Consider the following 72089-nt stretch of genomic DNA (forward strand, 5'->3'; position numbering starts at 1 on the left):
GGCGTTATTGTCAATTTTTGTTCTTCCACAAATCCGGGCGTTTCTGGCGTATTGCTTCCCGCAAATTGCGCATAACTGCAGGTAATATTCCTTATTGACCGTTTTACCCTTTGGCATGAACTCATGATGCAATCGAGGAAAACGGTAAGCAAAACTTTTACATTCGACCGAACTTGGCGCGCTTTCTTCGGTCTTGGTTCGTGCGGCAGCTCCCATTGAAATGATTGAGCTTTGGTTTTCACGTCATAACCATAAACGCACGATTCGTCACCAGCTATGACCCTCTGGAGCAAATTTGGGTTATCGCGGACGGAGTACAACATCTCATTAGCAATATTCAAGCGATGCTGCTTTTGGTCGAAATTAAGCAGTTCTGGTACGAGTTTTGCGGCGACCCGTCTCATGTCCAAATCATTGAACAAAATCAAATGCCACGAGCCAATGGACATGTGTAGGTCCTCAGCAACTTCTCTAACGGTGATTCGACGATTTGCCAATACCATTTTCTTCACTTCGTCAATTTTCTCGTCTGTTGTTGAAGTGCTCGGGCGTCCAGCACGCTTTTCGTCGTTCACATCTTCTCGGCCTTCTGAGAACATTTTATACCACCGATAGACGTTGCTTTGGTCCAAAGTAGCTTCACCGTATGACACAGTCAACATACGGAATGCATCCGCGCACTTAATTTCGTTTTTCACACCAAATATGATACAGGTTCTTTGATATATCTTTTTGAATAGCTAAAAATCGAAGACTAGCCGAAACACCTGCATGCAAAGCAGCTGTCAACAATTAACTGAACATTCAAAATGGCTGAACTCGTCGGCATGACTGAGAGACATGAGTACCAAAATATCGCCACAAAAAAATCGAAATTCGAATATACGTAACTAGCGAAAATTCAAAATTCACGATACTTTTTGAACACACCTCGTATCTCGATAATGCCGCAATAAATTTCGCACAAACTTGGTACACGTATTGCTTTCCACCTCCACGTCAATCTTATTGAGTTCAGACCAAAACCTCGCCCACTTTTTATATTAGCTTGGGGCAAAAGAAATCCATTACTTACTCGGTAGATGGTTGTAGTAATCGATAGCTCGTAAAGTATCGATCAATCAATTTACAGCTTCTGCTCGTTGTCATGGTGACATTTCACAGTAAAAAAATCGTTTGCAGTTTTTGTTTGTTCCATTCAGTTGAGGGCTGCAGGGTGTTAAAAATGGAAGTCAACAAAGAGACAATTTGGTACATTTTACAGTTTTTTTTTTTTATGCAGACGAAAATGGAAGTCAGACCGCTGAAATTGTCAATGGTGTTTATGGTGCCGATGCTGTAACAGCTAATTACGTGAAATTTCGGTGCCGGCAATTCCGTTCAGGCATTTTCGGTGTTAAAGAAAATGTCGAGAAGGCTGAAAGTGTTGAAAATGACGAAAGTGTCGATAAAATCACAGAATTAATCGAAGTTTACCGACATGTTAGTTGTCGTAGCATTGCTCAGGAGCTAAAGATCGACCACAAAACAGTTTTAAACCATTTACGAAAAATTAATGGATTTCGTTTTCCTCACACTAATATGTTATAGTACGGCGGCCGTCGTAGCCGAATGAGTTGGTGCGTGACAACCATTCGGATTTCAGAGAGAACTTAGTTGGAATCTCAAAATGAAGAAAAAGCTTTTTCTAATAGCGGACGAACCTCGGCAGGCAATGGCAAGCCGCCGAGTGTATTTCTGCCATGAAAAAACTCCTTATTCAAAATATCTGCCGTTCGTGGTCGGCTTAAAACTGTAGGTTCCTCCATTTGTGAAGGAGAAGCTCGGCACAACACCCAACAATGGTCTAGGCGCCCATTATGTATTTAAAATATGCTAAGCCAGAAATCCGTTCGTCCGCCCGTCCATTCGTCTAATGTTACAAGCTGTAACTCTCATTGTCTATTTTTTGTTTTTTTTTCATTTTTTTCCTTTCCATATAAAGTTCGTTCCGAACCGAATTCAGCACTTCCTTACTGCTTTTGTGTGCTTCTAGACTTTGTATTTGTATTTTATATCTGTATTCTGTTTGTTGCAATTGTTGTTCGGCGATTGTATTATTAATAGCATTCACAAGTCAATCCAGCCGTTGTCAATCGCTGCTGACTTCAACGCTAAATACACACCTCATGCCACCGCGGCACCTCCCCTCCGGCTGAAGATGTACTCGTACGTAGACTTCTTACTGTAGCTGTTTTAAACATTTATTTATGTATGTATGTATGCATTTTTTATATATGTATGCATTTATTTGTGTATGTATGTGTGCAAGTATTTTTAAAGGCATACAATTTTTTACTTTGTTTTTCATGTTGCAAGTGCTTTCGACTCAATGTTGTTGATTGATATCGCCAATGAGGTCATTTCATTTAGATATTCACTTTGCTCGCTGAGCTGTCTGTCCGTTTATTCGTCCGTCTATTAAGCTTTGACAGTGACTGGCCGCTGTTCGCAAAGCTTTATAGCTGATATTGAGTTAGCTGGCTGACTTCATAATCGAAAAACCGGGCTAACGGCAAACCATTAAAACCATTTTCCGTTCGCCATAAAATAAAGTTAAAAAACAAATAAGAATAATAATAATAATTGAAAAAAAAGTAACTAAAAAGCACAACGTAAAACACACAAAAAACATAATTCGCTGAAACAAAATCGCTTGTCGTACGAAAACAAAAAAATTACTTGTTAGTTTACAGGCAAACCAATGCGAGTGTCATGAAATTCGTCATCCTAATAACGTTTGGCGGCAATTAAACCTGCAAGACACTCAGTCATCAATACTCGTACTCACATTAATATTAACTACAAGGCCAGAGTCAGTGTCAGCAACATGTTGCGCTGCGCATGCACTTCTGCATGCAAAGGTAGCGGAGAACAATACACACACACACACATACACACTCATGCAAACGTGAGCGCGCATATTCCCACAACCGAAGCCTTTTATACCGCCGAAATTCGTTAAAGTGCATATATTTTTTCATTGAGTGTTCTTCTTTCGGGTTTTATGAGAGGATGTGCGGACACCTAATTTTTACGCCAGCCAAATAGGTAACAACCTTCTTGGCGTTTAACAGCATAAGTCAGTCCAATTGCTTGACTACCAAAGTTACCCGTAAGTATCAAACTAAGGCGCATACTTGGGTTCATATACTTACTCGTGTGTAGTCAGCTGTTAACTTTTATGAGTATTGCGCCTGGCTGTGTCCCATTCATATTGCCTCCACTCATTCATACTTCTATTCTTTTACATTCAATAAAGCAAAACCTAAATGTGTTAGACGCTGTCACCAAAGTTTAGTTTTGAAGTTTTTCTTTGAGTAGCGCAAAAATCGATTTCACATTGCTTGAGGTGATTTCTCAATTTAATACATTTTAACGTTAAAAACCCACAATGCATTGAACTCTGCAGCATTTATTGGTTTCTTCTTCTTCATAACGAAATCTAAGTCTGCAGAAGTATATCAAATACAGGGTGTGTCAAATATGATTAACCATTTAATTGCCTTACATACACATTTGACTTAGGATATGCTTAGATTGTTTATAATCAGGATATCTGTCACCATTTCGTGCAAACGAAATAATACTCAGACGGATATTCGCTTCTTTGCGTTAGGGACAAACAGATTTGATTATTGAAAAATTAGGAAAACCCATGCTAATCACTTATCTTACACACCAAAACCGCTGAGTCGATTTCGATGAAAGCTGCTTGAGTTGTTATTTGCTAGTCCATCAATTTTTGCAAGTTTGCTTATATTCGTTAGGCATCAAGATATTTCTAAAAATACTACTCACTATACGATTTGGCTGATAGATTAGATTGGATTAGATTTGTGAGGGGCTTGACAAGTCCAAGCACTAAGTCAGCAAGACCATTGGACGCAAGACATAGAGACACAGGATAGATACAGCATTGATGGTAAGACGGGATAATTGGTTGGAGGGCACGCTTCCGCGAAACTTTCGGATTCATCGATGAATCTTCAGAGATCCGGAAGAGGAAGAGTATAAACTTTATCCATGCTGGGAACATCGCACCCCAACAGCCTCAGTCTGATTCTAGAGAACGCTGGACAGCTACAGAGAAAGTCTTCTGCAGTGTTCTCGTGTGTACGACAAGAAAGGCATATTGAGTGGTCAATGATTTCCGTGCTAGACATATGCTCATGACAAGCGTTGAGCCCTGTGATTACACCTACCAGTACTCTCAGGTCCTTTCTGCTAAGATTTAGGAGAAATGTGTATTCGTCTAAGTACCATCCAGATCCGCTTCCATCATTGGTTTTGGAACCGTCGGTGTAGAAAGTGTGCTGATATCCTGTTAATAGGTTCTCTGGTTTTAACCATTGATCTCTAACTGGGATCAAAACGTCATAGTTCCTACCGAAGCTAACGTAAAGCACCCGATTGTCTGCTGGTGGCAAATCTGACAGTGGCCAGCGTTTTCTTCGTTTCCCCAGACTAGGTTTGACTTAAGTCTGTACGCCGCCTTCATTGTTTCCTTCCAAATTTGAAGATCTAGAGGTTGCAAGTTTAGGATGGCACGAAGGGCATCGCCAGATGTCGTACTCATAGCAGCTGTGATACCCTTCACTGTTGTCTGGTTAGGGGTTTACTCTGGAGTTAACCATAATAGCCTTCCACCAGACTACTGAGGCGTATGTGATAAAAGGGTTTAATCAGGGTGATGTACAACAAGTGTGCTATCGCCGGTCTGAGACCCCAAGTCTTGCCAAAGGTTCTCTTACATTGCCAGAAGACTTTTAGTGTTTGAGAGACCTTCTGCTCGGCGTGAATTTTCCAGGTCATCTTGCAACCTAGGATTACCCCTAAGTATTTGACCTCAGAAGACAGTTGTAATGTTAGTATTTTCAAGGTGGGTAGTAACATGGCTTCCGTATTGCGTTTCCTAAATTTGGCTGATATTTAAACGAGACTTTCATATTATGGCATTGGTGTATTGATGTGTTTAGGTTATTTATTGCAGAAGCTGTTATGTGGAATGGAAACAAAAAACAACAAAAGTGAACAAAGCAACTAAGTGCTTCTTGAAACACTCGTATCGAATTTTATCGGAAGTTTTTATCAAACTACAATAAAAATATAGCAGCACCAGCAACCCGATATGTGTCTTCTGTCGGTAGGAGTATGGCAAGATTGAAAACTTTCTCTGCTTTTGTCTGGATTTCACTACATTAATTGGGCGTCGCATTCGTGAACGTTTAGGCATTTGATTAAACGTATGATTTTTCAGCATACCCAGATGCATCGATCCAATTAGAACTCGCAGTTGGATGTGGAGTTACATTAGCGAAGAGGAAGGTTACGCAATAAATTTGAATTTTATTTACAGTCCAGTTCGAATTCTTTACGTTTCAACTCAGTTTGTGTGTGCCGCAGCGTCTTTATTTCTCTCCAATCCACCTACAAATATTTTCATTGCTGATTTTAAATTTGAAGCATTCAAAGGTGGCACTGCTTGTAGACGGGAGGTTCTACCAATTTCGTAATATAGAATAAAGATTCGTTTAAATCTTTTTCCAAACGGGCGCGTTTTTGCGAAGTGGGTCAAAGTCATCATTGAAAATACACCCAATGTATCTCTGCAAAATATTTCGTTCAACTAAGTAATCACACTCGAAACTATGTGACGCTCTCTTAATTCCTGTCCTCCCTGATGGGGCATAGGGCCTCTACAAAACGCTTCCAACGGTCACGATCCTGTGCGATGACTTTGACTGCTTTCAGAGATTTTTCTGCAGACAGTTCTTTTTCGAGAGTTCCTCTTGTTAGTGCAATCGGACTTTAGAATTATTTACCAATATCAAAGTATTCAACCGGTTGGCTTACTTCAGAAGGGCAGCTACAGATCTACTTAAAAATGTCGTCAACTACAGCGTCTCTCTTTTTATTTCCCTACCCGTAGGTCATACATTGACTAGTTTCCCCTCTCACTTAGCATACCTGTTAACCTTATAACTGTTAGTTTAAATTTAAGTTTAAAAGCTTGTAATTTAGTTGTTAAATGTGTACAATAAAATTACATAATGTTTAACGTTACATTCTGAGACAAAAAAAAAACAATAAATATATTACGAACTCGTTTCTAGTGTCGACAGACATTCATTTCTCCATACGCCCACCCACTCAATTGGCAACAAGTGCTCATACGAGTACAGTATAACAGGTATGTTGTCGATGTCGTCGACTGCTAAAAATATCACCTAACATAGCCAATGATGTGATGTACCTGTATAATATGCTAAAATGTCAACAACTCACTCGCTTGGCATGGAACAAAAGCTTATTAGTTAACACTTTTGGACGCGTGTAAACGCATTGAAATGAATTTATAGCATTTTACCAAATTTGAGTATAATAACTTTAAAGGAATGAAATAAAAATTTTAGACAGCCAAAAGTGTTCGTGTTTTTCTGAATATACTTTTATATCTGCATATCGCTCAATAATCGCATATGGATAATCGATTTGTGTGGGATGTAAAAAGTATACTTATACATACATAAATATTTGCTCATATAAGATGATCTATTGACGAACGCGTAACACTACAGCTGTTATCACTCTTATACGAGTTTGTATGTTAATAAGCATAGACTCTGTTAGAAATGTGAGACTATGGGCTGTAATAGGAAGCACAAAATATGTATTGCACTATGGAAAGTGAGAAGTATGTAAATTAACAGGTCGCTTTTAAAATCCATCGCTGACAGAACAATTATAGCTACATGCTTTTAAAAATTTTAACAGCTGGGTTTTTACATCGCAGTAAAGTACTATTAAAGAATGTTGGTGTGAATATGTAAATGTTTTGTGACAGTTTTTCCTCTTCGTTTAATATGATTATATTGGTTTCGTGGGGTTGTTCACCTCGTTTGTGATACTTCTTGTTGCTTGATATTAGTTTAGGAAAAAAAGATGTTGTCTGTAAAGTCGGTTTACTGACGATAGTTTAACGTGACAACGTCATAAGAAAATACTGATGGAATGGTTGCATTTTTCAAAAGAAAATTTTAATTTTATTTGTTTCATTGATATTTTGTATGGATATAGAGAAGGAGGTAAATGGAATCGCAATGGAATAGGTCAAGTTACATTTACACAAACGTGAAAAATGACGAAACATTTATCAAATTCATGAAAGATATGTTAAATTTCAATTGTGCTTTATGCATCAGTCAACAACACCAAGAGGAACCATCATCGATTTGACTTTTTCAAAACACATTACACTCGAAACACCCCCTTTCATTTCGTGCTTTTCCTATCATTGTGCTATTCTCAACAGAGAAATGGTTCATTACCACCATGCACACAGGGGGAAGGCGTAAGCAATACAAATATATGAATTTATATACATACAAATATATGAACATAAATACATATATATGCTGACTCAAGTAGGAGAGAGCTGGATGTCGAACGTGACCGAACGCGGGTGCCGATTGAGCCTCTTTGTCGTTCGTTCCGCGCTCTCGCTTGCAGTTCTAGCAAGGTAACGACGCATGAGTAAGATAACGCCGCATTTTTGGGTGCGTGCAGCCGGCTACATCGAATTATAAGACGTTATCACGTCAAAAGAAATCCATTATTTTTCCGATAGATGTTTGTAGCTATCGATAGCTCGTAAAGTATCGATCGAATCATTTAAAGTTTATGCTCGTTGACAAGGTGACATTTCACACTAACAAATTGTGATATGTTTTGTTTCACTCATTCAGTTGTGAGTTACAGGGTGTCAACAAAAAGCAAATTCGGCACAGTTTCTGTTTTTCTTTGTTAAAGGTTGTTTGATGTCGATGATCTAACAGCGAATTACGTGCAATTTTGGTTTCGTCGATTCTGTTTAGGCATTTTTGAGTTAAGGGGTTACACGGATTTCGTCGTGTAAAAAATGGCTTATTTTCAATTTTTTTTCTATGAAAAAAATTATTATTTTAATTCAAACTTTTTTCTGTCTTATAGATACATATTTAAAGAATAATTTCTGAAATTTTCAAAAAACAAAAAAAAAATAAAACTCCTCCGTTGTGACGTCATTTCCGATGACCCCTTGAAAAAAAGGTGCATCCGTGTTGTCAGCATAACTCCTGACAGGATCATCTAAAATGAAAAAAACTAAAATAAGTGTTTTAGGTAAAATCATAAACTTGTGCTTGAACGAAGAAAAGAAAAAAAAAGTAAAAATTGGAATTTTGGCAGACATTTTTCCAAAAAATGAAAATATCGGTCAAATTTACTTGACATTTTTTTTTTTTTTAATAGTTTTAATTAAAAAAAATCCTTCGTACAAGCAGGAGTAAATTGTATCTCGAACACCTGTGTAAAATTTTACCAAGCTTTCGAGAACATTTGACAACCGACTTTGAAAACACGGTTCCGAGAAAAACGCGTTTAAAGTTTTGAGTAACAATAAAAGTGGCTTGGAGCGCACACTTTCCAAATCCTGTATCTCCGAAACTATTATTCGGATCGTCTTAAAAATTAAGGATAATATTCTTGAGATGTTGTAGAAAAAAATCGATTTTTGAACCCACGAAACCCATGTAACCCCTTAAAGAAAAAGTCAATAAAATCACAGAAATAAGCGAAGTTGACCGACCATTTGCACTCAAAATTTGGCGCAAAAATAATGAATTTCGTTTTATTTATTTTACCTACCAGGCTCAGCCTAAAACTACTGAAGATGACTTCTAATTCAAGTCAAAACATCAACAAATAAATGCAATTAAGCAATGATTTAATTTCTTGTTTTATTGTTAATCTCTCCTTGAGTGCACAGAGAATAAAAATATAAAAACTAAATATTTGGAGGTCACTTAAATAGCTTAAATCATCGTAGAGAAATATCTTGTAATTATTCTATTTGAATATCACAAATGGGCGCTTATTACCCACCCAACTAAATACCAGAATGTTCAATTTTCCACGACGGCCATTGTAGTTGAGGCGAAAAACAAAGTACGTACTTTGTCTAATTGTTGTTGTCGAAGGACCGACCGGCTCTATGCTCTGCAATATCGATTGATTATCATTTAATGAATGAATGAATTATGTACCAACATTGCGAAACTACTTATGTAACTAGTATTACCACCTATTATTAAGAGAGCCATGATGATGGCTCTGTCGCTGTGCTACAAAGATCATAATTCATATGTGCAAAACAAACTGAAAATTTCTTGTTGGCGCCCGTGTAAAAACAGAAAAAAAATTCATCTACGTGCAAGTGCAACCATTTCCACTGACTGCTCTGTCGTGAGTCAGCCAGTCCGTTGTTTATTCAGTTTGTTGCAACATTACTTAGAGCTCAAACAAATTTGTTTTCCAACTTTTATACCAGCAACATAACCGAATAGCCGGATAGATTCGCGTACTCCAGCCGCCACAACAATGTACACTTGTGCACACACACACAGTTGCATAAAACAGCAAACAGACGACCAGGTAAGCAAACAGGAAGGGTGGCACGTTCATACTTGCTTACTTACATATGTACGGGCACAAGTAGAGTTAGGTGGCTCCTCGTTGACTGGTTGACTCATTGACTGGCTTAACGGTTGTAACTGGCTGGGCGTTTGTCTGCAGCGGCTGATTGGTGTGCTTTGTACGTGTTGAAAGTGTAAAATTGTTTAAGTGATTGGACATAAAGTGGAGGCGCACTCCGTTTGCTTGCCAGTACCGATCACTGTTGTTCTATTCTCTGACGTTGCGCTAGTTTTCAGGGGGGGCATCTGCAAATTTAAATTGTACAAAATATTTGCCTCTTTGAATCAAAATATAGATTGGCTATCATAGGCAGCATCAGCAACCCGATATGTGTCTTCTGTCGGTAATACTTACACAAATGGGCGTTTTTTACTTTTGATTTCGCTTTGAAGCTATGGGCATTTCTGATATCAAACGAAAAGCTGATGACCGAGTGACGTGCAGGCGCATTGTAACGGAAGCAATGGTTCACCCCGAACTGTGATGCTATGATGATGATGATTTGACTCAATGTTTTCACTCACTCAATTACTTTCCGCGCACATGCAATTCTCAATTCTCAACGGCATTTATTTGAAATTTCTAATTGAGGCAAAATCTACACGTTCGCCGTGAGAAAAAATTGGAAAGATCCGCAGGTTTCTTCAATGCTTTGTGCGAAGTGTAGCAAATACGATTTACGCAGGCATTACAAATACGCATGCATACATCGTCACATATGCGCACGCCTTTCTCTTGCTACGTGCCTCACGTTGGATTTTCCACTGTCATTCAGGGTGTGGGAATTTATCTTATGAGTATACCGAGCCCTAATGCTACAGGTAAACAAATACGCTTCGCTCAGCATCTGTTGTTTAGTCACAAATTCTGTGTAGTGTTTTTGTCCTGGAGAGTATGTTGATGCTGCTGGGGATTTCCCCGGCTACCTCTGCCGTTAATATTTACAGCAGCGAGTGCTTGTGTCAGCATGCTAATAGTAGGAGTATTCATTTTTAGCCATACTCGTATGCATGAGTGTGACATTGTGATATTTTGCAGATTAGATAGTTAAAGTATTAGACGATATTCTATAAAGCCTTCTCAGCACAAATTGAAAAATGTTAAAAACAATGGTTTGTATGACTAAATTGAAAATTATTCAGTGCTGTTAGCTGATGCTAATGTAGCCATATTTGTTGGAAATATTTCGCGTTCACTTTGTAGTTTTACAGAAAAGTGTAGAATTTTTTTTTTGCTCTAAAGCGAATTATTTCAGTTGCGTTTTTCTATGTACTCCTATTATTATAAAGGGTGGTTAAATTTCAAGAACCGATGTTAAATGTGAACCACACCTAAACTTCAACGACACCGTTGGACTTCCTTATTTGGGGTTATTTGAAAGAAAATGTGTACGTCGATAAGCCAGCAACAATTTAAAAGCTAAAGGATGAGATAATTCGGCACATTAACGGCATAGAACCTCAATTATGCCTCAGCGCCATCGAAAATTTGGACCATCGGATGGAGTTGTGCCGCCGAGGTCGCGATGGCCATTTGGCCAATATTTTGTTCCATATGTAATAGAGCCATACCAATATTATCATAATAAAGAGAAATGACAGTAATTTGCAAAAAAAAAAATGTTTTCAACACCGGCCCTTGAAACTTAACCACCCTTTGAAAGCAATATATACGCTTCAAAACTACTACGCTACTAAACTTTTGTGTGGAACCTTAAAAAAAACGTCGCGCAAAACTGCAAACTAACAGAAAAAGTAAGCACTTTGAGGAATGCTGTGCTCCACATATCTGGCTCACAGTGGCCCTCGGTAACATACTCCAGCCTGATGTCCATGTCTATCCAGGTCCATGCTTTTTTTTTTTGGAGCTTAAGTGTTAAGATTTTAATTTTCGGGGGAATATTTAAAGTTCAGCCCGAAACTATTGATATCTTCTAAGCAGCTGAAATATTCTACACTCTTTGAATTGCCGATTTTTGAATTAGCCTCCAGCTTACTTTATTACACTTACAAGATCGTTCTCTGAAGTGCTTGCTAAACTTTCTCTCTCTGATACTGAAAGCTTAGTCGATGCCCTTTTTAAAATTCGGGCTTACCTTTAACATGAAATAGTGTTGAATGAATTTCATTAAGCCGCTGTAAATAGAGAGCAACTAAATGTGCTCACCGACAATACCAGCCCGAGAATATTGGCAAACAGTTGAGAGCACAAAAAGGCATTTTCAATTTAGGAGAAAGTCATTTGGATGGGGTAGTAAAGCTTACTTGATTGGTCAGATGGGACAACGGCTCTATGTTGCGAAAAATTGTAACAGTATGTGCTTACATATTATTGTCCTAGATGATTTTTGATGAGAATGTTGTTTACAACTCAGAGGTTTGCCATTGTCTGCCGTATTTCTTATCTCTCATGATCAGAGATTCGAGCTTGGCCACTTCCGAATGATAGTCACCCCTCAACCCATTCGGTTAGTGCGGCCGCTTGTTTATATTATTTATTATTTCGTAAAAGGAACAACTAAAACAATATAAGTAGCAGAATGAAAAAAATGTCACGTGCGACAGTGATTAAAATTCAATTAAAAAAAGCAAGAAAAATGTTTGGGTAAAATCAAAACCACCTTCAAGAGACATCAATGCACAAAATTCTAACCCGTTTTGGGTGTTTGGCCGAGCTCCTCACCCTATTTGAGGTGTACGTCTTGATGTTGTTCCACAAATGGAGGGACCTACAGTTTCAAGCCGACTCCGAACGGCAGATATTTTTATGAAGAGCTTTTTCATGGCAGAAATACACTCGGAGGTTTGTCATTGCCTGCCGTGGGGCGACCGCTATTAGAAAAATGTTTTTCTTAATTTGGTGTTTCAACGATCGAGTCTCGTGAATTCCGAATGGTAGTCACGCACCAACCCATTCGGCTACGGCGGCCGCTAAAAATTAGTCGGCCTTCTGAAATTAGTCGCCTTGAAATATTGCCTCACGTTGGCTGATACCGAAATTTAAATTGTTGCCGCGAAAAAAGTTTCTGTTTTTGTCCCGTGCGAATGTCCCTTGATTTTTTGTAATTATCATGAAAATAAAAAATTCCCCAAAATTAACTTTAGCACCAATTATAGGAGTCATTCAAAACTAGAAGTAAAAAAACAAACCCTTTTAGAAGGCATTATTTTGGAACAAAGCTGACACTTTCTTATTGTTTGATTTTAGATCTTCCGCTTTCAATCTTCTCCACTCGTCGATATTGCTAATTAAGCATCACCTCTGTGGAAGTACTGAGGTACGCTTATGTATGAAATTAAGGATTTCAAGAGTTTTTGCTACTCGGCAAAAGGGAACCTGTCTGTCTTCTCATTTATTCAAAACAAAAGTCACCTTACCAAAGTGCTGCTCTTTCTTTGTATATTTATTTATTAAGCCAATGAATATAATCGACTCTTAGAGGCTAAGTAGACATTTTTATGGTTAATATGCATTAGGAAATGAAAGTTTAATTAACTATTTATAAAAAATAATCAAAAATTTCAATAGAAAATGAAAAATCGATCTGAAAAAATTAAACGATTTTATTAAACTCCATTAAGGTTGTAATAATAAGAACATTTCGAGCATAAAGAGGTTTTGAGAAACCAACATAGAAAAATTCTCAACTAACAAAGGCTCTGTCCTCAGTTATCAAGGTCTTAGATTCCCATTCCATTTGATCCAAACTAGTTTCACAGTGTCTAAAGGAACTAGAATTGCTTGGTCATTGGCTTCAAGTTACTCTGATATGGGTTCCCGGGCACAGAAGGTAATGAGAAGGTAGACGAGCTAGCAAGCAAAGGTGCGGCACTAGAGGCAGAGGCGGTGGCAGTTGCTACCCCATTCAATACAATAAAAACATCCATTCGTCACACTACTATGCTTTACCCGAAAGAAGGTGGAAGCAATAAACTAAGACGGACATCCAAAGGAATTACCTTTTAGGATGCTCTCGCTCAAACATTTCAGGCGGAGGTTGTGAAAGAAAGTATATTCCTCTATTTATGGTCATTCGGATTTAGCCAGAACAAGACTTTGCTCTTTCGGTAAACTTTTCCTACCACAAATTAATGAAATCCCAGACATATATATAATATATATGTATACATATATATAATTGGCGCGTACACCCTTTTTGGGTGTTTGGCCGAGCTCCTCCTCCTATTTGTTGTGTGCGTCTTGAAGTTGTTCCACAAAAGAAATCTCAAACATAGAGATACCAAATTTGCTGTTATATTTGGATCTCCCGAAATGGACGTAACTTTAAAATAAAAAAACATTAAAAACACACTAAGGCATCACACGAGAACAGTAGTAAATTTTTTACAAACTCAGTGCCACCATTTCGATATCTCTTAAATTAAATGATGTACTTACATAAGTATATATTTCGCCGTTTTCTTATCTAATCAATAGTGAGCTTTACTTCTTCTTCTTAATTGGCGCAATAACCGCCAGGCGATTTTGGCCGAGTTTAACAAAGCGCGCCAGTCGTTTCTTTCTCGTGCTAACCGGCGCCTTCTCCATCTGATCCTTCCTGTTCCTCTACTACCACCCGCTGGTACCGCATCGAATACTGAGCTTTACTAGCCTGTCTTTAATTGCCTTCAACTCTTTTCATTTTCCACCTGCCTGACAAGGAAAAATTCTCCAGTTCCGAAACACCAGATGTCTCCATATATCCATCACTTCACCACTAAAAATTTGACCATTCAACTACAAACCAAAATTGTAAGCTTCAAAGACATAACTGCGCGTGTGATACAAATAAAATTATGAACTTGAACCGTCAGAAAATTTCAAACAAATCGCGCCCAATCGCTCGTATAAACACCTTCACAACTTTCAGTGGCGCGTGTGTGTGTGTGTGGCCTCTTGTATGCACTAAAAATGATAAACAACGAGTAAAATTTGTTGCATTTTTACTTTTCATTTTGTCGTTTGTTTCTTGTATTTGTATTCTTCAGATTTTTTGCGTATTGTTGTTAAGTGTTCGCGGACGTTAGCCGGCATGCTGACCGTGTGCCGAAAAAATTGGCGCGCATGCGCCACGCACACCAAACACGCTTGCAATGCGCCAACCAAACCGCCAGTTGGACAGTCGATGCCACATTTGCATTGACTCGGCATTTCGATACGAGCATATCTCCATACATAACATATAAGCCTTTTATTAATATGTTTTTTATGTTTGTTCCTTTGCATACATCCATGCATTCGTACTTGTTCAAATACATTTGTATGGGTGCAACGTATGTGAGTGTGCACCTTTGTTAGTGTGCGCAGTTCCCATGCTTCGAATTGTATTGGCTGCATATTTGCGCAAGTCGATCGGCTCGACAGGCAGCCTGCCAGCTAGCCAGGCCGCCAGTTAGTCAGCCAGTCACAGTCGCTAGTAAACCAGCCAAGTGGCCACAAACCGGCAGCCAATGAGGCAGTTAAAGCAGGCAGCAAACAAATTTGTTGCATTGCTTACTGCAGCCACAGCAAGTCGAACCGATAAACAGTGGCAGCAGCTGCTGCTGCCGCGGCAGCTCACCTTGCTCCCGCTGGCGGGCGCATTGGCGCGAATGCCTGATCAATTTTAAATGGCATTTAAATGCATTTTGCGGCATTTCATTTTTCTGCAGTTTCACATGCTTTTTCATGACTGTTGTTGTTGTCGTGGTTAGTGTTGCACCGTGTGTTTTTGATTTTGTTGTTGAGCTCTGCGTCTTTCTAGTTGCTTACGCTCTTTTTTTGTGGTTTCGTGTGAAGCTTTCGGGTTTTTTATGAGAATTTAATTAAGCATGCATTGGGGGTAATTAGCAAGAAAAAATGTTGGCAAAAATAATAACGATATGCATATGTGCATCTACACATACAGACACACTTTCTCATGGTCTTATAAAAGTATGTGAGTGTGTGTGTGTGTGTGTGTGTGTGTGCGTTTTGTTTTATTGTACTCATTTATTTTATTCGATTTCGTTTTGATTTGCTTGATGTTGGCTGAAATGCCGCATATTGTGACGTCAACAGAAGCCAAGCGTACGACAAAAACAACAACAGATGGTGTAATGCTCGTATCACCGCCAACCTACGTTCGTCGGCTACAACATAAATTGTTTATGCCTGCAAGCTGTGAAGTTGGTTGGCTTGCAGTGATGCTTAATTTTTTCCAAAAATAGCTTTTATTGTAATTTTATCGCTGCTGTTTTATTTTTATTTGACTTTTATTACTTTTTTATAAATTCGCTACAACTGAAACGTGTGAATTGTGCGGCTGCGCTTGAAACGTGTGACTCAGTGGCAGTTGGCGATTGGCTGCTGACATTTGGTAGTTTGGTCATTTTGGCGCCAAGTGCGAGCCTGGCTGGCTATAATCGGCTGCGCCAACAAATTATTGTCATTATGACACTAAGCGTCTTTAATTGAAATAATCACACATTTGCTGGTAAATATTAGCATTAGGGTGTGTTTTTTAGATTATAACTTTATATTTATTTCTTTATACGTCTTGCTAAAATTTCACGCTAGGACCTCAACCGATAGGGCATCAACAATTGAACTAGCTTTGATTGTTTTTCTTTTTAATATTTTTTTTATAAATTTTCTTTTTATTTTCTATTTTTTATATTTTTTCTTTTTTTTGTATCTTTTATTATTTATATTTTTTATAACTTCTTTTTTTTTTGTATTTTTTCTTTTTTATAATATATTTGTTTTTTTAATAAATTTTCTTTTTATTTTCTATTTTTTATATTTTTTCTTTTTTGCAGTTTTTATTATCTATATTTTTTATAACTTCTTTTTTTTTTGTATTTTTTCTTTTTTATATTTGATTTTTTCATAAATTTTCTTTTTATTTTCTATTTTTTATAGTTTTTCATTTTGTATTTTTTCTTTTTTGCATTTTTTATTATTTATATTTTTTATATATTTACTTTTTCATATCTTCTATTTTTTTTTTTAGTTTTTATTATTTATATTGTTTCTTTTTTGTATTTTTTCTTTTTCGTATTTGCTATTTTATGTTTTTTTCTTTTTCATATTTTTTCTTTTTTATATATTTTTTTTATATTTTGTGTTTTTGTTTTGTATATTTTATTACAATATTTATATTTTCTCTTTAACATTTTTTCTTTTTCGTATTTTTTATTTTTTGAATTTTTTATTATTTAGATTTTTTATATATTTTATTTTTGTTTTTTATATTTTGTACTTTTTTATATTTTTTCTTTTTTACATTTTTTATATATTTTGATTTTTATATTGTATTTTTATTATCTTTTTTGTATTTTTTCGTTCTTATATTTTTATTATCTTTTTTGTATTTTTTTTCTTTTAATTTTTTGTTTTTCGAATGTTTTACTTTTTGGATTTTTTATTATTTATATTTTTTATATATTTATATTTTATATGTTTTTATATTTTTTCTTTTCTGTATTTTTTCTTTTTTATATTTTTGTTTTTTTTGTATTTTGTGTTTTTTATTATTTATATTTTTTATATACTTTCCTTTTAATATTTTGCATAATTTTTTTTTACATTTTTTTTTTTTGTTTTTTCTTTTTACATAATAAAAGTATATTTTTATATTTTTTCTTTTTTATATTTGTTATATCTTGTATTTTTTATTATATATATTTTTTATATATTTTCTGTTTTCTTTTTTATATTTTGTATTTCTTTTATATTTTTTTTTTTGTATTTTTTTCTGTTTTATATTTTTTCGCTTTCGTATTTTTTATTTTTTTAATATTCTTCCTGTTTTGTAAATTTTATGACATTATTTATATTTTTTATATTTTCTATTTTTTTTACATTCTTTCTTATGAACGTTCATTATTAATATTTTAGTTTTTCCTGGTTTTATGGATTATGGCTCATTGTGTAATGAACACAATATGAATTCAATTTTCTAGTTTTACACAAAAGTTAAAAAAATTCTACAAAGTTTACATTCCAATTTCGTTGTTTTTCATTCGAATTTCTAAAAAGATATTTAATATGCAGTTTCCTAGCTCAGCTTTTTAAAGCTTTCAGTTTAAACTAATGCATGCTTAAAATTGCTAGAAAATCCCGTTGCTTTTTAATATATTTATGCCTCCCGGTGTTGCGCATTTTCTTCATAAAATGAATGCAAAGATAATAGATTGCCTCATGGAGAAACATTTTTGAAAGTGTGCTATTTCAGACCGTTATTCGGCGCTGAAGGAATTTGACATAATCAGCTGATGGGCTGACGTCGCTTGGGAATGTGCTTACCAAAAAACTGAGATTGTGTTGGTGATATACGAAAAACATCAACCATTAACACTTCGATTCAGTCTGAATAACGACTAATTGGTCGAGTGTGTGAGTACAGGTGAAATGAACGGGTAGAATTCTGCTGCCAAATGCCCGATAACCCGATGCAGCCGAAGTTACTCTCACAATTTTTCTCCGACAAACCTTGTAAACTATCATCTTTCAATAATCCTGTTGTTGTCTTCCTTTTTCGTTTTAGTCTGTGCTGTTGTTGACTGTTCCGTAAAGCCTTGAGTGTACTTTCCTTAGTATACCTGCCAGATCTTTCCTCAGAATTTTATTCAGAATTCTTTAATTTTGGTGTTTTTAAACTCTGTTTTCCATTCTATTACAGTCTTAATTGCGTTCAACTGAATGTTTGCGATAAAAATTTTAATATTGATTTTTCATTTTCTAAAGGAACGCATTACGCGTTCTTTGAATTTTACAATAGTTATTATTACTTTTAAACTATGTTCCATCCAGTCCACATGAATTTTTGGAGAATTCAATGGTAAAAAAATAAATACAAAATAAGAATTATTCCTCCTTTAGTGTCTTCATATTATGCACTGTTCACATTGATGAGATGTTGCAAATAATTTTTTTTCCACTTTTGTTTCAAAGATCCCCATATCTTTCCTATTTACGAGACAATTGTACAACCCGCACAAATTGGTCTACCCTAATGTTTGTTTGCACACATTTTTCTAGATACCAGGTAATGTATGAAAAGTGGTAATAAATGTAGTCCAATTAATTAAGGCGACAATTAAATTGTTTTGTTGCGTTGAATATTACTTCTTAAAATAAAAAGAAAATAAATAAATACTTAAATATACTAAAAACTAATTTGCTTGCCGTCAAAGAAGCAGATGCGGCTTACTGCGTATTTATAATTAAAAATATTGCTATACAAAAAAAGACAAACAAATTACATCAAAAGTACTGTTGAGATGCAAGAAATATTTGAAAAGTGCCTCACTTCTCAACTTAGCTACCAGTTAACCGAAAACTCGAAGGCTTATGAGCGCGCTTCGTTTTTCACATCAAAGGTAAAGGGTATCGATGAGCTATACTTATTTGAGTCCCAACTGTTTTTGAACATATGCACTATGTACACATATAATTTTTTATACGAAGCGCAAACACCGAAAACCTGCTACTGCTTTGAGTTGGTCGCCTCTCGATACATCCATTAAGTAATGCATAGGAAGCTGATTTTGGAAGATTGATTATACCTTTCTTACGCTTCAAACAGATCAAAAGTTGCAACTAGTAGTTGGAGTATTTCTTATGCACTTTTCATATCAGTTCAGTCCGCACCTTCACACCATATCCGTTATTTGTTTACTCAATATGCCTTTGCTATTGGTACATCCCGCCATCGGTTTTGCTGCTATGTTGCTCCACTTGCTATGTCTTTAATTCGAACGAATTTCCTCACACACTTTTTTGCACCTTTGCTAGATTTTAAGCTGAAATCAGCTACCAAAACAGGTAGTAGTACCTGGGTGTAGCTGCGAGGTTCCAATGCGTTCATGCAGCTATGCCGGTATAGCAGTACTCATGAGGGTTTTCTCTTCTAGAGAGTCAACTCTGAAAAAAAACCTCGCTTCGAGCGAATCAGGAAATCAAAGGGACCAGCTTCCTTTTGCAAGATTCTATCAATCCTACTGACAATTCCCCACATATCTAGCCTCTTCTTTTTTCCATATCTTCCTTAAAAAGCCCAAGCCACCTTTTTAACTTAAGAACCTAAGAACCTGTGTAGGTATAAGTAGATCATGCGACAATATTAACCAATTAGGGCTGTTGTTTGATCTGACGCACATTGGATTTTATCAAAAGAAACTTTTATGGTGTTGCTCATTCACTAGGAAAAGGAACATCAACATCAAATGTCCTGTCCTAAATGAATCGACTATTCAACTCTCCACAGCAGCGAGCTACCCTGGTATCAATATCGACAAAGTGCTCACTTGGAACTCACATCTTGAAAAAGTTCCTGTAAAAGCCATAAGGACATTTTATGCCTGCACAAGACTTTTTGGAAAAATATGGGGTCGATGTCTGACGATTTTTTTAGAAAGAAATTGTGTAGTTTCCCTTTAACAACGGACAAAGGGACACCGATGTCTAAGAAGGGGACAGCTGAAACCGATTCTGTCGACCCCTTCCTGGCAAGCTCGTCGGCAATTTCATTTCCCTCTATATTTCTGTGCCCAGGAACCCAGATAAAGGAGATGTTTCCTGCTCGTTCGAGAACAGTTACTGTAGCAACTTTTAGCAGAGCGAGGTCAAGGACCACACGCCTATTTGGTACCACTACGTTCTGGATATTGTAGCAGTTGAAACTTTTACCTATCCAGAATTGACCCCGACATACCAAGCATATGTCCAGCATGTGAAGGCATGTGAAGGCACCCCGCACGACATTAACGACTATGCCCCATCAAACTCACTCATCTAACATCCCTCTCCCTCTGGACCCAACCTGTCGAAACATCAAGCTTCCTGCGCCTACCGTTAGATGAGCTAGATAAGGACGACCGGTGATTTACATTGCACTGGCAGGGTTAAGTGAGCTGCTAGAACAACAACAACAACAACAGGCCTATAGTTGTTTGCTAACTTGGAATGCCATAAAACGAAAAGTTACCGTAACTACTAATTTCATAAATTTTAATTCACTGCAAAGTTTTCATATACTGCAAATGGTAACAAATCTCAAGCGCAGCAGCAGCAATAATGGCATAACATTCACGCAACATCGCCAACCACCAACGACTGCATATACAAAAATATATATAAACAAGTTGCCACAATGTTATGATAATGACATTTAAATTTTTACAGCATCACATCAAGAATTCGTTTTAATGAAAAAATAAATAAAAGTAAAGAAAACGAAGAAAAAAGGTAAAAAAATTAAAATAAAAATCAACTGAAATTTCATGAACCGTACGCGCGTTTCTCACGTGCAAACAAATCCAAAACATGCGCTCACCAACGCACATACACCCATGAACATACGATCATGCACCAGCAATGGCAGAAGTAAGACAACAATAAGCAAACAAAGCTGCTGGCAACATGTTGCACTCGACTAGCCGTATTGGTGCATACAAGTTTTCCACTGTGTGCCGGTCGTTAAATCACAGCCGCATTAACAGACGTCGGCAGCAATAACAATTACAAAGCCAATAATAATAACAACAACAACAACTTCTTTAACTACTACTCCAGCCATTTAAACACACACACACACATGCACACGCACATACATGCATATGTAATCGTATAGCAACGAATGTAACAGATTTCTCATTTTCGCATTTCGTATCACTGCGGCCTTTTTGGCGACAACGACATACGGCGCATTTTATGTATTAAGTATTTGTGGCAATACGGCAACGCGGCAATGCGGCAATACGACCGCAATCGCGGCACACCAACGACGATTGCCATTGCGATTGCGCACATGCGCATAGCCGCATAGTCGCATAGCCGCGCGTTCCCAGCATAGTTTTTGTTGTTGCCACAGCAATTGTATGCCACATTTAAGTGAACGTACGAACAAGGGAACATGTGAGCGGTCGAAAGAACGGGCTAGCGGTGAGGTGGACGAGCGGACGAGCGCACTCTCATTCCTTCCACGGTAATCAATAATCGAAATGATAAAGATCGTGTTTGGGTCGTCGCTGGGCTTTGTTTTTGTACCGTTTCTGTTTTTATTTGGCTTTTCGCAGTCGACTTTGGCATCTGCAACTGCCACACATGGGAAGTTGTAGCTAAAGCGAAATCAACAATAATAACAGCAACAACAACCAGATATATCGTCAGCGGGCAAGCAATGCAACAACGCCAAGCAATCGCGGTCAGTAGTGGCTGACTGACTGGCATACTGGGTTTCTGGCTAGCTGGTTGGTGCAACATGAGTTATGGCCTCATGAGAGCGTAGCGTGTTGGCGGTTGTGCATCTTGCATACCTAGCTTACATACATACATACATACATTTGTATTTGCAATAGGTATGCTTGTGCGTATGCACTTAAATCTATTTGGCGAATTTGGCAGACGAAGTCCACAGCAGCCTGTTTGCTCAACGCCGCGCGCGCCTTCTTACAACGAAATGCGAGTCCAACAACACAACACACAACAGGTCGCTGATAAAGCAACTAAGCGTACAAAACAAAAAGTGACAACAATTTTTGTGGTACATTTCTACATATTTAGTTACCTTCATACATGCATATGTATATATATATATGTATATACTACAACAACACTTGCTATGACAACAATTGTAATGCGAGCTTTTTATTGAGCGCATGTCCAATGTGAGCCTGTGAGGTTACTGGGCTAGCGACTGGGAAGAGCGACTGAGATATGCAATGTTAGCACGTTTTTCACACAGCAAACTCACACACACACACAAATAAGAAGGTATGCACAAACCCAGTCTACTACCTAATGCGAACTAGAGCGGGTTAGAGAATCCTTTCCGCGCGCCTAATTCCTACCACTCTACATTTATTCTTTCTGTTCAAGGATGATAGATTATCAGGTTTGCTATTTAGCTGTGGTGACCAAAAGCATTGTGAGGGAAACTTTAGCTGCCACTTCACTTGGGAGATTCTGCAGCCGAATGCTGCACGATCATTTCATATGCATTCACACATTCGTCCAATCAGTCGTTGTTCAGATAGCAACGAAGTGTCGTCATTCGTTGATTTTTTTCGTATATCACTAACACAATCTCAGTTTTGTCGTAAACGAACCGCTTCGTGACCCAAGTGACGTCAGCCCGTCAGCTGATTCTGTCAAATTCGCTCAGAGCCTAATAATGGTCTGCTACGTAGCATATCTCTTAAAATATTGTCACCATGCTTTCTCTTAACCTTAGCCACATTTAAGTCTTGAGAGGCGGCACTTAAAACAAAACTTCAATGATAGGAAAAATTGGAAACATGAAAAAAATGTAATTAATTTACGAAAACGTTCCGCGAACCTGCTAAGGTTGGTAGTAGCGCCTTGACTTCCACTTCCATACCAAGCGAGTGTACAAGAAGAAGCGAGAGGTGTAAGAAGAAACACATAATGTGTTTTGGTCAGCAAGTTTCTAATAAGTGTAATGAGGTAGTGAGGAGAAATCGGCAGCCTAGTTAATATAAAATGTTTCATAAGACTATCGAGTGTTGATAACCTCAAAGGGACTGACAAACTATATTAATTTGTAAAAGAAGCTTTTCAAATAGACAATTACCTTTTCGTAGTCCTAACTTCCGATACTCGCTAAGAACCATGCACTCACACGCTCTAGTGATGACTAGAAGATTTTTTGTAGCTAAAAATTCAAAAAACTTAAGAACCCAATTCTTGAGAAATTTTATTTTTATTTTATTTTATTTATTTTGTTTTTATTTCTTTTATTTTACAAAGCTTACATAATAATTAATAATTAAGTAGATCATTAAATAAATGATTAAGTAAGAAATTATTAATTCGGCCAGGCTGGCGAGCCGCTTAAAATGACTTTAGTAGCATCATCATTCACCACACATCGCCGTAGCCCCACCCAACCAATTGATGCCATTCCTGCTAAAGAGTTACTCAAAAGCTTTGTCTACCTCGGGTTGATTGAATTCATAGACTGATCTTTTGTTTGGTATTTGGGAGAGTTTCTCCTTCAATATTTTTCTTTTAAATAGTTGTGGCAGATCAGTAAGCATAAACGTTTTGAGTCTGCGTGGAATGTTAGTTTACTTTGATAGGTTTGAGGCACGACGATTTGGATGGTTTGCAAACCGGTTGTTATTGTTGTAGCAGCTTACTAAGCCCTGTCAGTGCAATAGAGATACCGGTCCTCTTCTTTTAGCTCCTCTAACGATAGGCCCAGAAAACATGCTATTTCGACTGGTGGGATTCAGAGGCAAAAGGGTGTTTGGTGAAGTGTAAGTGGGCATGTGAAAAAGTAGTTACTGTCGTGCGGATAGGTAAGAATTTGGTCTGCCACAGTATCCAGAACGTAATTGGGCCAAAGTTAAGCGTATTTTTTGCGGGTTAGCTGAAGCTCTTCATCTGCGATAGGTGGTGGTTGGACTTCCATGACCGCATTCAGAGATCGGCAGTTTAGAAAGGTGGTAAGTGTCTCACGATGAATGCCATTTAGCGGCTGCCTGTCCGATCCAGTAGTTCAAGGTTCGTTTTGTACTGGATCTCGTCACAAGAGAGGCTGCCTGGGAGGCGGTCTCTACAGGGGTGAAATCATCGGTAGCCCCCTTGTAGGAACTGTTTGCTGAGTAGTTTGTTGTGCTACTTAACCGGAAACATCTGTGTCTTATTATGTAGGTGTTGTAGAGGGGGACATCACCAGGTATCCTGTAATTGTAGTGTATCCAGTATTTTGGCATGACTGAAGCTTAATCCACTGCGATTCAATAGTTCATGTCAGGTCACCTAGACATGCGCAGCATAGCTCAGCACCGGTTGGCCTATTGCCTTAAATGTCGCCAGCAACATTTCTTTGTCTTTGCTGGCGATGATCCAAATTTGCTTAAAAGGATCATAACTTATGACGAATCATAGATATATGGTTATGACATCGAAACGAAAGCCCAATAGTCCCAATGGAAGAATCCAGGAAAGCCAAGACCAAAAAAAGCATGCCAAATTCGATCACATGTCAAGGTTTTGCTCACTGCTTTCTTCGATTACCATGGCGTAGGGCATCAGTGGTTCTTACCACAAAGTCGTACCGTAAATTAGGAGTATTACCTTGAAGTTATGCACTGTTTGCATGAAGCAATACGAAAAAAACGCCCGAAATTATGAAAAAAAAAATTATGGCTTTTACATCATGATAATGCACCTGCTCACTCATCTTTGCTTGTGAGAGGTTATTTGGCCAATGGCAACACCGTTATCATGCCTCAGCCACCGCAATCATCAGATTTGGCCGCCTGCGACTTTTTGCTGTTGAAGAGATCCATGAAAGGACGGCGTTTTGCGACGATTGAGGATATAAAAACCGAATCGCTAAGAGAGCTCAAGGACATACCAAAAAGTACATATCGATGGTTTTCGAGAAAAGTGACACAATTCAAAAATACAAAATACTGAGGTGGGTCAGTTTGCTAGATAATTGATGTGCCAATTCGATCACCTGACAAAGCAACACTAACGCCATCTCTGAGAATTGCTTCAAGATTCGCTTATGACGCTTTTCCAGATAAAAATATATAAACTCTGTAGTTGATTTTTGCTTTTAACGGCAAAACTCCGAATTTGAGTTAATTTTGAGTTGTGTCGCTTTTCGGGAAAACCATCGATATTAGAGCTGCTTCGAGGTGGCACAAGTGTATTTTATCTGAGGAGGACTACTTTGAAGGAGATACAATAGAAATTGATGAATATGTAAATAAATATTTTCGAAATTTGAAAATTAAAATTCACCTTAGCTTTTAAACACTTCTTTATATTTCGCATAAATAAATAAATATTTAATATATACCATTTCTACCTGAACTCGGGTTCATCAGGACGTGCATGATCTATATAAGGCTATTCGCCGTCTGCTAGTTCAACCCAACCCGCCGCCCTCTTGATGCTGTGGAATGCCAGTCATATTTCCCTTTTCCACCTATTCGAAAGCCCATAAAATGCTACATATTTACTAGTCAGGCGTTTGCTTTTCTCTCCTCATGCTTGTGTGTGTGTGTATGTGCATATGATTTTTCAGCGTCCTGCCCATACTCCTTGCATCGCCACTCCATGCGTCTCTTACAGACTTAACACAATTTCTCAATTTTCTATACAGTTGGTAGATAGTTTTCTGCCGCATGCTGTAGCCACCGACCATCCGACCACCCGACCACGCGACCTGCTGCCCGAACACCCGGCCGCCCTCGACAGCAACAATTTTCGACTCTTTTACTTTTCTATGCTAATTACGTCATGTGGACTTTTTATGGATATTTTGTATTGTGGGAACCAAAAACTGGAAATTGAACTGTTTGCTTGCAACTCAACATCAACATCACCACCACCGGCACAGCGGTGAGTCAAATGAAATGTTTGCGGGTATGTATGTACGTGTAAGAGTGTGTAAGAGCTGATGTGCAGTTTCGCGCTCCTTTTGCACATTTCTCATTATTGTTGCTATAACTCCGATTGCAGCCGCTGCTATTATTGTTGCATTTGCTGTTGCTGTGGCTGTTGTCGGTTGTTTCAGCTGATGTTGTTTGTTCCTGCTGCCACTGCTGCCACTGTGGCTGCTGCTTGTGTTATTGTATTGCTATAAAAATAGGTGATTTGGCGCTAACGAAGTGCAACCAATGTGCGACTGTTGGCCACACTGAGTAACTATTAACTACTCGTACTTGCTATTGATGTTTATTGTGGAAAGCAACGCGCACGCAGGCGACTCTAAGCCTATGTTTATGCTTATACGAGCGCTTATAAGTACACAAGAAATATCCAGTGTGCCTACTTTTTATTTCGCTCTTCTAACTTTTTGCCTATCTTTCGAGTTATTGCTGGCTGCGCTCTGCTGTTGGTATTTAAGCAATGTCGCACGCAGCCACATAATAACTTTTCAGCTATTCATAATACATACGTACATACACACAAACATATGTAGCCTCAATGGCGGTCACCCGGCTCATATCGATTGTAAGTTTGTATTGGTTCTGTTGTTGTTGGTGTTGTTGTTAGTACTTGGCTAGAATCAAAGCTGCTACTACTACTTACTCTACCCTCTGGTACGTGTGGCACTTGCAGCATAGCTTTTTTCTGCCGCACTCACGCTGCCCATAAGGTTTTTGGTTAGTTTTTGCACGTGCTTTTTTTTAGAGCACTAGCGTATTTTTTTCTTGTTTGTCGTTGGGGTTGTGTTCCTTGTATATTGGTGTTGCAATACTGTTGTTTTTGCTGGTTCTTTTCTTTTTTTCTGAGATTGTGCTTTATGGTATGCGCCAAGTGGCACGTTGACATTTTTGTTTGCGAAAATATTTTTCCAAAAGTCTGCAACGCGCATGCGCAACTATAGATCAACTTTCAATTTTGTTCATGTTTTTCTGCTTTCTATACAAAATTCTATAAAATATATAGTGTCTTGCATACTAAATAATTAGTGGTTATTTTTGTATTCATAAAATTCAAAATACAAATTTATGGTGTTCCTCAAAAGTTATATTACCACCTTCGAGGTACTCCCCATCAACTGCAATGCACTTGTGCCAGCGTTTGTTTCAGCGCCTGAAAAATATCTGGAACACTATTTTCGGTATAGCCGTCAAAAGCGTCTTCCACAATTTCCATTTTTCTATTACGAACGCTGGGCTGTTAAAACGAGGAAAGGCGGTTTTTGACGCGATCAAATAGCAAAAAATTGCAGGGAGACATACAGTGGCCAACATAACTATGCATACTAGGCCGGGTCGATTTGTGGGGAGGCAAAAAAAAACGCCCATTGCTCTGTGAAAATTATATTCTAGGGATGAAATTAAGAAACTTTGCTGAAGGAATCAGGAAGGGTCGAACTAAAAAGTTTCTTTTCTCATGTAAAAGCCAAAAATGGTGATATTTTGAAATGATTGTATGGGGAACCCCCCAGGGGAGTTCCAGGGGGTGTGCCACTGGCATGGGTGGATCGGCCGTCCAAAGTTAGTGGGGGTCGGTCATACATTTGGACTCGATTGGACCACTCTCTAAATGGGTCAAAGTGGGATTTTTCGTTCGACCCAAATTGGGGGACATCAGAATTCGATTTAGAGGTATGGTTCCTTCGGCAAAGTTTCTTATTTTGATCCCTAGAGTACGATTTTCACAGAGCAATGAGCGGTTTTTAAATTGACCCTCCCTAATGCATACCCTACCTAAGGGAAAATTCAAACACAAATATTTTTTTCTATTATATCATTCAAATTTCGATTAACTTATTAATTTATTTATAATATATGTAATAACATTATAAAAACACAAATCAAAATATTTCAATTCCAAAAACAAAATATTATTTTCATATTTTTTTTTATAAATGCCCAGAAACTTGTAGCGACAAAATTTGCGTACTCTTGTACCCTACCAGTAATAGTAAAAGTAATAACGTTATGCCAATGACTCAGTACTTAGTGTTGCCGCCTTTTGTGTTAATTACAGCCAAAAGGCAGCGAACTAATCTCTTAAGAAGCTCTTCAGGTATTTTATTCCAGGTCTCTTGCAGTTTCTGAAAAAATTCTGCTTTCTTTGAGCGGCAAATTGATCGATCGATTTTTTCGTCTAAATATTGCAATAAGTGCTCGATAGGATTGAAGTCGGGGCTTTGAGCGGGTCATTCCAAAAGCTCTATTGAGTTTTGTCCGAAGTATTCCTTTGCTATGCGACTGGTATGTTTGGGCTCGTTGTCTTATTGATAGATGAAATTGTGTCCAAGACCCATTCTTCGTGCCGAGGGCTCTAGGAATGTTCTTAGCATATTGACGTAGGACTCCCCAGTCATTTTTCTTTCAATATGTACCAGATCTGATATACCGCTATAGGAAAAACAGCCCCAGATAAGCACACTTCCCTCGCCAAACTTAATTGTGCTTTGCACGCACTTTGATTGGAGCCTCTCATTACTTTTTCGCCACACTTTTTCTCTTCTTTTTGTATTTTTAAACTCAAACTTACTCTCATCGCTCTATATTACCCTCTCCCAGAAACTCAATGGCATATCGAAGTACTCTATGGCAAATGCTAGTCGCGCTTTTATGTTTTTAGGTTTCCTGATCTTGTAATGACTAGAAAACCCCTCTTCACGAATTCTCCGCTGAATTGTTCGCTCGCCTACATTAACTTGAAGACTGTCTTTAATAAACCTTGCCGAAGTTGTCGGGTCTTTCTTAATTTCCCTTACTATTTGCGTGTCATTGCGAGAATTGGTTACCCTTAGCCGACCTGTTCTTGGAGCGCTCGCAAAGCCGCCATTTTTTTTTTTTTTTTAACTTTTTATAACTCTCTGGATTGTTGACTTGCATGTATTATATTTTTTAGCAATTTTGCCATACCCCATTCCATTTTTGTGTTCCTGAACAATTAGCTTTCTTAAATCAATGCTTATTTCCTTCGTCTTAGTCACTACAATATGCTAAAAGTATATTTGTTGTAAAATACAAGGTAAAATAAAAGATTGTTTCCATTACCTTTTCACTACGAATTTGGGAAATATTTAAAACGAAGGACAACGAACGCGGATATTTTAGTGGTATGCACACTTTTGTCGCATCCGAAAAGCAATTGAGACGCAATTAGTGAAAATTGTTTTGCCATGTGAAAAGATAACGGCACATTTTTAACGGCGCTGGTTTGCTAGCTCACACTTAGAAAAATAATGTGTACAATCTTAAATTCGAGGAGCAGCTTACAGACTTATTTCCATAACCAAATATTTCTTCAGGGGTTTTCATAGTTATGTCGGCCACTGTATCAAGTGAATTCGATGGCTGTTGGATGGTATTCGTATGGTTTTTGGTCAAGAATTCACATAAATTGAGGGCCCAGTGCGACGGCGTGTTCTCATGTTGCAAAATCCACGATTTTTTTCCCCACAACCCTTTATTTTTTGGCGAATTGCTAACACCCAAATGATATTCCTTAGCTGTCTGAACTTCTGGCCAAAAATCGTGGTGTGCAATGCCGTTGTAGTCCATTGAAACCGTGAGCATCGCTTTCTGTTTTGACTGAAAATTACGTGGGCTTTTTGGTCTAAGTTCTCCACATTTTAATAGGAGTATTAATCTCAGTTATGGCAGCCTGACAAAACAAAAACTGAACTCAAATCACTTGACTTAAAGCGTAACCTAGCGGTTGTTTCTGGAAATTTTTGAGTTATATTGTATAACTCCAATATATATCCATTAAATACTAGACATTAATCAAATAATAAATTTTTCATCGAACTGGTAACTTTAGTCTTGGAAGTGGGAGAGAAATACAAGGTGTTTTCCAAAATAAACAAGACTGGTTGGCGTTGATGCTGGCGATGATTCTGTGTTCGTGCCGGAGTTCATGGCCGGAGCTCATTTACACGTTTCAGAGATAGTTGTGAGGACATAAATGACAACGAGCATACGGGCCGCCCAAAATCAATAATCACCGAAAACTCCATCGAAATTGTTCCTAAATTTGTGTAAAATTAAACGAAATTATCATTGAAATTCATGGAATCGGAGTTGAATATCTGCATAATATCGCTTTATCGCATTTTAACTGCTCATTTAGGCTTACAAAAGGTGTGTACACGTTTCATTCCGTACAACTTAACTGAGGACCAAAAATTGCTCAGAATTCAATCTTCGAAAAACCTCATTAAAGAGGCGAGAAAAGAGGAGAATTTCTTCAACAACATTGTAACTGGTGATGACACGTGGTATTTGCAACATGAACCTGAAACTAAGCGTCAATGTGCCGAATGGAAGGCCCCAGACGAGCCACCACCGAAAATATCGCGTTTGGAGAAGTCAAAAATCAAGTCGATGCTCATTTGTTTTTACTATTCCAAAGGAATTGTCCACAAGGAGTTCGCGCCAATGGCGTTTTGAAGTGTTTATGGCACCGCATTCGTCGAATTCGTCCTGAATACCGCGAAGGAGGAAGCTGGCGCTTATTGCATGATAATGCACCATCTCATCGATCCGCACTTGTGACTGATTTTTTGACTAGAAATCGTATTCGCCTGATACGGCTCTCTCTAACTTCTACCTATTCGGAAAATCGCATTTGGCCGTGAAAGGAAGACGTTTTGTGTCCGTAGAGACCATCCAAGAGGCGTGTACCGACATCCTGAAGACATTCCGGTTAATAACCTGAAACACTCTTTCCAAAAGCTTTTATATCACACAAAACAGTGTATCGTGGCCAGATGGGACTAGTTTGTGTAAATAAACTCGAAGGTATCAGAACAAAGCTCCTGTCGTTTCTATTTCAGTTAGTCTTGTTTATTTTGGTCTTCATCTTGTAAGTCTAACTGAGCTATTCCAGGTTAATACGGAACTTATAGAATGTTTTCAAAATTGTTTTTAATCGAATAGTCGCATACCGAAAAAGATGTGTGCGAGCCACACGAGTAATTTCTTCAAAATCCGCACCTCTTTCGACCAACATTTCCCCGCTAAAGCTTCAGTACGCGCGCATAAAACACTTTACTAACTTACTTTATTTGGCTTGGCGAAAGATTTTCGAGTTGGAGCACGGCATGTAAATATTGAGTTTCTGCTTATTTTGGTCTGGTCTGCGGAGAGGCAATCGGATGATTATTGTTTAGCTTCGTTGTCATTTTCATGGACCCAAGTCACATCAACCACGTACACTAGAATGATGCCGGCGATAATATTTTGGTCCGAAGAAAGTTTATTTTAGTGAAATCAATTCTATATTTGCAAAAGAAAATCCAAACCTGCAGGCCTGAGCCGTCCTGCCACTAGCGCTATCTTCTAACACCTCGTGCATTTGGTACGCTTTGAAAAGATTCCAAAAATTATATTTGGTTTTTTTTTTGTTTTGTTATTAGTTTGTTCGAAAGATCAAACTTTGCCACTATTTGTGGAACACGATTACATTCATATTACTGCCTCCGCTGGCTTCGCAGTAGCTTTGTTAACCCAGTTTTTCTAGAGCTTTGTGACGAATTTTAATTCTGTCTCACGTATCGATGCTCAGTATTTACATTACGGGCCTCAATCATGATTGGTCCTTCATGGCATTCCACAGAATAAATCTTTCGGCGTCAAATTGCAGCTCCGAACTCGGCGCGCAGAAGATCGATTGTGGCGTGGCGCGCCATCCTGCTGAAACTAAAGATCTTCTAAGTACTTGTTGTCATTTTTCGGCCACAAGAAATCGTTTATCATGCTTCTGTATCCCTCACTGTTGACAGCAATGGCGTTTCCAGCAGCATTCTCAAATAAAAATGGAGAAATGATTCGACCAACGCTCAAAAATCCCCAAAAATCTATTCTACTCTGAAGCTGCGTTGGCTTCTCGACGCTCACGTGCGGGTTTTCCGATCGCCAGAGCTGGCAGTTTTGCTAATTGAAATAGCCGCAAAGATGAAAATGTGCTTCGGCAGAAAAAATGATTTTGACTGCTTTGCAATTTACGCCCTATTTAAGATACACAAAATTAGCTTGGGAATTCTAGTAAGTTTGCAATGTGCCTGAACATTTTTCAAGCACTAATATTACGCAGACTTTCTGTCGACATTTCCAGTTAGAAAGAGTTGTCACTGGTACGAGTAAAGTAATTTATGATTAAAAAGCGAGCACTTTTTGAGCTATGCCGCATTTTCAAGAACACTTGCCTAACATTCCCAAAGTGTTTGTCAGTCACAGGTGTGGTAAGCGTCTGGCTATTAAAAATGGCTATTTACAAACCTTTTGTGCGCATATCAAAACTAAGCAGACTGCACTCGCAACTGGGATGATACCAATCTAAAAAAAATAATTAATTCGCTAGTGACTCCAGTGAGGTTCATTTGAAACAACCAAAAAATGATTGTCACTGATATTCGAACTGCCTTTTCTTCTTGATTGGAAAGCCTAAACGGCTTTGGCTGAGTTCCAGTTCCAAAAAATGCATGTTTCTAACGCAGAAGGGATCTTCTTTTTCCTCTGCTGCCGCCAGCATACAGCGCCTCCAATACTCACAGGATTGCAGCTTTTGTATGCATTCGCAGATAAATTTAGTGGGCATGAGGAACCTATGAAATGTTTTTTTCTTGCGCCGATTTCTAAGTGTTAGGAATTCATATGCCTGGTACCTTTTAACAAGTAATCATTAGTAAAGATGATGGTTTCGTGGACTCTCAGGATGAAGCACATCTCTCTCTTTTGATACACTCAATATTCCATAAATTCCTGGGCTTCCAGGATTAGGAACATCCCTTTCTCTCTCTGTTTTCTGATACACCCAATATGCCACCGATCCATACGACTGCATCTACTTGTATATATAAAAATGTACGCAGCCAACTCTCGTTCACTAAAGCTACAATAAAAACACTTTGCTTCAATTAAGTCATATCTTCACTTAAGTAAAATTTTCGCAATAACCACAAAAATTCTAATGATGGCCAATATTTTTGCAATCTGTGCGCAAGTTTTTTGCTGGTATTGCATTTTTGGTGGCGTGCTGTGACATTCGATGTTCACGCGCCAATTACTGCTGGTAAGAAAAAACAACAAAAAATTACCACAAAAAAGAACACCGGCGATGTCAAAACAAAAAATAAAAAAAAATAAATAAAAACAAAAACAAAAAAGTTATAATAATAATTCCACACATTCCGCTTAATAATTTCACAGCAATTTTTACTCCACGCATAGACATTCTTTGGACCAACAACAATAACAAACAAGATTCCGCATATTTGTGGCTACTGAACCCGCAGTCCAGTCGAGCGGAGGCTGGCTGGCTAGCTGGTTGGTTGGCTGGTTGGCTGGTTCGCTGGCTCGTTTGGCGGCAGGTAGACAGACGGGTGCACAACCATTTATTATGTAATTATTTAGCCATGCAAGTGCATCAGTGTTGTTGCCTGCGGCCAGGATCGCTTTAAGTTCGCTGGTCAATTTTACTTACCGCAGCCTCCATGGCGCGCAACAAGTGCGCCACTCGCCAGCCAAACTGTTGGCGCAGATGTGTTAGTGCTACTTTAGTGTTTGTTGTTATTGTATTGTTATTTGCACACATACTCGTACATCCATGCACAGCAAAATGCGTCAAAGACTTTAACATTTATTGTTGTTTGTTCTGTTGTTGGGTGCCTTTGAAGAATTGGTGCTTTGCCTGTTGCTCGATGTGCGTTTCGTTGCGCATGCGCTGCTATTGCTTTGCGCCGTCGACTGTGCCGCACCATCAACGCAACCATACACGACGAAGGTAGGATCGAAAAGTAAACCAACGTTCACCTGCTTCATTTTATGTCATAAATTGTTATATTCTGCCGCTGCGAAGGAATTCGCACTACAATTAAGAGGGACTGCCATATGTTTTTGCTTCTCGTTTCGGGTGGCAACTTCATTAATTGCTGCTATGGTTGGTGCTGTTATTGCAATTGCTGTTGTTGTTGTTGTTGTGCAATCACTTGTGCAAACTTTGACAAGAAAAATCATTCAATTTGCATGCACGAAAGCGGCTAAACATCAGTAAACGTGCCACTGGTGATTTTGCGTACCTAAGCGCTGTTGTTGTTGCAACTATACTGCTAGCGTTAATATGTATATACATATGTATTGCTGGTGCTGGTGCTAGTGCTGGCGACTTTGGTGTTACCATTTGGTTGCCTCAAGTGTATGCTTGCCACTCCACTGCAAGACGCTTTTGGCTGTGGCTGGGGCTGTGGCATTGATGAGTACGAGGCAGCAACTGCGAAGACAACAGGAACTGAAGAAAGAAAATAGCCTTACACTGTCAACAGTTGAATGTGGCCACGATGCGTGCTGCACTCTCACGCGCGCTATGCGATCACTGCAGTTGTGGCTGCTGCGGTTGCACTGGACTGTTAGTTTTGCCTAAGGGTGGAAATTAATTCTGCAGCTTCGGCCAAAGTGCTGATATTTCTTGGCTATAACTCTACTACACTTCGCTTTGGTTTTTTGCGCAAGTAGCATTTAAAATACGTAATGCATATCTCTGCTGCGTGTATGCCCACCCATACATACAAGTATAAAGCACATGCACGCTTAGTAGGAAAAAAATTAATATAAATAAATAAATTTCTGAATATTTCAGCTATCCTGGTTGAGTGCGTCATATACTCCTTTTTTTTTTGTTGTTTCAGTCGGTATTCTCTATTTTCTATGTATTGCGCTAATGAATTGTCAATTAAATAAATAAAATAATTATAATTCTAAATGAAAAAAATTGAGCTCTCAAACAGAAAATTTTGGAATGCAGTTTTGCAGCCAAAAACAAAAGTTCTTACAAATTTTTTGGGAAAAAATTAAATGTTTTTTTTCTAAAACATTTTTGGGAAAAACTGTTTCATAATTTTGAAATAAAAAAAAATTGTTTGTACATTTTTCGGTATAGAGCTTTTTTTAAGAATTTTATTATTGTTCAGCATTTTTCATATTTCAGAATAAAATATGCTTAAAAAAACATTTTTTTTTTCTAAAACTGCTTGTGGATTAAAATTTTCTTCTTTTTTTTGGCTGCCAGTTGCGGTCTCAGAGTAAACTCTGACAAAGCGGAATTGATGCTATTCACCAGAAAATACAAGCCTCTACCTTTTAAGCTTCCTAGACTTAACAACCAGTGTCTTACACTCCCACCGGAAGTCAAGTATCTTGGTGTAATACTTGACTCCAAGCTCCACTGGAAGCTCCAAAGAAAATGGGGTTAAGAAGGCCAATATAGCCTTCTACGCCTGTAAATCTATGTTCGGCAAAAAATGGGGTCTCAAGCCACGTGTCGTACTTTGAATGTACAACTTAGTAGTTCTGCGAATTTTGACATACGGTTGCCTAGCCAACACCACTAAACTAGAGAGAGTGCAGAGTACTGCATGTGTAGGCATCACTGGTGCTTGTAGAAGATGCCCTACTGCTGCGCTCAATGGTATTCTGCACTTACTTCCTGTGGATATGCAGGTTAAATCCATTGCTGCTCAGAGTGCTATTAGGTTGAAGGAGGTTGACCTTTGGAGACAACTTCCTGTAGGACATGTAGCATCTTGAAGCAGATCTTCCCTTCTGTTCTATTATTCCAACCGCATACTGTGCTTTGAGGGTTGTGCCAGGGCTGTCTTTCCGAGCAGGCAAGATTGGAAAGAGGGGAAAGTCGGTACGGATATAGATACCTCTGTTTTCACTGACGGATCCAAAATGGAGTCTGGAGTGGGAGCGGGGGTTTACTCTAAATCAGCCAGCATTTCGGTCTTTCAAGCAGAGGTCTTCGCGGTCCTGCAGGCATGCAAAATTATTCGGGATCGCTGTTGGGAGAGAGACATTAATATTTTTTCCGATAGCCAAGCTGCGATCAAGGCCCTATCGTCGCCGTATTGCAGCTCCCTTTTGGTGAACACCTGTAGGGAGGAACTCAAACATCTCAATCGAGCAGGAAACAGCTCGGTTCCAGTTGTGCCCCTCTCAGACATCGGTGTCCCTTTATCCGTTGTTAAAGGGAAACTACACAATTTCTTTCTAAAAAAATCGCCAGACAGATGAAGGTCTGTCTCATCGTGTGCTATTTCGAAAACACTATGGCCCCAATGCGATAGAAACAGAACGCTTAAGGTGATGGGAATCCCCCGCCATTCAATTTCCAAGCTCATTGCGGTGTTCACTGGTCACTGGGTGATCGGTACTCATGCGGAGAAGCTTGGAATTCCGTACAACCACTATTGCAGAAGCTGTGGGGATCCTACAGAGAAAGACACTGCGGAACACTTTCTCTGCAAATGTCCGGCTCTGGCGGCTAGGCGCTTCAGATTCCTTAGCGTGCCCTTTGGGGATGACTTCAAGAAATTCTCCAGCCTAGATCCCTTTTCTCTCCTCCGCTACATCAACAGCACTGGATGGCTGTAAAAGGTTTTCTCTTCCCAAACATTTTTCTTTGCACAGGTAATGAATGGTCCTCATTATGGTATTAAAATGGCACGTAAGTACTGCTTGAAGTGTACCTGGGGTACTCTTGCCATCTTACCTACCTTTGGCAACATTTTTTTTTTAAGTTTTTTGTTTTTTGTTAAACAATTTTTTGAAAAAATTTAATATATTTTTTGTTAAGCAATTTTAAGAATTTTGTTTCAAAATTATGAAATATTTGTATTGTATTATCAAATTTTGTAAACAATTTTTGGTACAGAGTCGTTTTAAGACTTTCATAATATATTTTTAATAGTTCACTTTATATTTATAGTACACTTATACTTCAAAATATTTCCTTTTTCAGCTTCGAATTTCTTTTGGGTTATAATTTTTTTTTCATAATGTAAAAAAAAAAATTTTTTCTGTTGAACAAAAATTTCTTTTTTTCTTAAAAAACTTTATTGGATAAAATTAAAATTTGTTTCTTTTGTTAAGCATTTTTGAGAAAAATTGTTTCATAATTAAAAAAAACAAATGTTTGGAAAGCATTAAAAGTTGTTTTTTTTTTTGTTAAACATTTTTGGAAAAATATGGTTTCTTAATAAAAAAAAAAATTTTGGAAAAAGTTTAAATATTTTGTTTTGTTAAGCATATTTGAGAAAAATTGTTTCATAATAAAAAAAAAAAATTTTGGAAAAAATTAAAATTGTTTGTGTTTTGTTAAAAATTTTTGGGAAAAATTGTTTCATAATTAACAAACAAATTTTAAGAATTTAAAATATTTTTTTAATTGTGCAGGATAGAATATACTTAAACGTACTTCAAAAGTTTTGAGAATAATTTTTAATAGTTCAGGATAAAATATATTTAACCAATTTTCTTTTTTTTTTAATGTTTATAAATTTAAATTTTCTTTTTTTTTTTGTTATTAAGTTTTGTTGTTAAGTTTTATGTTTTTTGTTCAAATTTTTTTTTTTTTTTTGGAAAAATTAACAATTTAAAAAAAAAATTGGTTAAAAGTTTTCTTTTTTTTAGGAAAATTGTTATATGTTTTGTTAAACATTTTTAAGAAATTTTTTTCATAATTTTGAAAAGAGAAAAAAAAAATGTTTTTTTAACAAGTTTTGGTACAGAACCCTTTAAAGATTTTCATAATATTTTTTTTTAAATGCGGAATAAAATATTCTTAAATATAATTACTTTAAAAATTTTCGTAATAATTTTTACTATTTCAGGATAAAACATACTAAAAAAATTGTGTTTTTTTTCTTAACATGTTTATGGTTTAAAAATTTTTTGTCAATTTTTTTCAATAAGTTTTCTGTTTTTCTTAAAATTTTTTGTTTGTTAAAAATTTTTGTGTAAACTTGTTTCATAATTTTGCAAACAACAAAATGTTGGAAGACAAAATTTTGTTTTCGTGGAAAAAAAATTTTATGTTTTTTTTGGGACATAGTTTTCTTTTTTTGCATACAATTCTTTTTGTTAAACAAAAGTTTTCTTTGTTTCTCAAAAATTATGTTTGGAAAAAACTAAAATTTTTTGTGTTTTGTTAAACATTTTTCGGGAAAATTGTTTTATAGTTTTGAAAAAAAAAATCTTTTTTTGGAAAAAAGTTTTATTTTATTTTTTATGTTTGTTAAAAGTATTTTTTAATAGTTTTGAAGAACACTTTCCCTAAAAATTTTTCTTGTTTTTTGCCATTGACAGCTTTGTCACTATTCTCAGTATTCCTTGAAAATTTCATAATGGGCATCGTATAACTTTACGAGTTGTATTCAGATGCGTACATCAAACCAATAAAAATGCCGGGTATCTGCTTATGCATTTACTTAACCACGCTTCGCTCGATTTGCAAGCAAACGTAATGTACTAGCACTTCGCTAATTTTCAAAAAAATCTGCACTAATATACAAAATAGTCGTACTTATATCCGTATCTCTTGACATGAAATCGCTCGCATAGAAACTGCAGGCAACATTACAGTGTCGAAGCGTCTTTGTACAAAATGAAGCCTTAAGAGCTGGCTTTACTTTTTATAAACTTGTTTTTTTGTTTTTCTAATTTGATGCTTAATGTTGAAAGGTTTTTAATTTTGTTACTGTAAAATAATACTATATTCATGCACTCACAACCCCTCAATACCACAGTGAGAAATGCAACAACTAAATGAGGAATCAGAAAATCCACAAAACAGAATTTTAGTCTTCGCCAACAGATGGCAAACATTAGGAAGTAAAAAAGTTGTCCTCGCCAAACTATACCTGCAGATATATGGACGTAGGTATATATAAAGACATATACATCCATATATACATATACAGTCAGACACTTCTACGAGTATTTCGTAGTTGTTGAGACCGGAGTTTTCTTTAGAGGAGAGTTCAAAAAAGATGTGCATGGCTTTGCTGCATTTTCCATAAAAATAGTTGAAAGTCTACTAGCCAGTACAAGTATTCCATATTTATTGATAATTCCTTATTCTATCTGGTGCCTTTTCGAACTCAATAATTAAATTTGATCTTTGCGTAATTCATAAGCAGCTACGTTTTGTTGTCTCTCCACTGAAGCGATAACCTCACTTTGAACGGCAGATGTAGAAGCAATTGTTGGCAAAAAATTTACTGTTACTGTATATAAAATTCTCTATGCATAATGTTTTTGGAATTTTGGAAAAAAAAATTTTCAAAAAAAAAACAAAGGGCAAAAAACAGTTTGTGGCATTTGAATGAATTCGTTATTCGTTATCGAAAAACTGTTTCTTAATTTAAATAAATTTATTGTGAAGAGGAACTCGTTATCGAGCAGTCCAAATACTTCAGGAAGCTAAAAAAAAGGATAGTGTATAGAAAAAACTTCTTTACAGAGACGTCTTCGCTGTAGCTGAGTTCGTTAAAGAGGAGTCTGACTGTATATAAGAATATGCAAGTATGTGTGTGTGTGTATGCGTATTGTAGCACCTTGGATATATAGGCTTTGCACAAAGCTCATTAAATCGACGACGGCGTCAAAAAGTATACGCCAACTTATACAAACATGCACACTCATCCTCACACACACATACCCATTTGCGCGCTGGTTGCAAGTGCGCCAGTGTATCGCGACGCATCGCCACTGCAACGATTCTCATGGCTTTATTTTTGGATAGCACAGCAGCAAACGGTAAAGAAAAATGGTGTACCACATGAAGCGGGAAAAGTGGCAATGGAAAAACAAACACACACACGTGCACCCAGGTATTTACGTTCATCTGAAGTGGGCCTCTTAAGCAGCATTTTGAGGCAGAGAAATTTCGGCAAATACATACATACACGCCTATCCGCCTGCATATGAAGAATGGGGGGGAAATTTAAAGCCCATTATAACTTGGCTACTAAAAACCAAAAACAAAAACAACAAAAAAAAACACCCAACACTGAAATTGTCATAATTTAATGGCGAATGCGCGCATGACGGCAACTCGCAGAATTGAAGTAAAACAGAGCATGGCGTGCAAGAGTTGAAAAATAAATGTGAATAAGAAGAACAAAAAGCATTGCAATGTTTCAAGAGTGAGAGAGGAAGTGAATAATGACGCATACACATTTAATATTTCATATCAACACCAGGCCAAATGGAATAAAAAAGTAAATAATAAAGCACAAAAAAAACAAAAACAACACCAAAAAATTTAATCAACCGAAATGTGCTGCTGAAATCTATGGCAACATTGGCACTTCACTCGCTTACCAACCGATCTGTGGCCTATGAGCCGCCACACTTTATTAGCTGTCGGACACTTTCTGTGCTGCTTTGGCTGGCGAAACGTGCGCGCCGTCTGTCTGTTGGCTGTGTAGCTATGACGGTCTGTCGGTTGCTGGTTATGCGTCGAGCCGCCAAAGTACTTATTCAAAAATAAAAAATCGAACACACACAGGTGCATTTACCTCATTTAGTCGTCAAAGGAAAACGAAAAGTTCCTTAAGGAAATCAGAGCAAAACAAGAACAAAACAGAGCTACAAATTAAAAATGTGGCAAGCAAAGTCAAAGTACCCGTCCATTGCAGTTGTCCGTTCACAGGCAGACAAATTTATTTATTTTCATTGGGGCTGCGTATGAAAGTCGCCGCCAAACAGAGTGCAGGCAAAATTTGAGATGAGCGACATTGCAAATGAAGTGAGCGAAATTAAACAAGAAAGGCAGTGCTAGACACGGCGCGGATCGCGCACATATTTGGAAAAATTTTATGTTTAGAATCAAAAAAATGCATAGGAAAAAAAAGTTATAACTGGAAGCAACAGATGGAGGGGCGGACGGATGGTTAGAAATTTTGTCTTAGCCTATAAAAAGTGGGCGTGCAATTTACCCGAAGTCAATAATATTTACGTGGCGTCTAAACTTTTGTGTTGGTGAGCAACACGTCGATCAAAAGTCTCGTGTTTGCCCAAAACTTGATGTGGCACCGCCCATTTTTTTATGGTATTCCTTTTAGCACATTTAGAAAATTTTAGTACTTTGGCATTATTTCTAGCAGAGATATCACATTTTTCGCTGTTTAGGAAATTACGGCTATGAAAGAGATGCGCGTGATTACGTCCGATTTTGCACATTTTCAATACCAACCTAACTGGGGCATAAAATAATTGGTGCAACAAAGTTTCATTGAATAATATTATTTCCTTGCGCTTGGACAGAGATAAGATTAGATTAGATGTGTGGGGGCTGGACAAGTCCAAGCACTCAGTCAGTAGACCATTGTACTACACCCGGATAGATATCAGTAGAAAGAATAGAGATAGGAAAGATAAAACGTGGATGGTAAAAACGGATAAATTAGTTTGAGGTCACTCTTCCACAAACGTCTTGGATTCATTGATGAATTTTAAGAGATCCGGAAGAGGAAGAGTATGAACGTTGTCCATACTCAGGGTATCGCAACCCAGTAACCTAAGTCTGATTCTGGAAAATGCAGGACAGCTACAGAGAAAATGCTCTGCAGTGTCGCCATTCTCAAGACAGGATAGGCATATCGCGCTGTCTACGACCCCCATGGTAGCCATATGCTGACCACAGACGTTGTGCCCTGTGATTACACCCACCAGTACTCTCAGGTCCTTCCTGCTGAGTTTTAGGAGGAAGGTCGCTGTTTTCCTGTTTGACAGTTTCACAAAGCACTTAGCTACTCTGCACGAGTTCAACTCAGACCAACGACCTCTGTGGGTAGACCTCATGAAGTCCTCAATCCATAGTTGAATCGATGCGTAATTGACACCTAGAAAGGGTTCAGGGCCTAGTGGCATACTTGCAGAGCCTTCATTTGCCAATTTATCAACTAACTCGTTCCCTGCAATACCACAATGTCCAGACATCCAAATAAGACTAACTTTGATGTGTTTTACAACACAGTTCAGTTTTGTCTGATACTGTCCATTACTGTTGGCATAGACTTCCGTAAGGAATACCGTGGCTATCTGTCCTGTGGCATAGGAGTACTTAGTGTCTTCGTCTAAGTACCATCCAGATCCGTTTCCATCACTGCTTTTGGATCCGTCGATGTAGAAAGTGTGCTGATATCCCGTTAATAGGTTCTCTGGACTTAAACATTCATCTCTATTTGGGATCAATACATCACACTTCCTACCGAAGCTAACGACAGGCACCCGATTGTCCACCGGCATCGAGAACAGTGTGCACCGCTCTGACAACTGGTGGTATATCTAACAGTGGCCAGCGCTTGGACAAACTTAGCCAAACGAACTCCCCGCATTTTGCTTAACATTTTGGTATACATTCAAATTACTACATTTTTTATTAAATTATTATACCCTTGCGCACTGGTGAACGCGGTTATAAAACACAAATTTCCAATAGCAAAAATACGTGCATACATATAGACATAGCACTTGAATCAGAATAAAAATGTAAGTGTAACATGCATTAAGTACAAAAACAAAAATGTGTTGAAAGAAGAAATAATTTAAGAAGCAACGTCCACAGCTGCGTTTTGCCGCATGCGAATGTAATAAATTTTGCTTTGGCAACTTTGTTGCTGATGCATGTTTCCGGTGTCGAATGTGAGTGCTCTTAGGAAAAGTGTGGCCTGCGTTTACTTTTGCATGTGGCTGTGTGTGTGTGTGTGTGCGTATATGTGAGTGCGTCTAATACTGTGATTATTTTCATGGAAGCTTTATGCTTATTGGCTAAATTGGTCAAAATCTAAAATAATGTGCTGCAGTATAAAAGTCTGCGCTAACAAAATAAAAGAATTTTCTTTAATTATTAAATTATTATTTTTTTTTTATTCAGTTTTTGCTATTTTGAAAAGCAGCTATTTCTCCTCAAACAAATAATCGATTCACCACTGATGAGAAAATTTGAATTGTGTTTGCATTTTAGTATTACCTACTTCTATATTCCGCAAATTCTACAGTGCGTATACGTAACCGGGTAACTTTCTTCCAATTTTTCGGTAAATCCCATTCAGTGAAGGTGATTGAGAATTCTTTTATGATGGCAGTTCATTTTTTCCGACAATTGACGACTTGTTTGGCGACTGTTCTTCTTTAAAAGTGATTCGAGACTTTATTCATCGAATTCAGAAAGTTTTCTTGCTTGAAAATCTATTTTGTCCTGCATGTCGGATTGCCTGTGTGAAAGCAGACAAATATCGTCAGCATAGTCAGGGTCGTGGCGGGATAGCGTCCAAGTAATGTCTTGGCTCTATTTTTCAACATACGGCATCACTTCGTCAAGTGTGAACGTAAAAAGAAGTGGCGTCATTGGGCAGCCCTGTTTCATGCCGGATGTTGTTCTAAATGGATGGCTTGTGGCGCCATTGTGGAGAACTGTTAGCTCTGCAGTACAGTAAAGAGCCTTTATAGTCTGCACAATTTTTGTAGGAACTCCTCTCTTTCCATATTGCAGTGCGCTTGATGGTATCAAAAGCCTTCTGGAAATCAATGAACCGGATAGGATTTTAGAAGTTACCAAAATCTCTCGCTGCTTCTTGGCTCTTGACTTTTTCAAACGTCAAAAAAAAACTAGCAATTGAGTCCAGCTTTTTAAGTAAGACACTGACTCTGTCAAACTTTTGGGAACAGTCGGTAAATATAACATCGCATTGTTGGCTTGCTTCAAATCATTTGAAGACAAAATATAAAAAAATTAAATTTGAGCTTTTTCAACAATCGATCCGCCCTTAACAAAGCCGTTCCAATGCGGCGATATGAGATCTGACATTTGGAAGAAAACTGAAAGTGCATTTATCGTTATTTAAAAAAAAAATCAAATAAAAAAATTCTCTCACATACATATAAGAGTATGTGTGTGTGTAAGTGCATGTATATTATACGAGTATATGAAGCCTATGGAAAATTGTCACACACATCAAAGCGACAGCACAATTAAGGTAAAGCAGCCACAAAACTAGCCACACAACGAAACTACGATCAACAACAACAACAATAGTAACTCTAAGCCATATGTACGAGTACTACCGGGTTGTAGTAAACCTGACGCATTACACAAGGCTTTATTTAGGTATGAAAAAACTAAAGAAACAAAATAAAAGAAACACAATTCATAGAAGATTTTAAAACGAGCAAACAAAATTGTATTCGCCAAGTCTGTATGGATATACGAGTGTATGTACATAGGTGCGTATGTGTCTATCTGAAAGTGTGTGCTGTTTTCACCATAATTGCCGTAAGCCACACTGGGCATAACAACATCGCGTGAAGGCTGATGTGCCACAAAATCAACGAATGTGACAACGCGACAAAACGTAGTAGATAATAATAGTAGTAGAATTCGTAAATAATAGTGATTGTCGTAAATAGCAGTTGTTGTTGTTGCTAATAATGATGGTCGTCGCTGATGAGGGTGACGCTGATGAGCTTGCTAGCGATACATTTTCTCGAATTATTGTTGTTGTACGTGTGCCTAATTAAAGGCAAAGCACACATGCGCCAGTAGAAGCTTAAGCGCTTTTTGAAAAAAAAAAAAAAAACAACAAAACGCATACACATTAACATTAATATGCGCCACAAGTAAATTATAATAAGCAGTAGTGGCTGTTTTCGAAAATCTGCTTGCTTTTGTTTTTCCGCAATTTACGACGACGACGACAATTTTGGGTAGTAAAATGTGCATTTGTCTCACGCAGCGACACAATTGATGCAAGCAGCATTGTGTAGGTGTTAAGTTGTTGGTGCGTTTGCGGACTTTCGCTATGCGAACTAAACTTCGGTGCACAAGACAAAATTATGCGCTCGCAACCAGCCAACCGAGCAAGTGCCACTGCGATTATTAAATGGTTTTGTGTCCTTATTGCACACGCAAATGTAATCGCTTTTATTTAGCACAGATTTTCGTGATTATCTGCTAGAGGTGCACTTGGGTATCTAAGCACATGCATGCCTACATACATACATGCCCCTGTATGCACAACAGCGGTATTTTCTGTTATGAAAAATTGTATGCATTTAAAGGGTGGTTAAGTTTCAAGGGCCGATGTTGATTTTGAATAAAATACAATTTTTTAAGAAATTATTGTCATTTCTCCTTATTATGATAATATCGGTATAGCTCAATTACGTGTAGAACAAAACATTGGCCAAATGGCTTCGGTGGCACACCTCCATCCGATGGTCCAAATTTTCGATGACGCTGAGGCATAATTGAGGTTCTATGCCGTTAATGTGCCGAATTATCTCATCCTTTAGCTCTTGAATTGTTGCTGGCTTATGGACGTACACCTTTTCTTTCAAATACCTTCAAAGAAAGAAGACCAACGGTGTCAAATCACATGATCTTGGCGGCCAATTGAAATCGTCGCGACGTGAGATTATTCGGCCATCAAATTTTTCGCGCAAAAGAGCCATTGTTTCGTTAGCTGTGTGACAAGTGGCACCGTTCTATTGAACCCACATATCGTCCACATCCATGTCTTCCTATTCGGGCCATAAAAAGTTCGTTATCATCTCACGATAGCGAACACTATTCACAGTAACTGCCTGACCGGCCTCATTTTGGAAAAATACGGCCCAATGATGCCGCCGGCCCATAAACCGCACCAAACAGTCACTCTTTGTGGGTGCATTGGTTTTTCGGCAATCACTCTTGGATTAGCATTCGCCCAAATGCGGTAATTCTGCTTATTGACCAATCCACTGAGGTGAAAATGTGCCTCATCAGAGAAGATGATTTTCTTCACGAAGTGCGCGATATGCATTTTGATTTGAACGCCCGTTTTCATAATAAGCCTGAATAACTTTAACGCGTTGCTCGATTGTATATCTTTCCACGGTTCAAATTGAATTAGTCTGAAATTGAAAAATGTCAAATAAAATGCAGAAGAAACCTGACGTTTAGGTGTGGTTTATTTACATTCAATATGGGCCCTTAAAATTTATCCACCCTTTATAAGTACTATTTTTCGTTTTTGTCTGCTACACCCTGTCTTGTAGTACCTATCTTTGTAGTTTCCCCTCTATTTCTCGCTCTCTCTCTCGCTTTGCCAGTGCCTTTATGCATTTTTGTTTTCGCTTTAATTGTTTGCAGGTAAATTGCAAAGATTTCTATCGGAATGCAATTGCATGCAACTTTAATTATAAGGCTTGCCTTGTAGGGGAGTGAGGGCGTGTGTAACGGCTTGTATTGGCTTGTAACCACTTATGTGTACACAAGTACATTTGAGCCACCGCCAAACTTGGCTGCAATTAATTTTAAATGTCGATTTATTTATTTGCGTAAGAGAACGTGATTCAAATTTGTAAACGCAGAAATCAATAAAATAGGCATTCACATACACATACGCACACACACACACACACATATGCATACATATCTACATATATAGTTTAGACATGGAATGGGATTGCGAATGAGAAAACTGATGCAAAATAAATCATAAATTACTCCACCTGTAATTGGCTTTCCAATAAATCTGTATGCTGGTTCGCTGATAATTTCAAGGCAGAGCAGCGGCGGTTATGATTAAATAAATAAGTAAATAATTGGTGCTTCGTCGAGCTCCTCCTCGTATTCGTGGCGTTCGTCTACAAATGGAGGGGCCTACAGTTTTAAGCCGACTCCGAGCGGCAATGGTTTTTATGACGAACTTTTTCAAGGCAGAAATACACTCGGAAGTTTGTCATTGCCTGTTAAAGGCATTTCTATTATTTGATGTTCATGCGAGTATCCCGCGGAAAAGTGAGCTGTCAGAAGGAGTAATTCGATAAATTAAATTGTGTTCTCTAACGCCATTGTGAAAAGATTTTTAGTGGTGTGCGCTTTAACATACCGTTATTCCGCTCTGAGCGAATTCCGCAGAATCAGCTGTTGGGCTGACGTCACTTGGGATGTGTTTACAAAACAAACTTAGGTTGTGTTGGTGATATCTGTTGTTGTTGTTGTTGTTGTTGTTGTTGTTAAAGTGGTTGAATATTTCTAATGAAATACTCCTAATTAGTGGCCAGCACCGTTTTACTACCACTGTCTCAAGTCAGATCCATTTAGTGAGGTCCAAGTACATACAACAGCAGATCCTTTATCTCGATGTCTGAGATCTCCTGAATTTGCTGTAGGAAAGGCTTACCGAAATAGCGGAGTTGTGCCCTAGCCCTAGTGATGTGTGTGAATACATGTAAAATGATCGTGGACGATCCAGCTCCCGAGTCTCTCAAGTGACGTGACAGACAAAAATTTCCCCTCACAATTTTCTATTTCCTCACAGTTGAAGAGTAGGTAGGTAGATAGGTAGCTAGGTTTGGCAACCGCCTCGCCCATAGGCACATGGTTGGTGCTAGGGGCTGGGCTATATTTCCCCTTCCCGATTAAACCATCCTGAGGTTTGGATAAAGCGTCAAAAGCGTTGATACCTAAAGTGTATACGCTTACCCATATTCATTAAGAAGCAGGATCTTAAATAACGGTCTGTCTAGAGACGGGCATATGCAAAAAAGATGTGGCATCCAACTCCTCCTCATTCCTACAGCTAAGACAGAAATCTTGCAGCAAACGCCTAAGCTTCTTTCATGATTTCCTGTGAGACAACGCCCTGTGAGGGCCCCTACTAAGGTCCGAATTTCAAGTCTACTCAACTCATTCAGTTGAGTTGGGTAGTTCTTAGATAGACATAAATTTAGCCTTGGCCATGTTTGCCTAGCAAATTCACAGGTATTGGCACTAATCCATCTTTGATTTACAAAATAGAGTAGGGCGTCCATAACAAGAAAATTACCAGTTGCGAGAGGTAGCCGCATTTATGTTTGGCATACAAGTACCGTATCTTGCAAGTTGGTCAGCCCTGCAATTCCCTGGTATATCTCTGTAGCCTGGAGTCCAGCATAAGATACTACGATACTGTCAAGTCCTCTCATTAACAGATTGACGGCAATGTAAGACCCTCTTTGATGTTATTAGGAATGCATCCAGAGCGCGTAGAGCAGCTTGACTGTCTGATAGAATGCAGAAATCTTAAAGCTTCATGAATAGCGTTTATTTCCACTTGAAAAATATTACAGTAATCCAATAGTTTAAAGGATTCACTGATAAAAAGCTCTTGGCAATGTAATCCTGATCCTACGCCGGTATGCATTTGTAGATCTTAAGGGGTGTGTTGGGTGATGGATCTTCTTCAAGACATTCCAGCCTCCCTTTCATTCAGAAACTCCTTTCGAAGCAGAGAATGGGAGGGTTATAATCACAATCACTGGGTATATCTGTATAGGAGTCTAAGATAGTTGAATGCCCATGATGGACAGTCTTCCATTGTAAGTTCGCTCTAAACCTTAAAGCGAAACAGGCCGCTGAAGAGATCAAAGAGTGGCAGATGTAACATGATGCCCAAAGGCGTGGTTTTCATGACGCCACATATTGCATATTCCGCTGATCTCTCCCCCAATAAATTAGAACAGGACTTTTTCTGCATAGCACACCACCAAACGACATTTCCATATAGCAGAATAGGCCTGACAACTGTAATACAAATCCAACGAGCAGCCCTAAGTAATTTCCCAGGTCTTACCTAAAGCTCTCTTAAAGACACAAAAAGCTGGGCTCGCTTTCCTAACTTTTTCTAAAATGTATGACTTCCAATGCACACATAAAATAAATCGTTAACTGGTATTTGTGTATGAGAAGCATTTCGACAGAATTTCTGCAAATCTGTAAAGTGCAACGTAGGAAAGGAAGAGTCAACGTAGAAAGTAAGAATTTTGCACGAGAGTAAGAGATGCCTAGGATGCATTACCCCGCTCTGAAAGTAAATATCTAAGATTCTCTGTAGAGACTTGATCAAAATCGGTACTTAAGGTCATTAGTAAGCTTTAGGTTGGGTTGGGTAGTGCTCAATGATCTGGAAAAAGATCTCACTTAGTCCTCTAGGGTCCGTTGTGTTGTCAGTGCTATGTAGGAGTCAAATATTTTTGTAATTCTTAATGCACGTCTTCGCGAGTTCTAACAATCCGTTCAGCCTCTTGTTAGCAATACCCTGCAAGGATGGAACGTATGTTGATCCTGCGCACATTTGTCGAGTTCCATAAAGAGCAGGGCAATGGTAAAGTAAGTGTTCCAAAGGACTTCTAGCATTCGCTGAGATTCATGTAAGTTTTAGTTTAGCAAGAATTGAAAACTTGGCCCATGATCTTAGGCAGATATTTCTTGCAAGAATTCTTTCAAAGCAGAAAAACAGTTAGTATTTCAAGGTTCTTTTGACTATTTCCCTCCTTCATTGTTATACATATACAATAAAAAATTTGGTGTAGATTTCTTACAGAACTAACTAGTCGCATATGACACCATTTCGTTGGACAGGCCTAAATAGTGAGCTAAAATATTCACTCTACCAAGAGACACAATTGAAGGCTGCACACATTTCGTGTGAACATTCAGCCTTGGCCAAACCTTATTGCCTCTGATGTGGGAGTCTCAACACCATTTCGTAATTAGCAATTAAGCGCTTATTGTGAACGTTAATGCTAAAAATTTACTAGCAAATTCGAATAATAAGATGTAAAAAAATGGCAACGCGAATGGTGGTGTAAACTGTTTATAAAATCTTCAACAAAAGTCGAGTATTTTAAAATAACATAAATTGGACTACTTCGATAGTTTCTTGCAATTGCATGAATGACAATATTTAAGCAGACAAAAGAACAATTAAAAATCAATTTTCAACCAATTAAATGTATTATTCAACTCTGTGAAGAGCAGCTGTTGACGGCTTCACACTTCACAAGTATGCACTTAAGCGAAGGCCTACAGCAAACACACATTAAATGCAAATACATAATAGAAATAAAACTGAGATGTATAAAAAATGTCTTTCATGCGGTTTACGAGTAATTTAGAGGCTTGGAAACGCATGGCGCACAAGTTATTATAAAAATGCGAAACTTTTAATGTTTGCAATAGCAGAATTTATCATTACCAAATAATGCAAAACAGGTTGAAGAGTAGCTTTATTACCAAAAAACCTAATTAGACTTACCACTTTTCAATTTTACATCAGTCCAACAATAGTTACTTATACGCCCCGTATCATCAGGCGTTTGCTTACATAGCTTAGAGTTCAGCAAACAGTAGCGATTAAATAATATTAGATGTAGCAATAAATCAACACAATATTTACCTTGCTTAGCTAAGTAAGTGCTGCCACCATATAAACAACAACAACAACAACATTAATTATAGTTATCAAATTGCGACACTTATTCATACAAACGTGATAACAGAGCTCAAGGCGAATGCGATGTTAACGTGCGAGAGCATAAGTTTAGCCACACAAAAACAAAAATACGAAACAATTTGGAATTAGGAAGAAAAAACTAACACTTAACAATGCAGTTATCGGGAAGCACTAGAAACAAAATAAAAACCAGATTAATACTACAACTTTAATTCAAATCAAAATCTAAATTGAAATGCAGTCGCAAATTTAGATTAAAACTAAAGTGAAAACTAAAATTAAAATCAAATCTAAGACTAAAATTTAAATCAAAATCTTAATTGAAATGAAGTCTCAAATTTAGATTAAAACTAAAGTGGAAACTAAAATTAAAATCAAATCTAAGACTAAAATTCAAATCAAAATTTAGATCAAAAATTACAACTTAAATTAAAAGTAAAATCTTAGTTTTAGAGATTTAAATCAAATAAAATTAAAACCCAATTCGAAATTAAAATTAAAACTAAAATGGGAATAAGAACTATAATTAAAACTAAGATTTAAATTACTGCAATGAAAATCAGACTCCAAATTAAAACTAATATTTAAATCAAAATTAAAATCACAAATTAAATAAAAACTAAAATTAAGCTACAATTAAAATTGAAACTAAAATTTAAATTTAAAATCAAATTAAAATGAAAACTAGAATTAAAATCAAAATAGAAATAAAAATTAAACTTGAAATCCAATTCAAAACTATAATTCAAATAAAAAATTAAAATGAAAACTGAAATATAACTTACAAACAAAATAACTAAAAATAAAAATAAAAACTAAAAGTCAAAATAAAATGGAAGTAAGAACTACAAATAAAATTAAGTAAGAAGTAAAAACTAAAAATAAATTAGCCGATAGCCCTGGTAGCTAGTGCTGTAAATATATTACTTTATAATTTTAATATATAAGTAAATAAATAATAATAATAATACAATAATAAAATTAATATTTAAGCCAAGTACAATGAATTAGCGGCAGGCTAATCGCCTATCCTGTCAGAAAGCCAAATATATTAACGAAACCAACGCAAGACTGAGTCTTTTCGAGGCCTTATGCTCCGGAGTGGAGTGAATAAGGGAGAAAAAAACTATGAAAGTCAAATTAAAATTCAAAATAAAATTAAATTAGCACCAAACATTAAAACTAGACTTAAAATTTAAACCAAAATTAAAATTAAACCTAAAATCATTAATCAAAATTAAAGCAACTATTAAAATTAAATTTTAAATTAAATCTGAAATTAAAGTTAAAAAAAGCTAGAATTGAAATAGGAATTAAGAATCAAAAGCTAAAACTTAAATTTAAATCAACATTAAAATTTACGACTTGATACGAAATCAGAATTATAATAAAAAACTTAAGCTTAAATTAACAGTAAAATTAAATTAAAACTTGAATTAAAATAAGAAGCAAAAATAAAAAATAAAATTTGAATAAAAATAAATTAAAATTCAATCAAAAGTTGAAACTAAAAGGAAAACTTAAATTGGGAGTAAAAATGAATTAACAATTTCAAACAAAATGAATAGTTAACTTTAACTAGACCTTAAATTTAAATTAAACCTTAAACCAAAAGTGAAATAGGAATTAAAAAAAAAACTAAAATTTGAATTAGTACTAAATTAAAATTAAAGTTAAAGAGAAAAAATGTAAATCAAAACTAAAACTAAAATTAAAATAAAGAAATAAAAAAAATTAAATTTTAAATTAAATTAAAACTGAAATAAGTAGTAAACAAAAAAAAAAAAATTAAACTTTAATTAAAATTTAAATTTAAATTAAAGCTTAAAATAAAATTTAAAATAAAGAAGTAAAAAAATATGAAGTTTTAAATTAATTTAAAACTGAAATAAGACGTAAAAATAAAAAAAATTAAACTTTAATTAAAATTTACAATAAATTTAAATTAAAACTAAAACTGAGGCTAAAATTAAAACCAAAAATAAAATCAAACGTCTGATTAAAATTTGAAATAAAATTAAAATTAAAATTAAAGGATAAAGAAAGCGAATATAGCACTTTACACGTGTAAGAGAATATTGGGTAAAAATGGAGTCTCCAACCAAAACTATCCCATTGGTCCTACACAGCCATTGTAAGGCCAATACTAACATATGCGGCACTAGTCTGGTGCCCTGCAACAGAAAAGAAATACAACAAAACTAAGCTGAACAAGATACAAAGAACAGCGTGTATCTTACCTACAGGAGCGCTTAGCACCAGTCCTGCTGAGGCGCTCAATGTACTAACTCATCTGGTACCATTAGACTTACACATTAAATCAATCGCTACTTGCCGCGCGGTGAGACTCAGAGACATAGGAAGCTGGACAACAAGGTCGTACGGTCACAGTAAGATTCTCCTACAGGGACCCTCGCTGCTCAAATACAGATCAGACTACACTGTCCCCGACCTTAACTTCAAGAAAGGATTTACGTTTTCCACCAAGAGCCGGATGGAGAAAGGGAAGGTGATTGGAAGATACGATATCGAAATCTATACCGTGTTCCAGGCAGAACTGTTAGCGATCAGAGAAGCATGCAAATCACTAAAGCTCTATAAGTAAGTTGGTGCAAGAGTAGCTATCTTCTCAGACAGTCAAGCAGCTTTAAAGGTCTTAGAGTCCTACTTCATTTCATCCAAACTGGCCTTACAGTGTAGAGAAGAGCTGGAATCGCTTAGTCATTGGCTTGAAATTACTGTGACATGGGTTCCCGGTCACAGGAACATACGGGGTTATGAGATAGCGGATGAGCTAGCAAAAAAAGGTTCGACACTAGAAATAGCAGAGGCGGTGGCAGTCTCCACCCCACTGAACACAATAAAGACATCCGTTGCTTCACACTATCATGCTTTAGCCGAAAGGTCATTGGAAAGTAGGGGAGCATGCAGCCAGACTCAACCCCACCTTCAATCCCATCTGCAGAAGCTGTCAAGCGGAAGGGGCGAAGGAAAGTCTTTTCCACTATTTATGTGAATATCCAGGGCTAGCTAGAGCACGACTCCGCTCCTTCGGTAAGCCCTTTTTGCAGCAAGATAAAGGATTTGCTGTTATACTTCGATCTCACTGGGCAGTAAGATTATAAAGAGGTTGATTTTATAGAATGTATACTGTGGTAGTAAAGTAACGTAGAGCAAATTACTCACCCTCCTAACCTCAACATTCCTTCACTAAATTACCAGCTTCTTTCTCTTACATCCTAAGTTCTACAAAGTTCTAAGGCTTCATGCCTACGCCTAAGTTAAACTGATGGTTGAATAGCTGCCACCGTACCAAAAGAGTCCAAAAGGAGCTCGTGCGCTGTGCGAGATTGTGCATGGAGGCAAGCTGTGCCATTATTTGTAATGATTCAATGGTTTGATGGAAGACGACGAGGTGAATTATGTCTGCGCAATACATATGGTTCAAGCAGCTCACAACGGCCGGGATTAGCCCACGTATCCTCTGGGTAGCTTCCGAACACCCGTTCGGGAGTGAGCTAAAGTGAGAAGGCGAAACATTCCAGGATAGCTGGTTGTGCGTTGGGTTTGGGACCCGCCACTTAAAAATCGCCCCCAATGAAAACTTTAAAAAAGCCTCGGATGAGACCTCCCTATACTGATGACGACCCCTGCAAACGAACTAAGGACTATGATTTGAGGGCATGCACCTGGAATGTCCGGTCCCTTAATGGGGAGGGTGCCTCTGCCCGGCTGGTTGATGTCCTCGTGAGAGTAAAGGCTGACATCACTGCCATCCAAGAGATGCGATGGACGGGGCAAGGAAAGAAAACCATAGGACCTTGCGACGTCTACTACAGCTGCCATGTAAAGGAGCGCAAATTCGGTGTCGGATTTGTTGTGGGAGAGAGACTTCGTCGCCAAGTACTGTCGTTCACTCCGGTGGACGAGCGTCTCGCAACAATCCGCATCAAAACCCGTTTTTTTAACATATCGCTAATTTGCGCCCACGCCCCGACGGAAGAGAAGGACGATGCGACCAAAGATTCTTTCTATGAGCGCCTGGAACGTTCCTATGAGCGCTGCCCCCGCCACGACATAAAAATCGTGCTTGGCGACTTCAACGCCAGGGTGGGCAAGGAGGGAATTTTTGGTCCCACAGTCGGAAAATTCAGCCTGCACAACGAAACATCCGGTAACGGACAGAGGCTGATCGACTTCGCCGGGGCCCGAAACATGGTAGTCTGCAGCACCAGATTCCAGCATAAAAAGATACACCAAGCTACCTGGCTGTCCCCTGATCGAAAAACGCGAAACCAGATCGATCATGTTGTGATAGATGGAAGACACGCTTCTAGTGTATTAGATGTACGTACGATCCGAGGACCCAACATTGACTCGGATCACTACCTTGTTGCAGCCAAACTGCGCACGCGCCTCTGTGCAGCAAAAAACGTGCATCTACCTACGCAAAGAATGTTCGACCTCGAAAAGCTGCAATCACAACAGACAGCCAGAAGATTCGCCACTCGACTCTCACTCCTGCTATCGGAGAGTACTGCCCAACAAACCGGCATCCACGAACAATGGAGCAACATTTCTCGTTCTCTACGTACCGCCGCCGAAGAAGAAATCGGATTCCGGCGAGCCCGAAAAAACAATTGGTACGACGAGGAATGTCATGCTGCCGCAGAAAGAAAGGATGCCACCTATAGAGCCACGCTGCGATCGGGCGCAACGCGAGCCATGTGGGATCGCTACAGAGAGCTGAAAAAGGAAGAGAGACGTATTATCCGACAGAAGAAACGAGAGGCCGAAATACGTGAGTGCGAAGAGCTTGAGATGCTGGCCAACAGGAACAACGCCCGAAAATTCTACCAGAAAGTTCGGCGGCTTACAGAAGGTTTTAAGACCGGGGCGTTTTCCTGTAAGAACAAAGACGGCGAACTGGTGACTGACGTACAGAGCAATCTTAAATTATGGAGGGAACACTTCTCGAACCTATTAAACAGTGACAGCTGCGCATGTCACCGAGAAAGTGAAGATCCCGATACCCCAATCGTTGACGACGGAATTATCGTTCCGCTACCCGATCATGACGAGGTGAGAATAGCGATAACGCGGCTAAAGAACAACAAAGCCGTGGGCGCCGACGGACTGCCGGCTGAGCTATTCAAACATGGCGGCGAGGAGCTGGTAAGGTGCATGCATCAGCTCCTATGCAAAATATGGTCGGATGAAAGCATGCCTGCCGATTGGAATTTAAGTGTGCTCTGCCCAATCCATAAGAAGGGCGATCCTGCAATTTGTGCCAATTACCGTGGGATTAGTCTTCTAAATATCGCCTATAAGGTTCTAGCGAGCGTATTGTGTGAAAGGCTGAAGCCCACCGTCAACCAACTGATTGGACCTTATCAGTGTGGCTTCAGACCTGGAAAGTCTACCATCGACCAAATATTCACAATACGCCAAATCTTGGAAAAGACCCATGAAAGGAGAATCGACACACACCATCTTTTCGTCGACTTCAAAGCTGCATTCGACAGTACGGAAAGGAGTTACCTGTATGCCGCGATGTCTGAATTTGGTATCCCCGCAAAACTAATACGGCTATGTAAGATGACGTTGCTCAACACCAACAGCGCCGTCAGAATTGGAAAGGACCTCTCCGAGCCGTTTGATACCAAACGAGGTTTCAGACAGGGTGACTCCCTGTCGTGTGACTTCTTTAACCTGATGTTGGAGAGCATCGTGCGAGCCGCAGAACTTAATCGCTCAGGCACAATTTTTTATAAGAGCGTACAATTGCTGGCGTATGCCGATGATATTGACATCATCGGCCTTAACAACCGCGCTGTTAGTTCTGCCTTCTCCAAACTGGATAAAGAGGCAAAGCGAATGGGTCTGGTGGTGAACGAGGACAAAACGAAGTACCTCCTGTCTTCAAACAAACAGTCGGCGCACTCGCGTATCGGCACCCACGTCACTGTTGACAGTTATAATTTTGAGGTTGTAAAAGACTTCGTCTATTTAGGAACCAGCATTAACACCGATAACAATGTCAGCCTTGAAATCCAACGTAGAATCTCTCTTGCCAACAAGTGCTACTTTGGACTAAGTAGGCAATTGAGTAGTAAAGTCCTCTCTCGACGAACAAAACTAACACTCTACAAGACTCTCATCATGCCCGTCCTAACGTATGGCGCAGAAGCTTGGACGATGACAACATCCGATGAAGCGACGCTTGGAGTGTTCGAGAGAAAGATTCTGCGTAAGATTTTTGGACCTTTGCACGTTGGCAACAGGGAATATCGCAGACGATGGAACGATGAGCTGTATGAGCTTTACGACGACATAGACATAGCGCAGCGAATAAAGATCCAGCGGCTACGTTGGCTGGGTCATGTCGTCCGAATGGATACAAACGCTCCGGCTTTGAAAGCATTCGATGCGGTACCAGCTGGTGGTAGCAGAGGAAGAGGGCGGCCTCCTCTGCGTTGGAAAGATCAGGTGGAGAAGGACTTGGCTTCACTTGGTGTGTCCAACTGGCGCCGGTTAGCACGAGAAAGAAACGACTGGCGCGCTTTGTTAAACTCGGCCAAAATCGCGTAAGCGGTTATAGCGCCAATTAAGAAGAAGAAGAATACTAAGCGGACTAGGCAACAGTCGGCCTTTGTTGTGCTCACTGCTGCAGTCCGATTGTGCGCAATGGGGGTTTCTTATGTGTAATTCACCGATAGAACTTTTTATTCAATAAGGCTTTTCTGAGACTACTTCTAGGCTGAGGGAAATGGAATTTTGTTGGAAGCTAAATGAATATACATTTTACGATGCATCTATCCGCAAGAGCAGTTCCAAAATAAATTAACAAGTAGCTGAGCTGTATTTAGGTATCGAGAGGTGTATCGGACGAAAGGTTTCAGCGTGCGGATTGATAATCTTTGCATTCAAGCGAGTTTATAAAATATCTCAGTATTACTAACTCTTCATGCAGGATTTTTCGAGTAATTAGAAGGAAATTTAGCCCTCAAAATTATTAAAAATGAATGTTAATTCCAATTTGGACTTCTTAGGGCATGTTTTGTACTCTCAAAATGGCTAGAGGACTATGCAAAAACTTCAAATCAATATGCACAGTAATCAAGAGATATATTTTCATTCCGCTTACGCATTGTATAAAAAATGCATAGCTATCGTTTACTGATAGTATTTTCTTTGTAAAATTTTCGTTGCACCAAAGTTTGAAGTGCTCACGAATGAGGTTTTTGTTTGCTTATGCGGGCATAAAATTCTACAACCAAACATTTTTTGAATTTCCAGAATTCACTACAAACTTCAGTTACGTTTGGCGTACAAATTTCTGAAGAATTGCTTGTGGATTTATCGAAATTAATTAAAAATACCATAACTTAAAGCAAAATATAAAAATTGAAGCAACACAAAACACAAAACACATGTAGAAAAATCCCCGAAACAATAATAGAAAGAGTCTTCATCAATTAGAATCTTATTTGTCCATGCCATCTGCCTATTTATTCGAAATCGCGCGGTAAATAAAGCCACTGCTGTGGCTCACTGAAGTAGTGAGTTGTGATTTTAGCGAAACAAAAAAAAATATGGGTCTGAGTTACTTTTCTGCAACTATTAACCCTAATGAACTATCAAGTCTGCTAATTTCTTAACTTAGCACAAAAGTAATCACTAACTTAATTACAACTTTAGCCAAAGACTTAGCAGCAGCAGCAGCCAAGTTCACGCAAACGCTCGGCACTTTTTGATCATAGCGAATGAAAAATGAATGTCGGCGACCACCAAATTTCAAAACTATAAAAACATAATTAAATCAATCTCATCTCCAGAGGCGCCCTCACAACTGGCACTCCCGCCAGTTCGCCGCACACCCTTTTGCATAACCCCATGCTTGGCTAGCCTCTTTGCGTTTCAACGCACTGTGTCTTTCATGTGACTCCGTCGAGCTTCAAAAGCGGCATACCAACAGTGCGCCCTAATTGTTATGCGTTGCTTGTTGTTACACTTTTTGTTGGTAGCGAGAATACTCATAAAAACATAAAACAAAATCAAATCGAATTTTGGTAAAAAGGAAGAAAATGTTTACTGGTAGTTAATCGAAAAAAAGAAATATTATATTATTTTAGCGCTTCCTCATGCCACCCCATACACCGACCCACCGCTAATGTAGCCCTGATTGGTTTCTTTTAATGGACTTTTGGGAGCATTTGTAGTGACCAGCGGCGTAGCGGCATCTAGCCTGTAGGTTCCCGAGCGGCACTTTGTCAGATGCCGCCATAATTTAACTGAATATGCGCTTAGAGTTGATTTTCGAAACTTCGTTTTCTTTTTCTAATTTTTTTTTTTTTTTTTTTTTTCTCTTTGTTTTGAGTTCGTTTTACCGCTTTTGAACATTCGCTTTGCCATTCCACAACAGCGCACACGCATTTCAACAATTAAATTCGCTGTTCCGTTTTTTGTCAGAGCTTTTTCACTGTTGTTGCTCTGGCTATTGCTGTCGCACGGTCACCGATGTCACTGCTGATGTCGAAATTAGAGGTGTTCTTTGTTATTCGCATTGTTATTGTATTGTTGTCATCTTGTCGTCAAGCGCCTCTCAACTTCATACACACATTCATGTTACACGTACCTTTACAACCATTTAAGGGGTCTTTCAAAAGATGGCCCTAGATTTTGTTTAAAAAAACGTGTAACAATTCAATTCTTTCAGTTTCCTATATTTTTATTGGATATGGGAATGAGTTTCCGTCCTTTCTTAGCCAAAGTTACGAATTATTTAAAAGTAATAATGATAATATGTGAAGTATGCGCCATTGGAAGCTACAACTTTACTCCATCTTTCAGGCAGCATACGGATTCCTCTGATGAAAAATTCGAGTCCATTTGACTTCAATCATTCATTGAGCCATTTTGCGCTGCATTCGTTAGAAGTAAACCGCTCTCCAATAAGGGCTGGCTGCATTAACCGGAACAGATGGCAATCCGAAGGTACACTGTCTAGGGAGTACGCCGGGTGGGGCAAGATTTCCCAATTCAGTTCCTCTAAATAACTCTGGACGTGTGGCCTGGCGTTGTCATGCAGCAAAATCAGTTTGTCATACCTACCATCCCATTCCGTCCGCTTTTGCTTAAGAGCTCGTCTCACACGCATTAGCTGCAGTCGGTAACAATCACCTGTGATGGTTTCAGATGGGCTTAGGAGTTCATAATAGATGACACCCTTCTGATCCCACCGAATGTACAACATAGCCTTTGAAGGATGAATATTTTTCTTCGCTGTCGATGGACCTGGTTCACCTAGCAGGCTCCAACTTTTTCGATGTTCATATATATATATATATAATTGGTGCGTACACCCCATTTTTGGGTGCTTGGCCGAGCTCCTCCTCCTATTTGTGGTGTGCGTCTTGATATTGTTCAACAAATGGAGGGACCTACAGTTTTAAGCCGACTCCGAACGGCAGATATTTTTATGAGGAGCTTTTTTCATGGCAGAAATACACTCGGAGATTTTCCATTGCCTGCCGAGGGGCGACAGCTATTAGAAAAATGTTTTTCTTAATTTTGGTGTTTCACCGTGATTTGAACCTATGTTCTCTCTGTGAATTTTCGGCGCTTAGGTTTATCATAATATAACTATTTTTCATCACCAGTGATGATGCAATGCAGACAACCTTTTCTTTTCTGCCGTTCAAGAAGCATCTCTCTCACACGTCACCAGACGTCTCTCGATATCTCTCTCCTTCAATTGATGTGGCACCCAGTTACCTGCTTTGTGGACCATTCCCATCGCGTGCAAACTTTTACCGACGGATGATTTGTCAACATCCAACTCTTTAGACACATCATCAAGGGTTCGACATGCGTCTTCATCCAATAATTGATATAGTTAAGTATATTCGAATTTTTTCGGTGCCCCTTCGCTCGTTCGATCTTTATCACTCACGTCGTAATTGCAGCTTTGGAAGCGTCCAAGCCACTCTTTTCAAATTGAATTTGATGGAGCGTGATTACCGTAAATATTGATCAATATACGACACGTTTCAGCTGCATTTTTCTTTCTGCGATCGAAACCTCACCAAGCAGTTGATTCATGAAGGTATTCATGGTGAAGGGTACTTAAAACAACAGACATTGATCAAATACTGCGGTTTGAAAGAAAGATACTGCGAAAAATATATGGTCCCTTCCGCCGATAGATGACGGAACGTAACGGATAAGATGCAATGGGGTACATGTTCAAAATGCCAAGGCGTCGCATAGCCAAGTAGTTGAACGGAGAGCTCGTGGGAGCTGAGGTCACAGCCGTATTTCGTATTTTCCAGACAGAGAATTTAATTGTATTTTTTCGCAGTTAACTTCACACTTAAGTCGCATTGCCAATATATGTTTTGACAGCTGATATAGCAAGGCTTGGGTGTGCATAAGTTCAATTGATTTTACGCAGTAGTTTTTGGTCGGTGCACTTTTAAATATGGAGAACAATAAGCAGCATTTTCGTCATATTTTACTTTTTTACTATAGAACAGGTAAAATTGCTGCTCAAGCCAGAAATAAATTAACCGATGTGTATGAAGAAGATGTTTTGAAAATACGCCAGTGCCAGAACTGCTTTGCAAAATTTCAATCCGGCAATTTTGATGTCGAAGATGCACCACGTTCTGGAAAGCCGGTTGAAGCTGATAAAGACGCGATAAAGGCATTAGTTGATGCAAACTGGCGAATAAAGACACGTGAGATCGGTGAGAGGCTAAATTTATCGAATTCAACTATTTATGACCACCTAAAAGGCCTGGATTTATACATTATACGAAGATCGTCTTTCATTTTCACCACAAAAAAACGGAATTACTTTCCGAACAACCTAATAGTTTAAAGTATTTTGCAATATGGGTTTGTTTGTTTTTTTTTGTCGGGACAGACCAGCAAGCACAGCACTCAGACAACATTAAGCCCATTGTACTGCAGTCGGGTTCCATATATAAAATTTTACATCCGTCTTCTTCACAATTGTCACAGATGAAATGAAAAAAAGAACCTGTTAGGAATAACTCTCCACTGACATCCAAGCGTCACTTTTGAGAGACCCTTTATAAGTGCTTTAACTCGTTCAAGCAAACGTTGCTTTGGCTATATGTATGAATGTACAACCGGTGTGATCGCCACCCATGCAAACAAGTGTAGGTTAGCAGCTGACAGTAGCACAAGTAATTAAAATTTTGAGCACAATGCGCAATTCACATTTCATGCACAGTTGTTGTACATAATTCTTAATCTGTCATTTTATTTGACTTTTATGCCGCTTTTTGTGTACTTGTAACTTTTTATTACGTTTCTCCAATTTTTTTTTTATTACTTGTTTTTCTTTTTTGTTTTTTTTTTTTAATTTCAATTGTGGCAATTTAAGCGTGAGAAATGCCAAATTACTCTTCAACTAATCTGACTTATAACTGTTGCAGTGTTGGTGCCATTGTCGTCGTTGCTTAGTTCACTATTTTGGTTGTCAGTTTCGAGATCTTGCTGCGATTAGGTGCTGGCGCTGGCGTGAATGAGCTCGCCACTGGTGAAACGTATAAGAATGGGTGTAATAAGCGAGAAAATTGTTGCTGCCTGATTTTAAATTTTGCGCTGACAATTAATGTGCTGGCTGGTTTAATGTCAGTTGGAATGTAAAAGACGGGGAAAAATGTGTGTTTAAACTACGTGCAAAGCCATTTATTATGTGTATGTATGTATATATGTATGTAAGTATATATATGTATGAGTGTATGGATGTAAGTATATATATATGTATGAGTATATGTAAACACGATTACTCTACATTGTTTTTATATGGTTTTTCTTTTTTTATGTCTTAAACTAAGTGACACTTACTCTCTGCAGTCGAATCTATTTGGAATTGGGTGCCTCAACGGAGTCACTTGAACTTTCACATTGTTTTGAGGAGGAAAGATTGTTAAAGATTACAATAATAAAATAATAATAATGTTGTTGAAAATGCACTTAGGAAAAAGCAAGACTTGCTATTGGTTTTTGTATGTTGAGATTAACGCTGCGACTTTTAAAAAACTATGCTTTTACTTAAATTGAAAGAATTATTGGTGCTTTAAGGGGGGGAAACCAATTTAGACTGGCCAAAAAATCGACTTCTTTTCTATTGCATAAATTGTTAGTATAACTACTCAAGAATATGTAGTAAAAAGTTTAAAGCGAAATTCGCATTATTCCCGATTATATGAGCACGTATGACCGCCCGTCGGTTCTCGAAGCTCATTGTTGTCAACTGGTGGGCACTCTACCACAAAAAGTTATCCACCAATCGTAATGAAATTTTTTCGCAGTATTCTTCATTCAATTCTTACTCATCTGAATCTAATACTAGGGCTATATAATGATAAGAAATAATTTTTTGTAAGCAAAATAGATGAAAAATTATGGTATGAAAAAATTGCATTATGTTCAAGCACATCAAAACCATTCAATTTTGCAATATTATTTTATCACAATAAGGTCCTTAGTCTTGGCCAACTTGTTGTTAACGAAAAAAAAAAAAAATTATTGTTGATTACAGAAAAAAATTGCAACTTAAGGAATTCCCACCAGCAAGATACTCGAATGCCGATCGTCCATGGTCAGCACGCTCTAACACCACTATTTCAGGCGGAAAAGATTTTAAAATGTACTTAAAGATATGAATACTCCAAGTTTAAAAGAATTCTTATTACTCGGTTAGGTCTTTACAGTCGAATAGCCTCATTCAACCGGTGTAGATGGGGAATGTAAAACTCCTTGGTGACCGTGGCATTCTTTTCGAGTATTTCCCAGTGCAGCATGCGCTCACAGTTCCACCAAACACATATCATGATCTTCTTTGGATGAAGACCCGGTTTGACTCTCGGCTTTGGCGTCTCTCCTGGAGCCACCCACTCCTTTCTTTGTTTCATATTGTTGTATAGGCACCATTTCTCACCTCCCGTGACAATTTCGTGCTGAGAAGCAATTTGAAGGCGATTTTCTTTATTTTTTTTTTTTGTTTGAGCTTGTGAGACACACAAGCTACCAACTTTTCGGTAAACTCCATTGAATGAAGGTGATTGAGCATCGTTTCATGATCGCAGTTCATTTTTTTCCGCCAATTCACAACTGGTTTGGCGACCGTTCTCCTTCAAAAGATATTTTTCAGACGTTCTTCATCGATTTCAGAAGGCCTTCCGCTGCGGGACGTGCAATTTCCGTGCTGTAGACTCGCCTATGGCAACTCCTCCATACACGTCGCAAATGTTCCGGTCTGCTTCGCGATCTTTTTGACTGAGATGAAAAGCAAAGAAGAGCAGTTGTCGAAAATGTTGATTTTTGGCTGCTGGGTATTCCATTCCTAAGCCTCAAAACTAATAAAAAATTAAATAACTCAAAAATACAATTAACATAATTTTGTAGAGCAGAAAGTGTGCTATCGAATGAATACTTAACCTTTGCTCAACAGCAAACAAATCGTTGTAAAATAAAAGAAAATATAAAAACGCTATGAACTTATTCCCCAGCCCAATAGTTCTTCTACTTCTGCTTAATTGGCGCGATAGCTGTTTACGCGATTTTCGCCAAGCTTAACAAAGTCGTTTCTTTCTTTCTTTCTGCTGAACGGTGCTAGTTGAACACAACAAGGAGGCCTTCCTTTTCCTCTGCTACCACCAGCTGCCACCGCATCGAATACTTTCAGAGGTATCCAGAGGGCTTGTATCCATATCGTCGTAAAGCTCATACAGCTCATCAGCTCTTCGTCAGCCCAATAGTTATTTGATCAAATATTGCGCTTTCTAAAGCTAAAGAAAGTTGTCTGATCTAGGTGTGACATTTGACACTGGTCTGTACAAATATTAAATCAACAATAGGTTTTTTAATTTTAGTTAAAATCAGCCACAACACGGACTCTATTCCACTGGCAAGTCTTTTTGTGAAATGGAATTATATACCAACGAAAAAGCAATATAAAGTCGTCCAAGCAAACAAAAAAACCAAAAAAATGCCAAACACACACATCTTCATATGCATTTATGTAAATAAATGATTATATTTTTACCCCTTTGTTAATGAAAAAAATGCTTGCAATACGTCAGACTGCAAACAAAAGCCCCTGTAACTCTTCTTACTCATTCACTGCTGAAGCTTTTTGTGCGCACTTCAGAAGCTTACCAAATTAATCTTTTATCGACAATTACAATTAATTATAACAGCAAGCGCGATATGTAGTAAAGTGCGCGCCACATGCCACATGGCATACGAAAGTTGTGTAAACACACACATACACACACACATATACGCATACATATATTTACATTCATATAAAAGAACATTGAAAAGCAAACATTTACTTGCCTATCAACAAACGCCCTATAAGAAAATCAATAAGTATTTAATTGGTGGATTTGTATGAAAATTCGAAAAAGTAGCCGCCGCTTCAACGCCGTGGATTCTGTACTAATAGAAGAAGTAGAAGAACAAGAGAAATTAATAGCGCTTCAAACCCAAATTTAATTTTTTTTATGTTTTACGAATGTGTGCATGTATGTATGTGGTTTGATCTTCGATGCAGCAAATGAAATAATTTATGAAATACTGTCAGCGGTACAGCCACCCTATTTGCCACCTAAGGAGCTTAGCACAGACAAGCACTTATCACAAGTGGAAACGCAAAACACGACTACATAATTGATGAGCAATTTCGGCGCAAAACTCTCAGTCTTTAACCTCTACGAGTGCATATGTGCAAGTATGCACAATAAACTGTTTTGTTTGATCTCAAGTTGAGAAGCTCAGTTCGTGAGTTCTCAAATGCATCTATGCAGACTTACTGCTGTTGGGGTTCTCACATTTAAACGCACACTTTTAATAGGCGATTTTCATTACTTCTTAAATTTTAAAAGGTCTTCTGCTCAACTCAATCTCAAAGGTGAGCGGAGTGGTATGGAATCCATTACTTTCATTTTTAGGCCAAGCGATGCCATTGACACGAAAAAATAGCAAACTGTGGTAATAAAATAATATTTATTTACGAATATTATGGTTCAAGTAAGAAATAGCTTGAAAAATGAAATCTGAAAAGGTCGAGCCAAGGGGCACCAGGAGATTTGGTCACTCTTAAAACACTCCGGCTAAAGAGCCCATTGTATTTAAAGCTCTGGAAAGGGGGTAGATAGTCAAGGAAGGAAACAGAAAAGTATCAGAGAAAGAGACAGGAAAGAATAAAGACAGAGATAGAGATAGTTAGTCCTATGAGAATTTTCCAGATTCTCTGGCAAATCTGTAAATATCCTCCAGTTTTAGAGAACGAATATTACTCATTCTCATGACATCGGAACCCAAAACTCGTAGCCGTGCTCTAGCAAAGGCAGGACACTCACAGGGAAAGTGCTCAGTGATATCCGCCTCCTCCAAGCGTGACAGGCACATTGGGTCCTCAATGATTCCAATGGTGGTCATATGCTGACCCCATGGGCTGTGTCCTGTAATAATACCGACCATAAACCGAACGTCTTTCCTTCTAAGTCTTAGTAGAAAGTTTGACAGTTTTCTGTTCGGACTTGTCACAAAACACTTCGCAGTTCTGCAGCGTTCTAGACCGGACCATCGCTCTTTATGTAGATTGCCTATGGTTGTGTGGGCACCGCTGATCCACGGTTTTCCAATTCGTCATCAATTTCGTTTCCTTGATCACCGGAGTGTCCCGGAACCCATATAAGTACAAGCCTGTTTTGTCTTGCGACAGAATTTAGAAATAGCTTAGTAAATGTATATTCAAATATTTGTATGTGGATATCATTCAGGTAACATTTGGACAGAAAAATCCCGGGCCTAACAAAGAAAACACTTCTTTTTAGGCATCAGTTTCAGCCATAAACTCTTCATTCGAGCGATAAACTCTTCATTCGACCCTAGTTTCATAGATGACTATAGTTTTATTCATCTCTTTTTCAGTTAGTACTAACCTTGAGAAGACAACTGCTTAAATTTCATGATATTCTATTCATTAGTTCGTGAGTTATGGCGCTAAGAGTGACGCTACTTTTGTTATTTTCAAAACAATTGATGAAAAAGAATTTTTTGTTTTAATTTTACACTGCTTCTTGATGAGAAAAAATACAATTCAAGCGAAGCAATAGATTCAAATGTGTTATAGGGACTCCGCTCCATCAGAAACAACAAGAAAACGATGGTTTGCTGACTTCAAACGTGGACGTCCAAATGAGGCGGTAACACCAGAAAACATAAAAGAGATCCACAAAATCCTTTTGAATCAACGAAAAGCGAAGTTGCGTGAGTTAGCTGACATCGTAAAGATATCAAAAGAATCTTGTTGTGTTGGCTTTATATTGCTTGACCATTTGACTACAAGAAAGCTCTGTTCAAAGTGGCTGTCGCGCTTGCTCACTTGTTGACCCAAAACAAGAACGTGTTGAGGGTTCTCAGCTGTGACAAAACTAAAGAGTGGTTAAGTTTTAAGGGCCGGTGTTGATTTTAAATAAAGTACAATTTTTTTAGGAAATGATTGTCATTTCTCTTTATTATGACAATATTAGTATAACTCAATTACGTATGAAATAAAATATCTTGAATTGTTGCTGGCTTATCGACGTACACCTTTCCTTTCAAATAACCCCAAAGAAAGAAGTCGAGTGGTCGAGTCGTTGACGTTTAGGTGTGGCCATTGAAATTTGATCACCCTTTAAAAAAAGATTTTTTTTCTTTCACACTTCAAATATTCATTCTCTTTTTTTTCACTAAAAATAGATAAGCGTAAAGCAGAATATTTTATTTGAATGAAAAAATGATGTCTAGTTGATTTCAGTTGATTACAAGAGGCTGTACATTTCACGGCGCAATTTAAAGGAGACACGTTTGAGTAACTGTAGCTCCGCCATTTTGTTTTGCTTTTTTGTATATTTTTTTGTATATTCATTTAAGCGTAAATATTATTATTTTAATATAACAAATACTCTCAGTTTTTCGCAAAAAATTATTGAAAAGCTCGTTGTCTGGAGGAGCAGCCCCCTTTAACAATCGATTTATCGCTGTGGACATGCTCGTTAGCAGCAGCATAGGTGCGCATAGTTTTTCATTAAAATGCCCATATCACAACATACATACATACATATGCATATATACATATAATATAAATTTCTATACATATATATTATAAATACACGCATAAATATAAGTGTGTTAACATCAGCGGGCCCCAGTTGATATGCTTACCTCATTAAAGTTCTTCTCGCATAAAATCTTGATAAATATTTTGTTTTTTACTATGCCACATTTAGCGTGCTCTCAATTTTCCAATCACTTAAACAAATTTTCGCGATAGTTGTTTATCTAAAAAGTGAAGTTTATATACCCGTATGCGATGTGTAGACAACTTTATTATTTAGCTCCCCTCGTCGGCACAATCGGATATTTTAATGGGCAGTTAATAGAATTGAGAACAGCCTGGGTATGATTGTGAAATCTTTCACGCATTTTCGCAATAGCTTCTGCCTCGTTTCTTTATGCCTATTTTGTGTGCACACGCATGTATGGGTAAATGTACATTAGTGTGGCCACGTGTTTTCCTGAATGCCTTATTGAAGACCAGAAACACGAATACTAACAATTGGCTACGTAGAACTATTTAGGGTGGAATTAATTTTTATTTAATAAGAGCTTCATGGATGATTTTCTTATATTAGGTACAGAGTGAAGTTAGCCACTGAGGATTCTCCACTTGATTATTCTTTTAATATGCCAGTGTTTATTCTAAAAATTGTGCGATTCAACGGACTTTAAGTTAATAAAATTTGAAAAAATTTTAAAATTATGTGTTTGAAATAGTATAATAAATAATAATTGTAAAAGTTCTTGGACTCCCTGATTTCACTAAAAATAAAAAAAAAATACAAAATTATGTTATGGCTGAAGTTGGTATTGAATTAAGTGGGTATGGGCTTATAGACTGTCATAAAGTGGATTCGAAGTTTTTAACTTCATGAGTAAAAATAAAATTTTTTGTTTGTTTATAAAGGGTCTTGCAAAAGTGACGCCTAGATGCCAGTAGTGAATAATTCCACGACGGTAACTTTTTTATGCCATCTTTGAAAAGAAAAAATAATTTTTTTTGTTTTTTTTTTGAGCCACCCTAATGCACATTTTCCCAATTACCTCGCAGATGAATTCACAAGCTCCAAACTTGTGTGTTCTTAGGATATTGAAGCAATGAGCGATTAGATTATGTCCAAACAGGCACCTAATTGACAATTAAGAACCTATACTTAAAAGCAACTTAAGCCCTAATTGTAACCCAATTTACCATACACAAATTTTACCTATTGACTGTCAATTAATTAAATAAAATCAAGTAGAGATAAAGCGATGGCGCACAAAACTGATGGTGAGCAAATTTCAATAAATCCTACAGTAAAGAAGACGTTATTGATTGCAATAAAACTTATTTTAATATCATCGCCCAGCTTCCACAACGGCCTTTGAGCATCAATTTGTTCGAACACTGCAAAGAGCAATGGCAGCTAAGTGGAAAAGTGTCTGTTTTACACCAATATGTTCATTCTAAAGCTAAGTTTTTCTTCATCTTCCTCACACCGAATTTTTTACAAGCAAAATCAAAACACTCACAGCTGTAAAATATTAATTGTGTAAGCGAATTGTTTGCATTGTGACTGCTAAACAAGCAGAAAACAAAGAAAAACACACAGTTACACATTGCATCAGTGGCGCCAGCAAGAGAAAGCGGGCGGCCGCGGTAATAGCGCAGACACATGAAATTTAGCGAAGTCCTCAACCATCTTGCGAACCTTCTGCCAGAAAAATGTAAAACACAGATGGCGCTCCAAGCAGTAAGAAGGCGTTGTTGGCTAAGCAACGACAGGTGGGCATTCCCACTATTTAGGGCTGTAGCGGCAGGCTAATCACCTACCCTGTCAGAAATCAAAGCAGATTAACGAAACCAACGCAAAACTGAGTGAGAGTGAACAAGTAAAAACAAAAACAAAAGCTAAATTATATATGGGTAAAGACAAAACTCAATGGCGGCGTTTAAAACATAATTGTCTCAGCTAAATGGTCTGTTTGAACATAGTCCTAGTCTTCTCTCCCATTTCTAGTCTGTGCAGAATCTTGCGGGTATTTGCAATTATGCCAGCGTTTGAATCAAAGGTTCATTTCTCTTTCTTTCATGCGGTGAAAAAGCCGATAGAACGTAGCAGTATTGAATGCTCTTGATCCTCATTTCTCGCGTTCTCGACTTAGCAATACCTTCAATGGCTTATGAAATTTGTTTCGCTGAGGTGTCAAGCCTTTTCGCCATACACAAATCGAATCTCCGGACATGAAACTCCAAATAACAGACAACGTTTTTTCTAATAGCCGAAGTGTGGGCAGGCAATGGCAAATCTCCGAGTGTATTTCTGCCATGAAAATGCTTCTCATAAAAAAATCAACTGCCATTCGAAGGCGTTGAAGGTGCCCTTATTTGTGAAAAACACACACCACAGCTCGGCCACACACCCGATAAGGATGTATGGAAGAAAATGTTCAACAAGAAACGTAGTCAAAAACAATAGGATTTTGTGGTCATCTAAAACTAAAACTGTTATACTAATAAGTTGAGGGCTATAAAACTGCATACACTGAAAACACCTAAATGTTCTGGTTGAAAAGTTCAAAATGTTGATAAAATTTAGAAACATTTTCTATGGTTTTGGTTGTAGTATGAACACTATATTTTTTTTATAATGAATATGAATATGAATATGAATATAAATTTGAATATGAATATGAATATGAATATGAATATAAATATGAATAAGAATATGAATATGAATATGAATATGAATATGAATATGAATACGAATATGAATATGAATATGGATATGAATATGAATATGCATATGAATATGAATATGAATATGAATGTGAATATAAATGTGAATATGAATATAAATATAAATATGAATATGAATATGAATATGAATATGAATATGAATATGAATATGAATATGAATATGAATATGAAATTGAAATTGAATATGGGTATGAGTATGAATATGAATATGAATGTGAATATAAATGTGAATATGAATATGAATATAAATATAAATATAAATATGAATATGAATATGAATATGAATATGAATATGAATATGAATATGAATATGAATATGAATATGAATATGAATATGAATATGAATATGAATATGAATATGAATATGAATATGAATATGAATATGAATATGAATATGAATATGAATATGAATATGAATATGAATATGGATATGAATATGAAAATGAATATGGGTATGAATATGAATATGAATATGAATATGAATATGAATATGAATATGAATATGAATATGAATATGAATATGAATATGAATATGAATATGAATATGAATATGAATATGGATATGAATATGAAAATGAATATGGGTATGAATATGAATATGAATATGAATATGAATATGAATATGAATATGAATATGAATATGAATATGAATATGAATATGAATATGAATATGAGTATGATTTTCATAATGAAAAAAGAAATACTGGTGTAGGCAAGTATGAAAAATATTAAATTTATTAACGCAAGCATTTACAGGTAGGCCAAGCTTCTCCAATTCGATAAGTATATTTCGTAGGAGAGGCCTACGATTTTCTAGCATTTTCGAATGGCAGATGGTTATTTTTTCTATTAGATGGCATTCGATGATTTTACAAGTAAACATAAAGCTTTGGAAAAATATCAATAGGAAATATTTAATATAAACAGAAAAAGCTTCTTATGGAAACAAGCCGCCATGTGAGTGGCGTATAACTGTGTGTATGCCTCCATTGGTGTAGCAAAGCATTAAGAAGAACACCACAAATTGGAAGAAGCGCGCGGCCAAGCAAAGAACAGCAAAGCGTCCATTCTTTATGTAAATAAATTGAATTTGATTCACTAGCAATTCATTGTTGAAAGCAAATTTCTTATATTTCATTTCTTCTCAGAATTCTACAAATTTATGCTCCATTCAGTTTGGCATCAATCTCAATAAAAATAAAATAATGTTTAACTTTGATCCTTTTAAAAAATTTCAATATTTAGTAATGCAGCAAATCAATAAAAATACGTTTTCTTAAAGTAGCAAATGGCAAACTAGCATAAAGAGGTGGCAGCAATCTGATATTCCAAAAGCACACTTGCTCCACATGTACGCACATACATATATACACACATACATACATACATACATACATATACACACATACAAACATACGTGCATAGAGTTCATACGGCATTGGCGCGTCTTTCAACGACACCGTAATTTAGCTGCCTAATTAAAAATTTCAATTAAAAAGTTTTATTTTCCATTTTTGGAGCTGCCAGCAGTACACATTTCAACAGTCATTAATGAGGCGGTGGGAACAGAAGAAAAAAGACGATGAAGAAATTAACTTGCCACACTGCTACGGATCTACTGATTGATATAAAGCGTAATTAAAGTCAAAATCCTGCACTCACTCAGTATCAAAATCTCATGCCACAAACGGCGGCAATTGTGGCGGTTTAATGCCTCAGCAGCAACAGCAGCTTCTGCTTGTTGTTGCCTCCTCTTCTTCTTCTTCTTCTACCGCATCCACTTCGCTTTGGCTTACCACCGGCAGCGCCACTGTTGACGTCAGTCATTGAAGCGTGCCAACGTGCAAGGGTGCATCATCGCCACGCGCATACAAACATAAAAGTACACACACATACATAGGTGCTTACTGACATGTGGCGCGGCATCCACCATTCCTATCATTCTACTATATTTGTGCCTTCGTTACGGCAACGCGTGCGACGGCCATGTCATACAAAACGCAGAGAGATTCCGCGCTGAAACGCGTGACGTATTGTATGTTGCCTACATTGTTGTTGTGTTGGAGTGGTTGTACGTCAGATTTTGAGAGTAGGACGACTTTTGTC

Source organism: Anastrepha ludens, chromosome 4 (genome assembly GCF_028408465.1).
Source record: "Anastrepha ludens isolate Willacy chromosome 4, idAnaLude1.1, whole genome shotgun sequence".
NCBI lineage: Eukaryota > Metazoa > Arthropoda > Insecta > Diptera > Tephritidae > Anastrepha > Anastrepha ludens.